This window comes from Pinus tabuliformis, chromosome 4_2, assembly GCF_031772625.1.
Source record: "Pinus tabuliformis cultivar Carrire ecotype Pingquan chromosome 4_2, CPIR1, whole genome shotgun sequence".
NCBI classification, from domain to species: Eukaryota; Viridiplantae; Streptophyta; class Pinopsida; order Pinales; family Pinaceae; genus Pinus; species Pinus tabuliformis.
The window spans coordinates 725,587,381-725,659,469 of NC_142304.1; the positions used below are offsets into that span (position 1 = coordinate 725,587,381).

Consider the following 72,089-nt stretch of genomic DNA (forward strand, 5'->3'; position numbering starts at 1 on the left):
GAACATTATAGTCAACACCGCTTGCTCCTCCAAAGAGATGTACTCGCTATGCAATGTGGAGAAGCCAAGACTCATCACAATACTCCCCAAGCCTTCTTTAAGCAATGCCTAGCCAACAGCTTGGCTCCCAAAAACCTGTTCTATGAGTTATGAGGCTCTCTATATAGCAAAGGGTCGGGTGACTCTTGACATTCCCCTCTAACTCTTGGACTACCCTCATGACTCTTCACATTACATAGCAAATGTTCACATTCCACTAGTGACACTTAGAATTTCACTTACAACATATTTACAATAATACAATTTCCACATATACCCATGTGGGAAAAATAGGCTTGAGTCAACCTAACAAGACAAACAACATTACTTATGGTCTTGGGGAAAGAACAACTCAGTAACATCCTCATGATGGTCTTCAGTGATGAACTAATACCAAGCTTGGTAGTGCACTATTATGTCCCCATATTGTTTGGTGATGTATTTGTCGAAGCGGACTCTTGCCTCCATGGATTCTGAGTATGTGGTTTTGAAACCTCTGTCCAGCTCATCCTGAAGCATGTGCAGCACTATCCTAAGTGTAGTTGGACCACCGATTTACTTCTGCATATTATTTGCACTGAGCTACAAGTCATCATTAGTGGCTTCATGCATCAACTTCTCCCTATAGTTTTTTACCTCCAGCATGACTTGGTTCTTCTTCATGGCTTGGGTGAGGGTTCTGATGGAAGGGATCTTGTGCATCTACACTATGACATCCAGAATCCTAAACAATTGTGTGTATGAAGCCTCAATGCTAGTCATGAGCGGAGGGAGTTGCTCATAGTTCTAGATCAACATCTGAATTTGTGCTTTGTCTAGCTCAATCTATGGCTTCATCCTCTTCTGCAAGTAAGTGGTCTCCCTTGTACCTCATTGTCCATTCCTGCATGTGCACAATAGAAATGTGGATGTCTTTGAGAGTTTGGGTTGTCTACATGCACTATTGCTAAAGACCATAGAGATGGAAAGCTGATTTGTGCACGGTGACAAATCTACTATACAGTGTCCGCGTGGTGGTATCTAAAGTCGATATCTCCGAGAGTATTTATTTATTCATTTCTACCATTGCAGATTATGCAGACTGCTTTGTTCTCTTCCTAGCCTCTTGCAAGTCCTTCACCATCTGATCATTCACTGATATCAAGAACTTGACCATCGAGCTCATGCCTTCTGCATAAGCCTTAGAAGCCTTAGCCATGGCAACTAGATTTCTTCTAACATCTCGTACAATCACCCTTTCTTCAATGTGTACAAGTGATGAGTGATCATCCAGGAGCTGCTTTCTTCATGCATGTACAATCATTTGTTGTGACTTGTCAAATGATAGATTATACACATCCATCTCTGAATCATCATCAAGGAGGACAACTTGTCCTTGCTCACTTGGGACTTGTTATGATTTTGGAGGTGGAAGAGACTGTGTGAAACCTTAGAAGATCTCAGAATGAGGACGGTGTCTTGGTCCTGTAACTCCCATTCCTGTTTATTCTTTTCTTCCCTTTCTCTCCTCCTGAGCTCTTTCTATGCTTTCAACTTCTTATCTATCTCCTAGAATCTCATTTTTGTATCTTCAAACATTTTCTTCTCTCTCTTCCTTTGTTCTATTCTCCTATCGTGTTATCGCCTCTTCGCCTCTATCTCCAAAGCTACTTTCTCAACAAGTGGATCTTCTCTGAACTTGTAGATTTTCTCAGCCTCTGTACTCTCAGCAATCTTCCTCCTGCCTTTGTCTTCCTCCGGTTTGCTGCTCACTGTTGTTGTTGTTATTGCTTCATGCGGTGTTGTTGTCTTCAATGTTGCTTTCCATTCTACTATTATGTTGACTGATTAATTGAGCCTAGAGGAGTTGTAGCAATACCTTCAAGGATCTTCCTCTGGCCAATGACATGCCCCGTGGATCCATGGTTAGTATACCTTTGCACAGTGGTTTTTTCATATGTAGTAGGTATCATAAGGATTGAAACTCTTGGTGGCAAACCCAAGTTTCTTCAAGTCCTTAGCCTTGGCATCCACATCTTTCAAGGTGCAAATCTTGTCCAATCTACAAAGGGAGAGTAGACCATGGTGCCTCCTTCCTCCTGTTTAGTCCTGCTGATAAGCCTATGGAGATGTGGTATGAAACCTCTTGCATGACCAGCTTGTCCGTGGCAAACCTTGGTAGTTCATGCAGAGGCTTCTCCACATCGAACATCCTATTGAAGGTGCCATTGGGTGAAACATACCAATCTGTAATGTTAAGCAATGCCTACATCACTCGTTGGGACATGCAAGGTGGATCTTGTTCGAAGATCATCTGGTAAAGAAGGGTGATGAAGTGGTCAGATAGCCTCAAGATGACTCCACAATAGCTTCACTCAGAGAGAAACTTCCAACAAACATTCACAACATCATCTGACGGTGTCCATGTCCAACCCATGCAAGGGAACTGTTGTTATGCACAGATTTCATCAAGCAGGTACACAGACACATAGAGTCCTTTTTTCTCATCCTTAGGTAGACTTCAGGGATTATACACTTGCACTTTCAACTAAAGAGCCAACATGTCCAACTAGTTGAAATGCCTTCCTTCATTTTCCCACTCATCCAACCTAACCACCCAACTTTGTGGGGAGGTATTTATGCTCTCTTGACCATGCAAGAAACATGCGAAGATGACCAAGAGTTGGTAGGCCTTCCTGAGTGACTTCGTCTCACAGACCTGGTTGGGTGTGGCCCTGAACTTCGATGGCTCTTTTACCCAATTATTCATGATACCTCTAGTGTTCACATTATTGTTGGGAGTGAAGAATAATGCATCCATGTAGTTCATCGACTGTGGAAAGTGATACATATGATGGTAGTTTTCCGACCTCAAGGTGGCAAGTTGTGTTCCACTGGTACTTCTCAATGTCATAATCTCGGAATCGGTATGTGAGACAATCTAGTGAATGATATCAATGCATGGCAAGGCGAGGTACCTACATGCAACCCCATACAAGCCTGACTTGTGAATGTTGACATAGACTTGTTTATCTTCCAAATATTCCTTGAAACTACCTGCAAATATGTCCTTTATTTCTTGTTGTGTGATATTCATGTCCTTCTCTACAAATAGTTCTATTTCTGCACAGATAGGCAAGTTTATTGGAACCTGTACAACCACATCTCCAGTGCTACTTTCTACAATGTCCTTTGATCCAACTTATTTAGAAACCATGATGCATGTACTGTTGAGAAGCTTCTCAACAACTAATGTACCTAGAGACAGAGCGGACACTCACAATAAGTAAATGTTAGCTTAAAAACATAAAGCACTTCAAGGACCAATCATGCAACAAACTCGGTGACAATTGTGCAAGATTGCGTAGTTGTAAATCTCAGAGGTGAGGGATTGTTAATTGGATATTCACATTGCACAGTACCAGTTGCTAGTGAGATGTAATGTTGATTGGAACTACATAGAGCACAGTCTAGTGAGGCTTGTTGTGGATTGGAACTGCGAAATGCGCAGTTTAGTCTAGAATGATGCTCATTGGGGTTGCGCATTGTGTAGTCCTAGTGGGAAGGACTAGGGATTTTCTCCCAGAATTGCACAGAGAGCAACTAGAGCCAGTGACTGGCAGCCTCTATGCAAATCCTAGAGCCAAGGAAGAGCCTTGAGTTCCAGAAATGGGCAGTGCATGCCGAGAAAAGCTATATCCGAGCCAAGACAGCCGAAATCTACCCAAGGGAAACTTGAAAACGACTAGATCTGAATACATGAGCGAAGAATGGTGCAGATATGAGTGAATGATCATGCATGCAATCAAAACAAATGCATGAATTAATCAAACGAACGAAGAACAAATCTTGTGGGGAGAGTCACCACGATGGTGACCGTTAGTGCAAAAACGGGGTTATGCATGCGACGCTCAAGAAATACAATGCAAAACTTGAAACATCACTTCTACAAGTTAAAACAAACTAAAATGTCAGTGGTCATTCAATAAAACATGAAAAAAACACTCACACAAGCCAAGGAAACAATAGCGACAAAAAAAGCAGCAAAAGACTTGAAAAGAAAAACTTACCTAGAAAAGTTGTGTCGACTATGCCAAATTTTCCCAGATGCCTCGAGAATACCAGAGCTCCAATATCAAATGTGAAAATTAGAACTGGCAGAGACCATTTAAATATATTTGATCAATTTAGTGTTTATGATATGTATGCCAAAAATCTAGGAAAAAGTGACAAGTGGCAACAAGTTTCTAAAATTAACTCAAGTGTAACTCCTAGTGCTAAAAATAGATCCCTATTTTTTAGGGAATCATTTTTATTTTTTTCTTTTTTCTTTTTTGGGAAGGGTTTCCATGCATGCATGGAAAAATTTCACATTTATGGAGGGAACCGAGCAACCTTCCAGCACATGCATTAGACAATAGCTGAGGGAATGCTTCTACGCAATTCCTGTGCTGAGTGGCTCTAGATGCCTCTCATGATCTTCATAGTTTCTTAGCTGAAGACAAGCTATTAGCTAGGTCTGTGCAGTTCTGGAGCCTAATCTCACTACTGGGTTGATTTGTGCAATTCTTGAGAGTAAGGCTCACTCTTGGGCTGAAATACATAATTCCTAAGAGCAAGGCAAGCTGCCCTCTAGGACTGTGCAATTTTCCATTGCAGTGCAAAAATCGGATGCAAACCAAGTCACAAGGGGTCAAATTGTGGTTAGACAACAAAGCAAGGAAGAAAACATAAGTTGTAAAGTGAAATATAAATTCAAATGAAAACACAAGTCCCTGAGCAGTGTAATACAAGCTACTAATATTTTGAGGAGGGAAGGCTCCAAAACAAAGTGAAGGAAAAAATTGGAGGGTGGTTGTCGCCACTACAACACCTAGTTAACACCTCTTTGCCGAGTTGGCTTCCATGCAATCATTTTTTACTCCTTCCTGGAATTCCTCCTTCTGACCCACCATGACCTAGAAGTTGAGCCACATGTTCTCTTCTTTGTTAGATTTAACCTAGGAGGATTCCTCCTTTTTTATCCCTTCTGATTGCCACTCCTTTATCAACCTATTTTCGCAGTTTGAGCCTTGGGTCCCTTTTTCCATCATCATCATCTGCTTGGCCAACTATCCACATTCACTTGGTGTTTTACCCTTTCTTGGAGGGACCGTTGTGATGAGTGGTCCCACTAGCCAACATCTTGTCCTTCTTATGTCACGAGAAGTTCCAACGTTACCAGAACTAGTTGCTACCCTCTATACTACTCGTTCCTCCAAGGGGAGTTTTGATTATTTCTTTAAGAGCTTTTCAAACTCCTTAAACGAGTGAACTTGTCTACTTCACACTCATTAAAATACCTGAAGTGTCATCTACCCAGTATAAGTTTAAACCTTTTTTATTTGGATAGAATAGTTATGAAAAAGGAATACCCTAGTTTACTGCAGTTATTAGGTTCCCACTTTTATACTTTTATCTCTTGTTCGGGCTTGGGGGACAACTTTACGACAATATAAAAAGAGAAGGGAGGGAAAATATTTTTCCTTTAGTCATTGAAATGGCAACGTCAGTTGCGTTGTCGTCGAACATGGCACCTATCTATCTCATTATCTCACAATTCAGTTTTAGCTTGCCTACGGTTCGTACCATCCATATGAGTCTCTTTACTCCTCCGGTTGGTTACTCTTCTAGTCATATGGAGTGTGCTTTGATGCCTTCTACATTGTTGCATGATATCACATGGTGCTCATTAGTCATGCTTCAAAGTCACTCTTGTGTTGTGTCGCTATGTTTTCAAGGGAAGTCTCAGCCTATGTCAACCATCTACGGTAGCCTATTGACCTTCTTGAGTTTGCCATCCCCGTGTCAGTTGTAGTTCATCGTTTCATGACCTCATCCATTTATCACATCATTTTGGTTTATTCCATGTCGATTAACGGGGGATACATTAAGGCCCTCCTTCAAAAAATCTTCTCCTGTCAACTTTAGATCATCATCCAGGAGATTGATCTAAGAATTGGTAGTACCTTAGAGCTTGCATACCTCTGTGGCAGGATTACTCATAATTGACAGTGGGCTTACATCATTGGCTCCTGATTTATCGAGTTCACTAGTGTTTGACATCAGCTTCTCTATTCACACTTAGTGGACTATACTAGGTACCTTGGGGTCCATTTTCATCATTGGTGGATACCCTCTCGTCTGTTACTGATTTACCTCATTGGCTAGTAATCAACCAGTTTCTACCATGTTCGACTCCAACTCACATATTCGCATGGTGTAGATTCGTACCATTGGGGTTATGTTAAAGACCCTAGGTTAAGGAAATTTCACTCTTATATGGCATCCTTTCCAAGTTACGAAGGAATTATGTATCATTTATGTACTGTGAGCATTATTTGGGACACTTTTCTATCTGTCATGTGTCCATAGTCCTACTGATGTATACTATGACATAGATCCACATTGTATTTGTTGGTGGATATGCTTTATCTATTGAGTCACATGGATCCACTATGTATGTCTTCATGGCCATGTTCTAGAATTTCAATTCATGGATTTGCAGTGTATTTAATGGCATCCATGTTCAATATTTTCTTCTAACAGAGCATGGGTATGCCCACCTCAGGGATGTTATCAACAGTGTTGACACTTCAGCATTTGAGTTCCTCTAATCTAGCTTTGTATTCTTGTCTCCTTCCTCCTATTTTGAGCATTGAGTATTATTGTAATGCATTTTGGCCATCAGTTTCTCTTCTAACCTCATGCATTAGGGGGCATTTGTTATAAGCCTATTTTCCTCTCCATTATTTTGAGAGAAACCTAATATCAACTTGCCTCAGTTGTTTTAGTTAAATGCATCCTTTTCACCCTTTATTTTACTTATGTGAGATTTATCCCATGTTAAAAGGGTGAAATTACATAATTGAGGAATATATCATAATTAATTTTCCAAAAGATTATAATTATGAGAGAATAATTATTTCATAATTGAGATAATTGAGAAAAAACTCATAATTGTGAAAAGGTTTCTATAGTTTGTCACTACCAAGGAGATCAACTTGACCCACTTGTGTATGAGTTGGATAGGGGTCCATTGTTGTAGAAATTTCCTAACTTCTCAAGCCCCTAGGTGTTTAGATACATTCTCCTCAAGCATAAAATGAGCATATATAATCTCACCAAGAGGAAAGGCGTCAGGTGGAGAGTATCCAAACTATAGCGCAAGAGCTCTACTATCTTGGGAGACGAGACCATACTGCAAGTTGGAGGAGAGGATCTTATTTTTGGAGGACATGATCTTATTTGTTGAAGGTATACATTTTATGTACTTCCATTTATATGGTTGATACAAATCTATTTTCCTTCCCCTTATAGCACTCTTGCAATAATTTATATGTGTGATTTCTAGATGTTTTGAGCTTATGATCTTCTATGGAAGATCACTTGTTGTCTTTGTTTGGTTGTGTTTTTGTGCAGGCTTTGGATTAGGAGCAGATGAAAGATATCGCTTGATTGGAGTGCAAGGATTTTGCATCAGGCTCAAAAACCTTCACCAACCTGTGAGGAGGCAAGGTACTTGCTCATACTTTGTAGCATTAGAAATTACATTGAGGCTGCATGCACGACCATCTAGATTGGGGATTGATATTAGATTGTCTCAGACATTCTCTTTTGTTGTCTGGTGATCTCAACTAGGCATAAGATCATGGAGAAATATCTCCTTCCATAATTAAATCCAACAGGTGCCACTCCCCTTAAGGTATAAGTCAAATTTGACATTCCCATATTTGAAGGCCAAATAGATGCAGACACCATAGATAGATGGATAAATTTTTTGGAAGGATATTTTTTGGTTCATGAATTTTCCAATCAGGAAAAGATTAATTCTGAACTCCTAAAAGTCGCCCCCCATGTCAAGGATTGGTGGGAAACCTATTATGAATAGAAGGATGAAAGGTAACCCTCACTGTTTAAATCTGCACCCACTTGGAATTGTTTCTGGGTTTCCATCAAGGACCAATATTACCCTATGAGGAGCTATGAATATAAATACATAAAGTGGAACACACCACACAGGGAAGGGACCAAGACATGTTGAAGTTTACAAATATTTTTCATACCCTTCGCACGAATTTGGGTATCAAGGATTCTGAGTGGTATTTAGTACTCAAGTACTGCGACAATCTACACAAGTACATCCAAGATGAGATGGAGTTCCTGGACATCACTTGGCTTGATGAAACCTATCGATACACTATCAAGATCAAGTATAAATTTAAACAGAAGAAGAAAGACTTTGGATATATGAATCTGAAGCAAGCGAAATGCACCAGCAAACCATAGAACAAAGGACAAAGCCAAGGCTGGGCAACCCACAACAACCTGCCGAAGCCATAAGAAAATAATAATACCACGAAGACAAAAAAGGACATAGGGAAATGGTGTGAGTTCCATAAGAACCCCACTGAAAACAAAAGTGAGTATCGAGCCAAGCAGTCATTGGTGGTTGACTTGAAGACTTGTGAATCAGATGCATGTTCTAACTCTGGGTCAAAACCCAACAAGAAGAATGACAAAGGGAAGCAGATTATTGATGCGGAGCCCAGTGCCATCATTGTCACCCACAAGAGCCAGAAAATTGATCCCAAAGATCCATAAGAGGGGGAGCGACTCTTCCACTCACAAGTGTGGGTGAAGGGTTCCCCATTGCAGTTCATTGTCAACAGCAGAAGCCAAAAGAACCTCATTTAAGCAGAGGTCATGAAACAGTTGGGCTTATCAACCACACCAAACCCACCACCGTACACCACCAGGTGGCTTCACCAAGGATGAGATCTTCGCGTTAGCCAATACTGTCTCCTTCCCTACAACATGAAGCCCTTCACAGATGAGGTATTGTGTGATGTTTCTCCTCTTGAATTTTTTTATGTATTATTAGGCCAACCATACTTATGGAAGTGTCATGTTGTGTATGAGCCTAGGCCTCACACTATTATTATTTCTTTGGGAAATAAGCTATACAGGATACTAGAGGTAGCATCGTGTACCACAACCTCTTTGATCTCTGTGAAGCAATGTAGTAAGATCATTTCCTAGACTAGGAAATTTGTCTTCCTTACGATTCACCCTCAGGGAAAGAAGAAGATCATGGCCTAATCCAAAACCTCCAAACAGGTCTCCTCCGTACGGCAACAACAGATGGACAAGGTCATGGAGGAGTACAGAGACATCTCCACCTCACCCATAGGGGTACCCCTATACTGTCAGGTCAAGCACTCCATCGATCTGACCCCAAGCACACCTCTACCCAATCGACCGATACATTGACACTCTATTTTTGAGGACGATGAAATTAAGAGGCAAATTCAGAAGTTGTTGCAGAAAGAGTGCATCAGGAAAATTTTATCACCCCATGGGAGCCTGATCATGTTGGTATAGAAGAAAGAAGGCACCTAGAGACTCTGTATTTATATCAAGCATTGAATAAGATAATTTTCCAGAATAGGTATCCAATCCCACAGATTGATGACATTTTGGACCAGCTCAAGGGAGGTAAATATTTCAGCAAGATTGATTTGAAGTCTAGTTATCACCATGTGTCAATCGAACCCTTTGATGTGTGGAAGACTACCTTCAAATCCAAGGAGGGCCTTTTCAAATGGTTGGTCATGCCTTTCGGGTTAAAAAATGCCACGACAAACTTCATGAGGTTGATGGATGACATCTCGTAGCCCTTCACCAACTAATTTGTGGTAGTGTATTTAGATGGCATCTTGATCTTCAACTAGAGTTGGGAAGTGCACCTACACCATATTTGACAGGTCCTCAAAACCTTGCAATTATTTTATTAGGTTATTTTATTTAATTTTTTGCATATTGATAGTAACATATGTAGGTCTTATTGTTTTCATATTGATATTGACATATGCAAGGTATGTTGGCCTAAGGTCTTCTTGGACATTAATTGACAATTCATGATTAAGTCATTAGATGAGATTTAAGAATGGAAACCAGTCTCATTTGATAATGAAATTATGATTCAAACTAACAAATCTATGTATAAATAAATCTACTGTAAGCAGTCCCTACTATGTGAAACACTATTAATTATGCATAGAGGTTTTCAATATAATTTTCTTGATACATAAATAATAGTGAATATTTTGAGCATATATATGGTATATTTTCATGGATTAGATGCATACCTCTGATCAAGCTTTGCCTTTGGGGGTTATATAGCTAGTGAAATGATAGTGGGTAACATTTTCAATTGATTGTGTATGTGTCCTTTTATATGTTTATAGTTTTCATTTTTTAACTCGAGACAACCTGTTACTCAATTATGATGGAGATTAACTTTTTCATGAAAATAGACTTAGGAAAAACCTCACACTATTGAATTCGAGCCTTATCCATATTAGAAGCTCAATTTGTTTGACCATGTGGCCCTTTTCAATTCCTATTTTTTAAAATTTGAAAATAAGATATTCTAGAAATTAATTTTTGGAGGAAAATGAAGAGGCAGAGGTGACTATTAACTTGGTCACTTAGCTTTCAATAAAGGAGGGGGATTTATCTCAAAAGTGGATAAGGAGAGAGAAAGTATACCTTGGTTGTATTGTGACATCATATCTAAGTTCATTGTCTCAATCTTCAATAGTTTCATAGTACTAGCAATAAAAGGTTTGCTGCAATATAAGGTCCAACACAAGTGTGAGATAAAAGTTGCTAACAATAGTTGGTAGGTTATAATATAAGTTTTGACAATAGGGTGAAAGCAAAGTTTCTGTACTTTGGAGCTAAATTCTCATAAATATCCTATTTACACAAAACCATGCTGATTATTGGGACTATTTGGGTTAGTGTTGGCTATACAAAAAACTTCATTTATAAATAAATATCTCTTAGAAACATTTTCACTTATCCATCTTTGTGTATTTTATTCTTTATGTTATTTTTGTTGTTTTAGTTTGGAAGAGCTGATAATATATTCATATATTTTCTATACATATATATGTTTTATTTAATAATTATAATTAGTTATTACACATATATAATTTATTGATATTAACGATTAATTGGTTGATTTAATTTTTTCACATGGTATTGGAAATCTGATTTCTACATTCTAACATTATTATAACTCATATTACTAGCACTGTAGTGTTTATAAATAATTGGTAATTAATATAAATTTTACTTATAACCATTAGTTGATATTTTTACATTATAATTTAATTTGCATAGCTGTTTAAAACTATGTCAGTATTCTTGAAAAGTATTCAAAGAAAAAAAATCACAAACAACATGCACTTATTTACACTATTAGATAATTAATACCCTTGAGGGAAGGTCTCTACGAATTTGTTTAACTAGCGTAGTTAATCCTATAGTTAACAAGTGTTAAACTTTAAACAAACCTTACTTTCCATCCCTACTTTAACCTTGAGAATCCTACAAGGGTGTTATTAGCCTCTACCAAGGCAGGACTCTAGCAATGGGTTTTCACTTTGACTATTATCACTTTAGCTTTGTCTTAACCAAAATGTACATAATGTTAAACTTTAGAAATAAATAATGTATTTGTATTATATAATTTAAAAAATTGATTTGTAAACAGTTGATTAGACAAATATTTTGATGTCTTATTTCAGCCTTAACACCATCTATCCATTTTGTAACAGTATCACTGATAAAATATTTTCCATAATAGTAAGAGGGCATTATTCATGGATGTTGTCTTCCCTATTAACTACATTTACACACTAGGTTGATAACTGCCTCAATTTTTTTTGTATATTGTCTCCCATACTATGTCGTAACTAACCATCTTGGCATAAATTTACAGATGAGAAACTCCAAGATGAGAGAAATCATGTATGCCTGGTGGGGGAATGCATGAAGATGGGTTATACTTTTGGGACAAATGTGGCTATGAAATTTAGAAAATTTACTCTTTTACATAATTGAAACCCTCAAAATTCATATAAGAATTGTGAATTTTGGTACGGAGTAAAATGATAATTTGTGGAGAATTATGTTGTTGTCCTAATGATATTTAGAAAAAAAAAACTACCTCCTATAATCTGTCAAACTTCCATTAAATAAATGCTTGTCCTTGCAAATTTTTGCACATATTAAGATTTATGTGTGTGTTCACGTAGCATAATTTAGTCTAAAATGTTTAAATTCAATATATATATATATATATATAAGAATATGATCTGCACATAAAGAACTAAGTTATGCATATTAACACTTTTATATACAAAATTATATTTTTTATTATTTTTCGAAGTTAGTGAAGTAATATTTCAATTGAATTTTGCAGACACATGTGTTCACGTAAGATTTTTTCTACTATTTAAATAAATTCAAAAACCAAGAGTACCCTTTTGAAGAGGACTCGTAAATGAAGACATTTGTATTTTTTGAAATTTTTGGTTTTGTATATTTTATGTTATTGATTTTTTATTCATCTCCTTTGAAACTGTCCAAAAATTTTTTAAAAATTATGTTTAAAAGAAATTAGATGAAAAATATCATATAAATTTGAAAATTTTAATCTCATATGCCATTGGATAGATGATTTCTTCACAAATCCAACATGATCAACCCTGCCACTTAAGGAAAAATTTCTCCTGAAGTCTACTAGGGTGCAAAATGATGTTGCATAGAAATCTACAGAAGGAGTGCTAAAACTATGTTTTTAAGTTTTTAACAACTTGATCAAGAACTTAAAAATCTTGATTGAGTGCTTAAGGTAAAATTTAATATAGATCAATCAAGGGTTTTGTTGACACCTAATCATTGGGGTTGGGTGTATATATGTAAATAATGTAAATAGTAAATAATGGAGAATAATAATATGAAGATACACTGGGAGGTGAAGTCTAAGAGTCTCTCCCTCCTTGTATATATCTATGAGAAATATTAATGCATAGACACATATCATTTGTGGAGTTACCTCTTGGCCGGACATGGTATCAGATCCAGCCCCATTTTAGCTTCCTTCTACCCTTGTAACCCCTATTCTTGTCATTATTTCTTGTCATATTCTGTCATATGTCCCTATTTTCTATACGTTTGGACATAGTGTTCTCTCTCTTATGCACTGAACAATTTGATGTGTACACTACTTTGGGTGTTGGAATAAACTGGAAGTTGTATGTACGTGAACTATGTTGCGAATTGTTCTCAGTGTGTTTGAGTCTGGTCATTCCTACAATATGTTGGAGACCGTGTAATGCATGGTGCATAATCATGGTGTGGCTGCTCAGCGTGGCGCGGCTGTTGGTGTGTACAACTCTGATCTATTGGGCATTGGTATGTGTTCTGTTTTTATTCAAATGTTGCATTGTCTTTGAAGGTGTTTTGATGGCCGTTGAAGTGAAAACCATGAATGCTATGTATAAATCCTAGTTTATAAGTGTTTAATACCTCCCCTCACACTGCTCCATACCTCATCTCCTCCGCAAAGTTTACACCCTTCATCGACCGATCACTTTTTCGGAAACCTAGTATCTTGTGGCATCCATACACTGCTTCTTTGTAGGTGGCATGAAACCATTACTCGTGGCTCCCTTCTGCTATGTATTCCATGTTGTGGCATCGCTCCTCTGCCATACCATTGCTCCCCTCCCCCCTACTCTGGTCTTTCCTCTTGGTGGCTCCGATTTACGTTACTCCCACACAGTGATATGAACAGTGTTCGTTATATAAACCCCCTTACATGGTATGGTGATATGACTGTTGTCCTTTATATAACACCCTGACATGGTATACCTCCCACCATACTGCCTCTATGTACCACTCCCGATTTTATAAATGTGGCTTTAATAAATCACTACATACCTATGGCTTCCAGCATACTGCTCCACCATACAACTCTACCATCCATAAATCTACCCTCACTTTTTTTTCAACTATGATATATGCGATATGCAATTTTGTTAATATATGTGTGTTAATAAAGTCTTATACCATACCAGCTCGCTATACCATTGGTTACAATACCACTGGTTTTTCCCTCCCGCTCCTATGCCTCCATCACCATATGTTGAACGATTTCTGATTACCTATCTAGCTAATACCTCCCCCATATAACCCCTCCCCTATATAACCCTCCCTCCTTACATAATACTTCTACTACATATTTATATCATATTTGTAACTTTTTTTTACAAAACTACAACTAGAAGTGCAATTTCTTACAACATATTGGCAATAGAAGTACATTTATTTTTACAATACACACATTTAAAATCTATTCATTAATATCTATTGTTGGAGTAGTTCTCTTGGGAAAAGAGAACTATCCTCAATGATCAAGGAAGATAAAACACACTCTCATTTTCAATGAGTTGTGGAAAGGAGTTTGTGTCAGAGAAGGAGATAATGAACTTGCAAAGCCCACCTCAAATAAGTAGATCACCATTTGGGAAAACAAGAACAACAAGGCTTATGCCTTGATTGCATCATCTGTCAATGAAGAGGTAAGTCGCCATATTTCACCATTTTAAAATGATTTTAAAGCCTTACAGAAGTTGAAGGAACTCTATGACTCACACTCTGAACTTGAAGTTGTCCAATTAATGATTAAATTGTTTAGTCTTGAATTGAAAAATGATGATCCTCTTGTTTTAGGATCATAAGTAAGATCTATTATGCATGATATCAAAACCACTGTTGTTCAAATAGACCTTCCTCTAATAGCTTTTGTCAAGGCACTATATCCCACTTATTCAAATTATCTTGAGTCATTGAAAGCAAGTGGAAACCTTAAAGAGACTACCTTTGATTCCCTTGTGAAGAAATTTGTTGAGAGAGAGAAAGCTTTTGGGAAGAAGACAACTCCTCAGTCTTCTGAAGAAGTTGTGTCTTTCACATAGGGAGAAAAATCATGCTCAAGATTCTTCTAAAGGAAGAGGTGGTTGAAGATGAAGAGGAAGAGGAAGAATAAATTTCAGAGGCAGGGGGGGTAGACACTCTCAAGGAGAAAAGTGTGATCTTCATTGCATACGTTGCAATAGAGATGGACATGATGCATATATATGTAAGTTTCCTTGGGAAAGAATTGAGCAAGAAAGAAATCAAGCCAAAGGTAAAACCAATGACAAAAAGAAAATTAAAGCACCTGAACCCACTCACTATGTTGTGGCACATTGTAATATTGGAGTAACTGAAGACTTGTTTAATGCTTCACTTGCTTCTTGGAAAAATGAATGGTTGCTTGATTCAAGAGAAACTTGCCACATGACCTTTACAAGATATTTTTTTGAAGAATTTACTAACAATATTGATGGAGTGGTATACTTTGCAGATAAAACAAAACTCAAGCCATTAGGGCTTCACACAACTAAGCTCAAATTTCTTGGTCTTACAGACTTTCTTCTACATGATTTTTTATATCTCCCGGAGCTGAGAAGAAACTTGTTGTCCTTGGTCCACATCCAACAAGGACACTCCATTCATATGTTTTATGGCAAGGTTGAGGTTAGAAAAGCATCATATCACTCACTTGTCATGACAAGGATAGAAGAAGAAAGACTTCTAAAGTTGCAAGGTACCTTTGCTCATGCACAAAAATTCTCATACAATTCTCATTATGATGAAGGTGCATTTCCATCAAGTCTTTTATGGCATGCTAGATTTGGACACTTGAATTATGACAACCTTCGTATGATGAAGGAAAGTGGTGTTACTCGTTTGCCTACAATTCCTAGGAAACTTAAGTAATGTGATGCTTGTATCTTAGAAAATCACAACAAACAACCTTTTCATTATTCACATTCAAGAGCAAATAGGAAAATTGAACTTATTCATTCAGATTTATGTGGCCCAATGCCCGTTCCTTCTGGAAATGGAAATAAATATATGATGAAATTTATTGATGACTACTCTAGAATGTATTGGGTTTATTTATTGAAGAGAAAATCTGATTCTTTTAAAACATTCAAGAAATTTCATGCATGGATTAAAAATGATGCACAGTCTCATATTGGCTCTATTAACGCTGATAATGGAAAAGAATACACTTCAAATGAATTTGAAAACTATATTCACCAACATGGGATCAAACATAAAAGAACTGTGCCTTAGAATCCCCAACAGAACGGAGTAGCTAAAAGAATGAACAAGACAATATTATATATGGTACGTTCCATGATCTTTTTCAAGAATGTAAAATTGATGTTTTGGGTTGATGCAATTCTCTATGTTGTGTATGTAAATAATAGATGTCCATCTAATGCTATTAGAAACAAGGCTCCTTATGAAATGTGGTATGGCCACATTCCTTCGGTAAAGCATCTCAGGGTCTTTAGTTCCACCTGTTATGCCTTGATACCAAAGGAAAAAAGAAACAAACTTGGTGCAAGGAGTCGTAAGTGTATCTTCTTGGGGTATTCAAATAGCTCCAAAGTATATCATCTCTATGATGAAGTTAATAAGAAGTTTGTTGTATCTAGAGATGTAATCTTTCTTGAATCCTCCAAAGATGACAATGTTGTTGAGTGATAGCTTGATCACTTGGATAGATTCGAACATCGAAAATCATTTCAAGAATTTGATAATTAGATTCCACATCTTGAAGGGGGAATTCCTATACTCGATCAATATGTGGAATCTTCTTCTGAAGCACTCTCTTTCCCACATTAAGCTCCAACCATTGATTACACTTTGAGTGATGTGATTAACAGAATTGGGAGAATCAGTCTTGAATTAGTCCCAACTCAGTCAACTGAGAAGCCTGGGCCATCTCAGAAATGTGCTCCAAAATGGGTGACAACGACACTCGACAGTGTTCATCCTGATGGGGTTGGAAAGAAAGGAACAAGAAATTCAACTAGGAAAAATGGATGTGATGTAGATTATTCTGATTCACTTGTTGATATGGATGTTTCTTATGATTGTGAACTAAATTTTTCTATAGATTTTGAACCAAATTCCTTCAAAGAAGTCGCTTCTCATGATAAATGGAAATAAGTGATGCAAAAGGAGTATGACGACTTGATAAAGAATGGCACTTGGAATTTGGTTAATCCTCCACTGGGAACAAAATCAATTGGTTGCAAGTGGGTATGCAAGAGCAAGTATAAAGCTGATGCCTCACTTGACAAGCACAAAGCAAGGCTTGTGGCCAAAGGTTTTGCATAGAAGGGGTCAATTATGAGGACACTTTTTCCCCCACAACAAAATGGGCTAACATTCGGACACTCTTTGCCTTGGCAGCTTAGAATGTAAAATGGATGTAAAAACTGCTTTCTTGAATGAAGATCTGAAAGAGAATTTTTTCATGTCACAGCTAGAAGGATTTGTTGTGAAGGGCCAAGAACACAAAGTATTAAAACTTGTGAAATCCTTGTATGCCCTCAAGCAAGCACCACGAGCCTGGTATGAAAAGTTAACTGATCATCTTCTGAAACTCAACTTCAAACATTATGTTCTTGATGATGCAACTTTGTTTATCAAGAAAGTTGAAAAAACAGTTGTATATCTTGTGGTATATGTAGATAATCTTTTGATGAGAGGGAACAATGAGAGCTATATTTTATCCATAAATAAGGAATTGAGGAAAGGTTTTTAAATGACAGACTTGGGCTATTTTCACTACTATCTTGGTATTGAACTAACTCAACATCCGAAGTCTATATTCCTCTCTCAAAAGAAGTACATTGGAGATCTATTGAACAAGTTTGGCACGACTGAGTGCAATCCTTTGACTACTCCAATGGAACAGAACTTGAAGCTCACATCCATTGAAGGGAAAGAATTTGAGGATGCAACAGATCTGAAAGATAATTTTTTCATGTCCCAGCTAGAAGGATTTGTTGTGAAGGGCCAAGAACACAAAGTATGAAAACTTGTGAAATCCTTGTATGGCCTCAAGCAAGCACCACGAGCCCGGTATGAAAAGTTAACTGATCATCTTCTGAAACTCAACTTCAAACATTATGTTCTTGATGATGCAATTTTGTTTATCAAGAAAGTTGAAAAAACAGTTGTATATCTTGTGGTATATGTAGATTATCTTTTGATAAGAGGGAACAATGAGAGCTATCTTTTATCCATAAATAAGGAATTGAGGAAAGGTTTTTAAATGACAGACTTGGGTTATTTTCACTACTATCTTGGTATTGAACTAACTCAACATCCGAAGTCTATATTCCTCTCTCAAAAGAAGTACATTGGAGATCTATTGAACAAGTTTGGCACGACTGAGTGCAATCCTTTGACTACTCTAATGGAACAGAGCTTGAAACTCACATCCATTGAAGGAGAATAATTTGAGGAGGCAACAAAGTATATATAGCTTGTAGGAAGTCTCAACTACCTGAATACTACCAGAATGAACATTTCATTTATTGTTGGAATCCTCTCCAGGTTTATGAAAAATCCTTGTGAGAGAAATTTATTTGCTGCAAAAAGAGTTCTAAAGTACTTGAAGGGAAGTCAAGACTTTGGACTCAAGTATACACAAGTGGGCGACTTCAGCTTGATTGGATACTCTTATTCAACCATCGATGGAAACAAAGAAACTGGGGCATCTACTTCAATTTATGCTATGAGTCTTGGATCGGGAGATGTCTCTTTGAGATCACACAAACAATCAATTATAGAAAATTCCACAACAGAGGAAGAATATGTGGCAACAACTGAGGCAACAAAGGAAATTGTGTGGCTCAGGAAAATTCTGGAAGATTTGTAGGTGAAACAAGTGAATTCAACTCCACTCATGAGTGAAAGAAACTCTGCAATAAAGTTGGCCAAGAACCCAAAGTTCTATGATCGGACGAAGCACATAAATACAAAATATCATCTGATTTGACATTATGTTGATGCCAAGACAACTGATCTATGCCATTGTTCCACTAATTAGCGAATTGTAGACATCTTCACCAAAGCGCTTGGAAGAGAAAAGTTCGAAAGGTTCAAAACTATGCTTGGACTCACTGATATCCCTTCAAAGTAAAGGGGGGAATGTTGACACCTAATCATTGGGATTGGGTGAATATATGTAAATAATGTAAATAGTAAATAATGGAGAATAGGAATATGAAGAGACACTAGGAGGTGAAGCCCAAGAGTCTCTCGCTCCTTGTGTATATCCATGAGCAATCTTAATGCCTAGACACAATTCATTTGAGGAGTTAACTCCTGGCCTGACAGGTTTAACAAACCCTCAATCAAGCTCTTAACATTGTTAAACAAGGGCTCAATCAAGCTATAACTCGATCAAGCCCTTTGAACAATAAATTCCCTGTTGCTTTTTCAGCAGGAAGATTAAAAAAATAGCTCAATTGAGCTCCTATGTAACTGTGGGTTACATAGGATCTCGATTGAAGTTTATTTTTAAGCCCTTAAACAACTTGATCGAGCTCCTATGTAACTGTGGGTTACATAGGATCTCGATTGAGGGTTTATTTCTAAGCCCTCAAATAGCTCGATAGAGCTACTTTTTTCTCCCTTCCAACTCGTGCGCTTGCCAAAAAGTGTAACCCATATTCATGCATTCACCCTGGTCTAAACCATTTTAACTAAAGTTTTATCTTTTTAATCAGGCGAATATATTCGAACTGACAAAAACTAAGAAAAACCCAAAGTGGGAAAGAAATCTCCACATCCTCTAACCATGTACAAGGGAGGGCCAAGGTCGAGAGGTTAAAGCCCTTTCCCCATAGTTTCTCTCATGGATTTTAAGTTTGTAATATTTCTGTTTTTTAAAGATAAACCTTTATACAAAGAAATCTCATCTATGTTTGGCTGCTGAAATCAATTGTTCAAGGAAAAATTAAAGATGATGAAGCGGGGTTGCCAAGAAACATCTTCATATTCCTTGCCTCCACACTCAAATCCATGGTTGTCGTCTCTCAATGGTAACTCGTATTTATATATTTGCAATGTAGATGTAATTTACAAAACATCACTTAATTTGTTAATGGAAGAGTTTTGTTTTTAAGGTTTATTTTGTGGCAAATTTCAAAGTTTCAAAAGAGAAACATTAAGCTTCTAGATATGGCAAATAGAAGTAGTATACTACAACATTTCGTAAAAATGATGTACATATTGATGTACCTACTAGCATATATAGCTATGGATTTAGCACAAAATTGGAGACATAATTACAAAATATATCTCAAGCGTTGAACGAAGAATCTAGGTTATTATATGTTAAATTTTTGTAAACATGGAATTTTTTTTTAATTAAATTATATTTTATTTTTTCCAAACAAGGGAAAATCAAGTAAATTTATATATGATTGTTTTCAATTTAATTACATCTCTAAATTCATACCAAAGAAAAATTATATCACCTACTTTCATAAAAATTTGTTGAACAAATACTATACACAACAAAATACCTTGATTTTGAAAATAAAAACATATATATTTTTAATATAATAAACTTTTATTTTTAACAATTGCATTTTACAATAAATTTATAAATATATTGAAATGATTAATATATATTTAAACATTTTTATATTCAAAATATTACCAAAAACTACCCTAGATATAATACTTGTTAAGTGTTAAGTTTGAATTCCATTTTGGGCATAGCAAGTAATACCAAGATTATAAGACAATCTTTGATGCAAGGTTGTCCTAACCATGCATGCCGATTAAAAAAAACTTCAAAACAAGGGGTTTCAAGGTGCAATAATACTACAATCTCAAGGTGAAATAAGACTACAATCTCATATTATGGTAGTGGAACAAAGAACCTACTTACCTTACACCTTTTTCCGTAACCTAATAATCTTGTCTAACCTTAACACGTAAGGTTTGAATTTTAACCTAAATTGCAATCATAAGCCATAATTTTTACCCAACCTTTATTAAAACCTATGCATATTTAAAAATGGAGAAATTAGAAATTACTTATAGAAAGGAATTTATTAATACTTCTCCATTTTACTTATAATCAAATTTTCCCAAAAAAAAATTAAAATGAAAATGAAAATTTATATAGTTAAATGTTAGTTGAAAAGTTCTTCGCTTTACTTCCTTACTTTCTTGTAAAATTCCATGTAATATTTAACTTATATTTCATCACATGTTTTGTAGTAAATATTCCTTACACTTTTTTTATATTAAAAAAAAAAAATCATGGATTTCTCGATTAGTGAAATTGGAAAAAGCTTTTCATGTGTATCACAAATAACACCCATTGCTTAAAAAGGGAAATGTATACTCTAAAGAAAGTTTGAATGCAACAAGTGGGATTGTTAGTAAACACAACATCATTAGTTGGGTGGGATTCATGGTGAAAGATGGAAAACATATTTAAAAGGTGGGGTAATAAATTGGAGAACGACATTTAAATTTCCACTGAGATCGAAATAGATTTCGTAAGTCTTTATTAGGGATGGAGTAGACTCTTCTATATAATTCTAACACCCATCTGTGCCGACATTTAATTTGTCATTATATTAAAAAATATATTTCTTTGTAAATAAGGTATGTAGTGGGAGATCAATTTGTCATTATATTAAAAATATATATATTTCTTTGTAAATAAGGTATGTAGTGGGAGATCAACTACCATATGAGGTATGTGATAAGTCATGCTTAGCCTAATGCTTAAGATAATGTTATTGATAAACATACCTTTTTAGATAAACATACCTTTTTAAGTGGTGCAATTCCGAACGAGGGAATATATATTAATGGACACATCATGGATGATGATAGAGGTTGGAGTGTGGCATTCATTAAGTCGTGGTGAGGTACCAAGATTATTGGAAAATTTGAATGATGACGTGGACGATTATTGCTTAGAAATTAGAGTATACTTCTAGTTCAAACATCTAGAAAAAAGTTGATTTAACACACCGATATATTCAATAATCAACACCTACCCATTGGCAGAAGTACGCAATAATGGAAGTCACAAAATAAAGAATGGAATCCCATACATCTCATGTGGTTCAAAAATCTTTATCCCATACTTGTCATATGGTTCAGGAAAGAGAACAAACACAACACAACTTTCATTTTAAAATGATTCTCAGAAATCGCTATCATGAAAACCAGATATGGCTTTAAAGTGTAGAGGTCCCATTTCGCTCTGAAGTATTCTACTTCTCACACAGTTTTTTTGTGATGATTTCTTCACCAAATTCCAGCGAATACGGAACGCTTGAATGTCCCGTATCACACGCCACGGACCGAAAATTAAGTAAAGTCTTTTTACCGCCATCGTGACAGGGCGTTGAAATTTGTTTTACCAGAGTCTTTCTTGAAATGATTCATCGAAAATTTGACATCAGCGAATGAAACAAAGCTTTTCCCCAATATTTAAATGGGGGGAATGGCGAACGGGAGAATTCATGCCTGGCGTCTGAAATCTTCCATAAATTTCTTTTAAATCCCCTTCCAATATGCCAGAATAGCTATCATCGTTCTCTAATCTCGGCTCTGTTTCTTTTTTTTCCGAAGAATCTCGGCTCTGTTTCACCGTTGCGTTCAGCGTTCGAATCTCGGGGCGGTCTTTTAAATATGTCTGAGACGCTCAGAAAACGCAGCCGAGAGCCGGGGGTTCTGCCGGATTCCACTGATATCCGGGAGCCGAAACGATTTAATGGCGAAGAAACGGACCAGTTTTGTCATCTGCTGCAACTAGACAAAACCCCAGCTGAGGAAGAAGAGTTCGCTCCGAGTGAGGATTTCGTAAGCGGCGTTATGAGAAGCCTGGAGGAAGAGATCAACGCGACATGTTCCACTTTTTATGCGCCAAATTCGGGGGATAATTTGCTGGCCTCCGATATTTCTAACGGCCAAACCCTCGTTTCAGACTCGGGGATTGATCTCTGTTATCTTCTAGAAGCTTCGGATGATGATCTCGGCATTCCCTCAAGCCCAGTTCTGGACTTGAAGGAACAAGTCTGTCAATCTCCCAAGGAAAGCTTGCCCGCCGAGGTTTCCCTGGAAAATCCAGATTTGAAATGCCTCGGTGAAAATTGGAACTTCAAGGACGATTTTGAAAATTATCAACAGTTTGCATTGTATGAAGATCCCTGTGATTTGAGCCAGGTGCATGATTATATGAACAAAGATTTTATCAGCCCAGACCTGTTTTTTGATGGGGGCTTTTCTGCGGCATGGCCATTCGAAACAGCCGGACGCATGTAATCAACGCAATGGCTCATTAGGACTGTATAATCATGTACTTCGATCTTATGCAGAATAGATATGGTTGTAATATTGATGCTCCGAGTATTTCAACTTCAAGAAAATTTGATTCTTTGAATCCGTACTTGGCACATGGCAAACTGTGCAGCACAAGTTCCACCTTTGTTGTCGATTTCTATTTCTAGCATATTAAGAAGTTTTAACCCCACCGTTTGCTTGATTCATGCGGCCATGCCATCGCCCGTTGGTCGTGATCCACTGCCACACCTCATGGAATTAGCAGTGTCAAACCAGGTGCAGATAATATCAATGGGGTGAAGAAAGTACGTTGTCTGCAGCAGTAATCACCAAATGGTGATGGGTGGTGATATGTTAAGCAAAGTTAAATTTTAGGAGAATACAGAAGAGCAAAAAAAAAAAAAAAAGCAATGATGTAATTGCATGTTTTAAATTATGAATTTGGTTTTTCCGATTATAAATTAAAAATATTTAGACATATTTGAATGTGTTTGTCCATTTAACATGGTTACCCTATTGAGTTATCAAGAATTTCTTCATGTTAATTTGCCTTTTTTCATGTCTAATTTCTGTCTCTGGCTTCAAGTTTTAGTTTAGTCTAATTTATTTGGTATATATTAATATATTAACTTGTGATTTTCGCTAAAGATCTTCTCTTAAATTTGATATGGATCACAGAAATCTCAATTCAATAATATTAACTACAGTTTAACAATTATATTTTTAAGCTTGTGGATTAATTAAATATATTTAAAATATAAATTAATATTTTAGTTAATTGTTTAAGAATATTTCCTTGTCTTTAGTTTTCTTATTTTTAATAAAAATAAATTAATATAATATATAAAATAGAATATTTATTTATTTTAATTCATAGTAAAAATATATTTTTATCAAAAATATAATAAAAAAATTAATGTTCTTACATTAATAGTATAAAAGATTAACATTTATATATGAAGAATTAATTATATATTATTAATTTAATTTTTAATATAAATTAATTAAAATATAACTATTAACTAACTTTAAAGATATAATTTATATTTTAATTCATAGTAAAAATATATTTTTACCAAAAATATAATAAAAAGATTAATGTTATCTTTTAATAGTATAAAAGATTTACATTTATATATAAAAATTTAATTATATATTATTAATTTAATTTTTAATAAAAATTAATTTCTAAAATAACTATTAATTAACTTTAAAGATGTAATTTATCTTAGTCTAATATAAGCATTAATCATGATAAATATGTTATGTAATTTCTTGTTATTTTGATTTTATAAGAGAAGAATTACCTAATACTAATTTTGAAACTTTCATCTCAATTCAAACTATCATATTTTTTTCAATTTGTATTGCTATATATATAAGGAATAAAAGTATTATTATTTTATTTCTTTCCCAGAACAAAAAGTGTTTGGTTTTCTCATAATGTTTGACAAGGGCTAAAGATTGTGTGTGATTATGTTGGATGTTGTTCCATGTTCTTTTTAACTTGAATAGAAAGCCATGTTTCACCCATGTAAGATTTGTTCCATGAATATGAAATTTCAAAAAAATATTTCAATGTGGTTGTCATTTAGATTTTTATATCATTTTAATTTGCATTTCTCATATGTATGAATTGTTAATTTTTATATTTTTGCTTTAATTTTAGGTGCATCTTATTTTTTAGGTGCATCTTATTTTTTTTGTTTATTAATTAATGTTATTAATATATTGATTGCAAGTTAATAATTATATTTTAAAGTTGTAGTTTTTATTAAATATATTTAGAATATTAATATAAATTAATAATAATATTTTAATTAATTGTTTAAGAATATTGTATTGAGATTAGATTTTTTTTGCTAATGCTTCTATTTCATTAATCATTAAATAAAATACAACATTTCTCGATACATTGTGGACCAAGGAGAAAACCCAACATTAACTGTAAATGGGCCAAAGGCAAAAGCCCCGACCCCTACAACCAAACCTCACAACTCTCTAAAGAAAAATACTTTGGAAACCGGCTAACAAGAATTTAGAGTCGGACCCGAAGAGGAACACATGTGCCAAACTATAAAGATTTCATATCTGCATAACTCACTAACCCGCGAATCTGTAGAATGTATAATAAGCCGCTTCCCGCCAAGAACAATTTACTTCCCGCCATTTTCCTGACTTGCATCTTTAATCTCAACCGTCGAACCTCCTCATCCGATCCCATGGCTATGGCTAATATCGCTGTGCTTAGAAGCACGACTTTTACCCATAAGGACCCACCAACATGCTTGATCAATCCCATCCATAGATCTGCCTTGCAAGATCCGACGATTGAGGATCATATCGCACTGGTCTACATCACCAAACAATAGCGTGCGATGAGGGTGGTATTCCATCCGACCCCACTACCACGTGGAGCTTGCTGAATGGAATCACTCCCAAATTGGAAAAACCACTTCCCGCTTGCAAGGCCTGCGATCACCGAAAAACCGCTCTGGACGCGGTATTGTGAACAAAGAAGAAAAACCCCTGGTTTCGCGGCCGCCGAGAGTTCCCGGTTTCCGTCCTCTCACTGCATCTACTCTACCTGAACCAATGTGAGCTGAAGCACCCGCCATCCTGCCTGTCATCCAAAAAACCAAATCACCTGTGTTGTTACCTCTAGGAACTACTATGAAAGTATTAACCCAGGTTGCGAAGGTTGACCATTGCTTGCAACCCGCTAAAGACCCGACTGTGAGCAAACTGCTAAACATAAAGCTGCTGAGTCATCTGAACCCCGCCTCCATGGCTCTGTTCCGAAACACCATCTTATCTTCATCTGCTTGGTCGTGACACTTCACTTTTAATCTATTCTGAGGTAGCTCTTGCCAGTTCATCGCAACCCTATTTTCTGTGCAGATCACTCCTTGATTGGCCAGAATATCCGCCAGTTTATTGGCCATTCTTCGCACATGTTTAAAACTGATTGTTCTCAGGCTCTGGAGGTGACTGTGAATCCGTTGAAAGACCTGGATCAACCTCCAGTTTCTTGAGGCTTTTTCCGGCTTCGTACCCCAGCTGATTCTCTTGACCGAGTTAATGATTAACTCAGAATCAACTTCAATAATCACATTTTGGCGGTTATCCTGAACCAGGAAATCTAGACATTGCTCCATAGCCATTAATTCCGCCATATTGTTGGTGGCTCTTCCTAAATGGCAATAGAAGATGAAAATAATACTTCTGTTTTCATCCCTTAACACCCCTCCATGACCGGTCATGCCCAGATTTCCTTTTGAAGCACCATCAATGTTGAATTTCAAAAAACCCTTAGGGGGAGGATGCCAGAAATCTAGCTCAGGATCCAAAATTAAAACCTTCCTATCCAGGCCCTGAGGAATAAGTCCCTGCAACCCTAGCTGACTGAGAATCCTCAATTCTGTTACAGAAGGTGGATTCTTAGGGAGATTTCGAACTATAGTGCCAACTGTCTCCTTAAGCTGTTTTAAGATCTGATCATAAAGGCAATGGGAAGGCTTCTTTACATTCTTGAAGATTCTATTGTTCCTTTCTTTCCAGACATTCCAAATAATGAAGCTTGGCGTAAGGGCCCAAGCTGAGCCAAGAACTTCATTATCCAAAAAGTTTCTTCTCCAGTTGTTTAGGGTGTTGATAATACTCCCTTTGTCCCTATCAGACTATTGGAAGATGGTGGCAAAAGAATCCCACAACCTAGAGGTAAAAATGCAATTGTTGAGAAGGTGCTCCATTGTTTCCTCTTGAGCTTCACAGAGCTGGCATCTGGAAGGCCCCAGGACACCCCTCTTCCGAATGTTATCCCAGGTCAAAATTTTCCTATGCAAAACCAGCCACATGAAGAGTTTAATTTTCATCCAACCTTGATGCCTCCATAGGTTTTGCCAAATCCTATCCGGAGCATGGGAATCTAATTCAAGGAGTATGAGTTTTGCTTCCTTAAGATTAAAGGTACCCTCATTGTTGTTGCCCCATCTCAGCTGGTCATGCCCCCCTAACACTAAAATTTTCCTTTGTTCTAACACTTTCATTAGTGTCTCAGCTTTAGCTTTCAGGGGGCTGTCATCTCTGAAATCAAAGTTCCTCCAGGTTCTCCATTTTCCTATACTGTTGTTTTGATCCCAAAAATCTTTTACCTTGGATAGCCCTTTAGTATCTGCCTCTACCTTGAGGTCCTCCAAGTCCTCTTTTAACAGAATAGGTTCTTGTTTCCATCTGTCCTCCCAGAATAAAGCTAAGTCTCCCTCTCTAATTTCCCAGAAGCTGTTTTCTTGAACTAAGCCCCTGTTATCCCAGGCCTTATTCCAAATGTGTGATCCCTTTATATTTCCATCCATCCTTATGTGATCATTATTTTGCCATGAGCTAGCATATTTTTCTTTCCAAATGATAGCCCACTAAGCCTCTGGTTCTTTTACCCAGCGCCACCATAATTTTGCCCCTAAAACCTTGCTTAGAATCTTAGGATCATCCAATCCAAGACCCCCATGGTTTTTAGGTTTGCAGATTTTTTCCCAGGCTACCAAGGCCCATTTCTTCCTTTCTTCCCCCTTGCCCCAAAGAAAGTCTCTTTGTATGTTTCTGAATTGATGCAAGACTCCTTTAGGTGCTGGGAGAGCTGATAGCATAAAGACTGGGATTGATTGAAGTACAACCTTTGTAAGCACCAACCTACCAGCCAAGTTTAAGGATCTCATAGTCCATTTCCTGGTTTTATCTTGCAATTTATTAATCACCGACTCCCAGATGCTCTTGTGTAATGGTTTAGCAGTTAGAGGAACTCCCAAATATTTTGAGGGGAGAGATTCTCTTTGAAAGCCCAAAATTCTAGAGATGTTCCTCTGAATAGCAATATTAGTATTGAAGAAAAAAATCTTAGATTTGGAGAGGTTAACTTCCATACCTGAAGCCATGGCAAAGTCACTTAGGATTTGTTTATATGCAAGAGCTTCTTTGACTGTGGGGATTCCCTACAGCATGGTATCATCAACAAATTGTTGATGAGTCAAGGCCTGTCCATTGTCAGAGAGTTGGAGACCTTTGATCTTACCAACTTCTTTTGCATGCTTGATAGACCGACCCAGTCCTTCCATCATGAGGATGAAGAGAAAGGGAGAGAGTGGGTCACCCTACCTGAGGCCTCTAGAAGGAATAAAAGTCTCCGAGGGAGAACCATTGACCAAAATTGAAAAGCTGGAAGAAGTAACCAGAGCCAAGATCCATCTCACCCAGTTGTGATCAAACCCAAAAGCAATAAGAACTTTCCTGATATAGGTCCAATTCAGCTTATCATAAGCTTTGGCTATGTCCAATTGCATGATCATTCTAGCCTTTCTATTGCTGGTCAGAGAGTGCACCACCTCATGTGCTTGAATGATGTTATTAAGAATTTTCCTTCCTTCCACATATCCAGATTGTTCCACAGAAACTAGGGTAGGAAGGAGAGGTTTGAGTCTATTGGCTACAACTTTTGATATTATCTTGTAAACCACATTGCACAAAGCTATTGGTCTGAACCTATCAGGGGTTTGAGCCAACTCCTGTTTAGGGATCAAGGCGATGAAAGAGGTATTCAGCACCTTCAAAATAGTTCTATTCATCCTGGAATCTTCTACTACATTCAGAATATCCTGTTTGACAATATTCCAGCAAGCTTTAAAGAAATCTACATTGAAACCATCCGGGCTTGGCGCCTTACCATTCTGCATTTCTTTGAGGACCTCACTAACCTCCTCTTCAGTCACTGGCCTGTTAAGGTTGAAATTGTCCTCTCTAGACACTAGCCTAGGTATATGTCTAGTGAAGTCCCTGATGGAGTGTTCTCTATCATAACAGGTTTCCTTTGCTATGCTTCGAAAGTGCTGAACTAGTACTGCTTCTATTTCTTCATGAGAATTGAGAAGATTTCCTCCTCCGTCCTTGATCAAAGAAATCCTGTTATGAGCTCTATTCGCCATAGTGGATTTGTGGAAAAATCTAGTATTACGTTCTCCTTCTTTTAGCCACTGAACTCTAGATTTTTGTCTCCAAAATATTTCCTCTTGTTTACATAAATTCTCCTAGTCTTGATGATATTTGGTGACTTGATCACTTCTGACTTTATCAAAGCCATCCGTGATAAGGGCTTGGTTGAGTTCCTGCATTTTACCTTCAACAGATTTTTTCTCCTAAAAAATATTGCCATATTCATTCTTGTTCCAATCTTTGAGCCGGAGCTTGATGTGTTTTAGTCTTTTCTGAAGAAGGAACATTCTAGTGCCCTGAATGTTCAAATCTTCTGACCACCATTTGGCAATGTTGCTGATGAAATCTGGGTGGGAAAGCCAGATATTCTCAAATCGAAAAGGTCTGTTCCTGGGGGTACCAATGCCCTGAACCTCCAGTTGAACCGGCCAGTGATCTGAGCCTCCAAAGGGGAGAACTCTTGCTACCATTTCCTTGTCATTGAGCATAAGGTCCTCTGAGATTATGAATCTGTCTAATTTTGAGGCCACCTGAGACTCTCCTCCTCTTTTATTGTTCCAAGTAAAGATACCATTACTCGTTACAATGTCCACTAGCTTCATCTTATCTATAAAAGTTTGAAATGCTGAAGAGTCTTTGCCTAGAACTTTGGTTCCCCATTTTTTCTCCGAAAGTGATTTGATCATGTTGAAATCACCCCCCAAGATCCATGGTATTCCTGCATATATGTCTTTGAGATTCTCCAGAGAATTTAGAAACCTAAGTTTATCATCCATTCTTTGAGGGCCATACACATTCGTTACCAGGTAGGTTTCCTTATCTCCCACAGGTTGAATGACCACAGATAAATAATCCCTAGATGCCTCAGCATCTATTATGCCAATTTTTTGGGGGTTCCAAAGAGTGAGTATACCTCCTGCTGTATTCTCTACTTTGACTTCCAGAAACTCAAATCGATTGAGCCATTTACTATGGATTTCTTTTATTTTTTGAATGGAACACTTGGTTTCCTGGATGAAGATCACATCCAGAGTTGCTTGTTTCATTCTATTACTCAGTAATCTTTGTTTTCTTTTACTACCTAGACCCCTGATATTCCAAGAAGTGAACTTCATAATTAAATATTTGTAAAGGAGTAGCTGGATAGGTCTTTCATCTTACCTGAATCTATCATTAGCTTTCCACATTCCATCAATAGCTCATTCTGCTTTTTTCTGCCTCTTTTCTTTCCTGGGTTTCTGGGTGCTAATCCTGGTGTGGTTTTCATCATTTTCACACCTTCGCTGCCCTGCCTTTCATTGTTTCTTTGCCTCTCCAGCCCTTTGGTCTGGGTTTTCCATATAAACAGCTACTGAACTCTATTGAACTCCTCTGGAGGTAACGAGTCTATCCCTTCTCTGGTTCCTTGATTCAAGAAACCTTCCAGATCTAGGTTCTCTTTCTCAAGAATCTCCTGTAGTTCATGGTCCTCCATTTCCATCTCACTCTGGGTCATTTCATGGTCCATCTCTAGTTCTGCATCACTCATCATAGTTTCTTTCTGTTTATTATTATCTTGTGTTTGTTCACTATCTTCTTCTTTCCCCTCCTCCACTGGACTTCCTCCCTTTGCCTGATCTGCTTTTGTTATACCTTCATCCTCTTCGAGAACTTGGAACCTGTTCTGACTAGCTTGTTGCCCTTCTGATTTTTGTGTCTTTGGCCCTCTTTTGCCTCCTTTTCCTTTATGTGCCACTTTGTGGAAGCTTTCGGTATCCTTCATTGTGTTAGCTTTTCTCTTATTCTCTGTTTTACTGAGAGGGCAGTCTCTGAATAGGTGCCCATGCTCGTGGCATTTGTGACATTTGAATGGAATATGTTCATAATCTACTATTTGCACCCATTCTTCATCAAATACTTCCAAGATAACCTCATCCGGTAGAGCTCCAGAGAGATCCATCTCCACACATATTCTAGCAAAGGAAGTATACTTTCCCCTTCTAGTGGCCTCAGAAGCTTTGACAAAACGTCCTAACTTATTTCCTATGGCGGATAAGGATTCCATTTGCTAGTAATCAAGAGGTAGAGAGTAGAGTCTTACCCAAACCGGGACCGAAGTAAAAGTCTCACGCTCCGGAACAAAATTCATAATCCATGGTCACATATAGAGGCCTGTTGCAGCATAAAAGTAGGGCCCTCCTTCAAACACTCTATCCTTATCTTCAATATTTGCAAATACCATAGTGAAGAAACCCTTAGACCCAAGATGTAGGTCAATGCTTCCTTTTGGTTTCCAGTGGTATTTAATCCACGTTTGTAAAGCTTTTTCAGTGGGCCATAAACCCATGAATTTACAAATGATTGCATATGTCTGCATGTGGTCCCTGTGTGCCTGCAGAGCAGGATCATTTAAAATGACTCTGGGTGTAACCGCAGCTTTGGGTTTACATGGTCCCATTTGTGCTTTGTCTTTTGTTCCCTGTTCCTTGTCTTCTTCCTCATTTTCCTTAGTGCTATTATGCTCCCTTGATTTAGTACCATCTTGTTCCTCTTCACTGTTTCTTTTCCTTCCTTCTGAAGGGTCTCTATCATTTTCCATTGGTTTTTTGCCCCTGCTGGCCACAACCTACTTGTAGGAGGGAGTGGAGCTCCCTCCTTTGCGACCTTCCATGGAAAACAACCTCTATAACAGCCCGAAACGCTAGTTATTCGTCCTGCACTTCTCCTCCAGCTCAACTCCTTGTTCGCCCATCCATGAATCTTTCCCGAAATTAATGTGTAGATCTTCAGATTAGATTTTTTAATATTATGTATTTTAAAAATAAAAATGAATTAATATAATGACAAAAATATAATATTTTTCTTTTGTTATGTTTGGTAGGTCCTCTTTTTCTATTAAATTTAATCAACAAGTTACAACCATTTGAGAGATTTGTTAGGTGGCTTCAACTTGCCCTGCGGGAAACCAAGTCTGTTGGCCACCTAACAATATGGAATGCCATCCAAAACTGAACTAATTTGATCTTTCCTATCCAAGTTATGTAAGATTGTATGTCCATATCTATTTTCCTATTTAACTGGAAACTAACATAACTGTAATTACAACTGAAAGTAAATGCTATCCGCATCAAAAACTAATACAAGAGACCTTGGTTCACTGATCTACATCCTCTGCCGAGGCAGAATCCACTGGTGTTGGGTCTTTGACATTCAACCCTGGAAGCTCATCTGCTGGCAAGATGCAAGGCAAATGTTTCTCAATCTGCTAGAGGCGACCATCTTGCTTCTGCAACTGAAACATGATTTTCTGAAATTCCCTTTTGTAGTCCGGGAATGTATGCATTGTAGTGACCATGTTCAAGGCAATTTGTTCCAGGGCCTTGCCCAGGATTCCTTTCATTGACCAGTAAAGGAAGAGGGTGTGTTTGAACTGTGTTATTCTGCCGCGGGTGTGACCGGGATCCGGTACTAAGACCCGCCAATCCTCAACTTCAATTTCCATGGAGCCTACCTGTCGATTCAGGTTGGCCTCCCATTTTTCTATGAGCTGTCGAATTTCCTCGTCGATGCCCTCATGGTATGCTTCCATCGCTTCATTGATAATGTTCACCATTGGCTTGTGGCCTCTCGGCTTTCCTCCCAGATTACGAGACTCCCCTTCCTCATATTTTCCTTTGGCTTTTCTACCTTTGCCTCGGCCACACAGAGCTGGGTTGCGTGTGCTTGGCATTGTCGTTCCATCTAAAATCACCCTCGATAATATACTATGTGGAAGTGGAAGCATTTCGATGGGTTGAACCACCTTCTTGCAGGTTGTCCAGGACTCGTTCCTTGCTATTTACCTGTACATAGTCCACCTGACATGCATAAAAACTGGCTGAGTTTTTCACCATCCAGATTAGGTTCAAAAAAATTTGTAATTCGATTTCCAGAGACAACACAAACAAATTTAGACGCTGCACTATTATTTCCAGGCTCCTGGCCCCATACATTGCCCCTTCGACGCAAGAAATTACTCATCTCTCCCTTAGCCCCGCTTTGCTCAGACTCCCAGCACCCATCATGTGCGTTCCCTATCAGGTCTGCCTCACTCTGTTGCAGAGTCGAGGCCACCATATCTCTCAGTCAGTCCATCCTGGTGATGTTTATGTCCCTCGGGCTTGTAACCACAACCCAAGGCCTTTCGGCCCAGAGTTCAGTGAGCCTCAAAATTGCAATTCCCCCACCCTGCCTACCTTCTCTAGCTACCCTCCCAGCATGCATGGTGAGGAGGATCCCTCGACGGGAAATCCAAATGCCAAAAAGAAGGGAAATGGTGGCACCTCCAAGCCAATTTTTGTTGCAAACCCCCAGACTCAACATTAAACAAAACAACGCAAGACTCAGACTTACAGAACCCTGCCAACCTATACCATAAACCCTGAAGACTTCTAGCATTGGATAGACATCATACCCATGGGATAGACAACATATCAATTCACCCTCACTATGGTGGTCTAGATGCGAGACTGGTATGTCCACCCACCTTTGTTCCGATGCCCTCCTCTGCGACAATATCCTTGCTTACTCCGGTTACGACCCTGCATGCAAACCTTCAGAACCTCACTTCCATAATGGAGATAGATGCACATCTTATTGCCACCCTCCCAGCTATAACTCTCACAGTTGCCTGACGTGACCTTGCCAACCTTGCCACGCATGTGGAAGGTGGTGGTTTGACACTTCGAGGCTCTCACCATTAAATTTCTTGATTTCATCGATCGCCAAGTACGCACCCCGATCAGGGGTAACAAAAATATAATATTTAATTTATATTTAAAATACACTTCTATGAAAAATGATAATAAAAATATTAAAAAAAAAATCCTAATATTATTACAAAATTTATTTATACATTATTATAATTTCTAAGATATATTAATTCTTAAAATATATTAATTTCCAAAATTACTAACTCACTTAAAAGATTTAGTCATAATCTAATATAAATATTATTCATAATAAATATTCTATCTATTTTTTATTTTATTTTACTTTATAAGAGGAGAACTACGGGTAACTAATTTTGAGACATTCATTTTAACATAAGCTATCATGTTCTTTTTAGTCCCTTCCATCTGGCATCCGGCAGGGACTATAGTAATCGTTATGACCCGACTTAGCATTAGTTTAGCGTTTTCCTAGTCTGTTATACGGCGCTTAGTATAAGGTCTGTGCGGTGTTCTCCCCAGATAACCTATGTCTGCTTCCCCGCTGAAGCTTTCCCATCTTATTTGGCCTCTTCCCGAGGCGGAAGAGGCCCGAACATAGGTTAAGTTGATATTTACGCCCAGTTTCATTATGCCTGACCGTCAACGGTCTAGTGTTAATGCTAGCATTAATTCATTAATTCGTTAATTCGTAAACAGGTATATGTATATGCTAAGGTTGCAGAGCGTATGTGCAGGCAGCTGTTCTGCATGCAGGGCCTGCAGCTGGCGGATTGGCAGACTTCTCTCTATCTATAGGAAGCAACTAGGGTTCTTCTTGACGCAGTGAGGGGAAGGGGCTTATCAATCTCAAAATGAAATTGGCTCTGTTGCTTCTGATGATGGTGAATCAACTGGTTAACAGGCAGCTAAGTTCCCTGGCTTATCGATGAGGTAAACAGCTTTTTCCACAGATTATGGTTCAACCCTGCATTTAATTGACCAAGCAGGTTTCCAGCGTATGTGCAGAGCATATGTGCAGGCAGCTGACTTCTCTCTATCTATAGGAAGCAACTAGGGTTCTTCTTGACGCAGTGAGGGGAAGGGGGCTATCAATCTCAAAATGAAATTGGCTCTGTTGCTTCTGATGATGGTGAATCAACTGGTTAACAGGCAGCTAAGTTCCCTGGCTTATCGATGAGGTAAACAGCTTTTTCCATAGATTATGGTTCAACCCTGGAAATTTTAGCTCTGGATCTAGAAATGGATAAGATGCTGCAGGCTAAAATGGCTAAGATGCGGGGCGTGTGGACAATAGGGGAAGGGGCATCCATCGTTGATAGATGTGAATAGACCACGGATGAAAGGAGAGCCTTACCTCTACCTCTATATATGTCTGTGTTCCGGCGCTGCATTCCAAACCAATTCCTACGCTGGTAGGATAGGATAGTCTTTTATCTCCGAACACATCAAGACGATTCGGTGAATCTAGCAGGTTATTACTTCCTCTAAGGCAGGGGGCAGGGCATATCCTGTCAATGCTTTCTGTCTGAAGAAATCAGTTGTATCTGTCCGGGGCGCATAGACAGATAGGGCCACCTGCAGCGCACAGCCTAGGGGTGTGAACTCCGCTGGCTTAACTAAGCTTTACGCTATGGAACCATGCTATTTTCCTGCCTTAACCGGATGCAATGAGAAAGCTTAGTTCCTGGTGTGCGGTTCAGTGCAGTGGTTGTGGTTCTGGCCAAGGGGTATTAGGGTTTGGCAATGGGAATTGCAAGATCACTGAAGGGAAGGGTGTGAACCGATAGCGCCCACGGACTGAGAGGGAAAAGAGAGTCTTAAGCAGCAAGCATGAGTGAACAGAGAGAGCTATCCTCAGCAATATCTGTATGCAGGCAGGGTTACAGGCAAGCGAAAGCAGCTTGTCAAGCGAGAACAGAACCGGTCCCAGAACGATCACAGAGCTGGGACATGAGACAGATCAGAGGATGGGACATTAGAGAGATAAGACAGTGGCTGCTACACGAATCTTTCAACAAAAGCCTAGAAATACACCTCAGGGAGAGCAGAGGCCGGATAGATGAGACATTCAGAGAGAGAGGGCTAGGTTGACAGAGCCTGAAGGTAATCACAGTCACAACAGTGAAAAGGGAACAACGATGCTAAGATCGTAAGTTCAAGAGGGATTTATGTCTCTTGTGACAAATGCTTGGTCCACAAAACCACAGCTTGCAGCAGTTGGTTCTTGCTGTTTAGTTGGTCTTGTGTACGAGAAGACACTTTACGTTGCTAACATGTGGCCACGTTTCTTTGTGCATGCTTCTAACCGGCATATTCACTTTACTAATAATTTTAATGAACTTCAATTTATGTTTAAATATAATAAATTACTTGGTTGAAAAATAACACGGTTAATAGACGGCCAATTAATTCTTGTCTTCTTGATACAAACAGCTCACATATTGTCTTCTGAATGATCTGAAGAAATTTGACGGGCAATCCCTTTTCGATTTGGGTCATCCTCTGCTGAATCGTGTAACTGAGAGTTTCGTGAAAGCTGCAGGGGTGAGTCCTAATTAAAGCCAGCACTTCTTCTTTAAAAGCTCTGTATCTATATGCTCTGTTCTTACCAGAGAGCTGAAAGTGACTTTAATGGCAGATTGGAGCAGTGCAGGCTGTATCCAGGGATTCTTATTGCACAGCAGCTGAAGGTCCTGTCACTCTCTATCTATCTCCGTGATTTTTAAAAACGAGACAAGTTTGATATGTTATAGTTGTTCAACAAACGGATTTGTTAGGAGAATTTGATGAAAACTCGGTGGTTTGTATGTTGGCTATTTTGAATGCAGGGTTTGAGAAGAAAAATACTCCAGAAATTGGTAGGCAGAGAAGGCAAACCCGTTTTCCTAATTTGGAAGGTGAGCATGAAAAATGCTATTTGAATTCTTAAATAAGAGAAGGTTCCATAGTTTGCTGAATTTCTACATGACAAAAAGTAACATCAGTGTTGTGGCATCCATCACAGGAGAGACATACAAGAAGTCTTTGGAGACTCTGGTACAGTTTCTTTCTCTATGCTTATGCTTCCTAAACAAATTGCGAATATTTATGTTATGAGATGCTAAGCCAGGAATCCAACACAATCAAACCGTGTAGGGATTGATTAATATTCATGTTCCAGCACCACGCAAATTGAACAATACTTCTCTTGAAGTCTGATCGTATTGGATAACACTTTCATAGATTGAGGTGATCTTAATAGGATAACATATTTTTGTTTACATCTTGGAGAGACCCAGTAGGAGATATTAGGATGTAAGCAAAGTCACAATTGGGTATTTTTGATATTTGTAAATTTTTTTGTCTTCTAGCCAAGAATCCTATAAACACCGTTCTCGGCCCTATCTACTGAACATGGCCTCCATATCAGGGGACTTTCTCCACATATTGACCTTCCAAGTTCCCATATTACTAGCAATAGGATTACAATGTTGACAGACAATAGAACTATTTAATGGAGTAAAAAATTACATAAAAATTTGCTCAAAAATATCTATTTAAAGCTTAGCAGTGAAGTTCTAAAACTTCCCCAATCTAAGGGCAGAGACACAAACAAACAGCTCACGTCACAGGGCTCAACCAGCATATGGTTGAACATAAATGGTCTTTTGGATTTGTACTTTTTCAACCTCTTCAATTGCTTGGTATGGTAATAGAAAATCTGTTTGTGGTCATGTGCCTTGTACCTTATTTCATAACAAGTTCACATCACAGGGCTCAAGCAACCACGCATATGGCATATGGTTGAAGATGCTCTGTGGGATTCGTACTTTTCCAAGATCTTTTTTCAATTGATTAGTACGATAATTTGTAATCTGCTTGTGCCTATATGCCTTGTGTTGTTTTCATAATTGAATTCCTAGCACATAGTCCAACCTTTCTAAAGGGAAAAGACAACAAACTTACATCACATGGCTGAAGCAGCTTTATATTGTTATGCATAGATGTTCTTTTGGATTTTTTACTTTTTCAACCACTTGTTTCAATGGCTTGGTATGATAATCTGTTATTTGTTTGTTCACATATGCCTTGTGTCTTATTCTCATAAGTGAAATTCTAAAACACCCTTAGTCCAACTCTTTTAGTCCAGGAAAAATACGACAAACAACCAGCTCACATCACAATGGTTGAGCATAGATGCTCTTTTGGATCTGTACTTTTCTCAACCTCTTGTTTCAATTGCTTGGTATGATAATATATAATCTGTTTGTGCCTATATTTCTTATGCCTGTTTTTCACAATTGAAGTTCTCAAACATCATAAATTCATGGGTTGAGTCTTTTTCTGGGTCTAGCATATGCTCTGCGGTGTCATTATCCCCCATTGCTTGTATTTTCAGAAAGTAGCATGGTAACCATTGATCATTTTGAGGTGAATTTTTGTCACTGTAATTCCAAGGTAGATTCATTTTGTGCGATTGATTGACGTAAGGTGCTAACAATTCTAAAAATTGCCACTATCTTCAATACTAAGATGATGTCCACAATTTTGATTAATATAACCTTCCTGAACGTTGATGCAAGTTAAATTAGGTTAGCTTAACATAGAGGTCATGGAAGAAACCCCAAGTCAAATTTATGTTGGGGTAGTGGTAGGATGAATGGTGAGGAAACGGATTGCTCTGTGTAGTTCAACAGTATTGGGGTATAGAGATCTGTTATTTTCCAATTCTGGGGTGAACATAAAGCAGGAAGAGGGTTTGCTAGCCTTTATTTACAGGCGTTTCACTTGGTTAAGGAATATAGTAATTATTTTTTTATCATTCTTCTTAATAGTTTACCTCTTTTTTGCACTTGTAGTTCTTCAGGCTGTGCCACTAGTTTTAGGGTGACTAACTCGGCAGGTCAGAGATGTCGAAAGTACTGTGGCTCTAAGAGTTTCTACTGTCTTCAGGGGCTTTTAGATACCTTTTAGGACTTCACAGGACACTTGTTTCCAACGATCCATATCTCTCTGAATGGAAGAACCACTTTCTATAGTCATGGTACACTTTGCTTTATATTTTTCATGGTATATCTCTCTGAATGGGAGAACCACTTTTTATAGGCATGGTACACTTTGCTTTATATTTTTCATGGTATATTATAATTTTTCAAGACGCTTTTCCAGTTGTGGACTTTTAGCCCTCTTCTTTTTGTCTCATTTTACAGCCATGGTGTTAATCTCAGTACATTTACATTGTTTGTTAGGCTCACCATGGTGTTATTGTGTTAATTCTAGTACATTTACATTGTTTGTTAGGCTCACTGGTGTTTTACCACGCTGTCTCTGGCTTGATAACATAGGGACTTTGGCCTTTAAAATTCATAAATACTCTGTCCCATTAGCCTAACACATTTTATACACATAGGCACCCAAGCCTCAATGGAACTTGGCTCACCAGCTTATTTTGCACTGGCTCATCAGCTTAAGTAATACATGTACATTTACAAGATCGTTTGGGATTTTAGTTGTGATACTCTTCCCCCTATTGTCCTTAGTGCATTATATGCCATGTAACATCCAACTTTTTCCTTTTGAAGCTCTGTTTCTTGCCAGGGACTAACTGCATGCCTTTGTTTTTCAATTGTTGTTGATTAACCATTAAAAAAATTACATGTTATAATTTTCATCGTGAAAAATTTACATATCTTCAAGAGTGTTCAACCTCAAAATGCAGTAAGTAAACTGAAATATATTGTACATTTAGAAATAAATATTTGTTTATTTGATTGTGTCAAGTTGTAACACTAGGCATCCATGAGCCAAAGATAGAACACAAAGAAGGATGTAAAAGGCCCCCTCACTGTTTGGCAAAATGACAACCAAATCTTGTTTCATGGATTATTATTATTTAATCCATTACCACATTCTTTTTGGGCAATGCATGCCATAGCTAATTCAGCTAGGCAAACTCAGAGAGTACCGTAGTTAACAAACCCTTCTTTACCTTCTATACCTTACCTTCTGTTTTCCTAACCTCCAATGGAGACTCTCTTAAGGCGAGTTTCTCTGCTGGACCAAGAAGGCTAAGACTAAAGCAAGTGTCCATAGGGGGCTCCAAGGCAGGACCCCGCTGTTCCCTAACTATAAATGAATAATGTTATTGTAGAGTATTTTAAAGAATGTATTTTTAAGCTGCTTTAGCTCAAATGACACAGAAACTGTCTTCTAAATGATAAGTCCTGTTCAACTCCTGCAACATGCACCAGTAAGAGAGGATGGCAAAGTTGTCCATCGCACAGCAGCAATATAAACATCCATACCCCTAGCATAGTTGGTGACTCTACTTTGAAATATGGACTCAGGTCAAACTTTTAAACCTTGCATTGTTCCTTTGGGCATTTATTTTCTACTGGAATGAAAAGAAAGAAAGCTCCTTATTGTGCCATTTTCATATACTGGTGAGAATGCAGAATATTGTGTTCTGCAAATAGAAATACGTTCAGATCTCTCTACATCGGTCTGGGTATGCTGAGTGGGTTCCTCTGTATATGCGTCTAGATTTTGTGTATGTTCTGTTCGATACCAAGATTCTTTTGTGGGTGTAGTTTTGAATGATTTCTCTTATGCTCTGTTTTGTTTCTTTTCATCATCTTTGATACTTAAATTTTTCTTGATATGTGGCAGTACTCCATGTTTCATGAAAAACATAACTTAAGCATGTCATCATCTGTGATATCTCTATCAAAATCAATGACTTTGAACTACATTTCTTCCACCGAGGTTGGGTTTTTGCAAGCCATTGCACCACAATTTAGAAAAACCAAGACCCCTCGCAGCTGCCCTACTGTCTTCTATAACAGCAGCATATTTAATCTACCGCAACAGGCTCAAACGGGCTATCTTCAAGAAATTTGGTTGGTTAAGATGCTCTTCTTGTGGGCACACTGGCCACAGCCACCTAATTTCGCATTTACTACTGCCGCCACATCCATCATTCCATATGCCATTTGCTCCCCATGTCAGATCGATCACCTAATTGCACCGATCGCTCGCTTAACGTAAGGTCTTCGTTTTATGCCCATCATTAAATACTGGCCTGCTCCAATCTGATCTTCAAGATTTTTGCACCTAGATATTGACATAGATCTCCTGTCGGACCCAATCTACCACCAAGATTGCCCGATGTCAGATACATCACCTAATTTCGCATTTACTTCTGCCGCCACATACATCATTCCATATGCCATTTGCTCCCCATGTCATATCGACCACTTAATTGCACCGATTGCTCACTTAACGTAAGCTTTTCGTTTTATGCCGACCATTAAATATTGCCCTGCTCCATCCGAGCTTCAAGTATTTTAGCTCCATTCACACTTAAAACCACCTTACAAACACGTTGAACTTTTTTATAAATTGGCCTCTTCTGCACCTGGATATTCACATACATCTCCCCACTTCACATAACATGGAATCCATTAGCATAAGCCAACTTACTCAACTCGCGACATTGTTTCTCTTAGCACTTGTTCTCATGACTCTTATGATTATTGACATCGTAAAAGTCGAAAGACAAAGAAAAAAGAAACCAAAAAAACAATAACATCTCTTTTGCATTATCTTACGCATTGTCTTATTTCCCAGCTTCCTTCTCTGTTACAGGTGTACGACAGATGCTTCAAATATGCATTTGGGTCCACCATGGTGGTGCAACTCGCATTTTTTATGCTTCTATCGTCTCTGCTCGGCTGCCGCACTAATTTCCTAATTGTTAGCATTCGTGCTTGTCTTGTATTCTTCACATGTTACAGTCTGTCATAAGAAATGCTTATTTTCAAGGTCAAATGTACGCTTCACGGCGGTTTTCATGTTACTCGTGTCTTGAATTGATGATGATTCTCTGCAAGTTAGTTATTCAATAATATTCAGATCTTTGGTATATAGTGCTCATGTCACTATTTCTATTGCAGTTGTGTGATTTTGGGCTAGCAACATAAACTGGTGTATCTTGAATTGATGATGATTCTCTGCAAGTTAGTTATTCAATAATGTTCAGATCTTTGGTATATAGTGCTCATGTGACTATTTCTATTGCAGTTGTGTGATTTATGTATTGCAGTTGTGTGCCCAATGTACGTTATGTCTGTCGTTCCTAGATACAGGAGCAGGAATTGCTGTAGGTCCGTTGCTATTGCTCACTGCAGGAGATTCTATAGAAATTCACCATAGTATGTGAGTTGCCCAGGTCAACCCTGGGAGCACTCGACCCAACTAATTCCTCTGCCTTCCGTAACTGCTACTGCTGGATCTCGGTAAACTAGATGATCTGCATGATAGGGGATATTTGCAACTGCAATCGAAGCATATATATATGGCCTCTGTTCCTAGTGCTGCTTGCTTGAATGCTAACTAGAATCCTTCGGAGTAAACAAGCTAAACTGCTGCGACTGGTATTCGAACTGGCTTAGACCTTAAATGTTAACTTCATGATCAATGAAGCGTCAATCTTTGACTCTGCCATACTCCTGCACACGGAGTCACTAATACGCTTGTGGGCTAAGGCTTTACCTTAATAACCAAAAATTGCCCCCACGGGCATGGGATTTGGATCTGATGGCTGGTATGCTTACTTGAATGCTGCTCCTGATGCCCTGTAACCGGAGAATCTGAAATTGGCTCTACCTCTGATGCCCTTTATTTCTATGCAATTGGTGTTGATGATGCCCCTGCTTCTGTCTCTATGGCCTCTGTTCCTAGTGCTGAGTGCGGGTTCAAGGGAGCTATGTCTTATTACATCTCTGTAAGTGCTGCTCCTTAGCCAAAAAGCCTTTCGAGAGTTTACGCAAAGTTCCCAGTGTGCGCTAGGAGGTTTAGTTCATATTAGGCAAATTGTAGGCCTCAGGGGAGCCGTGCCCAAGGAGAAAAACACCGGTACAGGAAGGAACCCTCACCTGACATAGGAAGCTTAGGAGGGAAAAAACATTGGGGCCTGCCTCCAGAGAAAACGTCAGCCTAGGTCCAGTAGACGTGTGTAAGGCTAATTCCTCTGCCTTCCGTAACTGCTACTGCTGGATCTCGGTAAACTAGATGATCTGCATGATAGGGGATATTTGCAACTGCAATCGAAGCATATATATATGGCCTCTGTTCCTAGTGCTGCTTGCTTGAATGCTAACTAGAATCCTTCGGAGTAAACAAGCTAAACTGCTGCGACTGGTATTCGAACTGGCTTAGACCTTAAATGTTAACTTCATGATCAATGAAGCGTCAATCTTTGACTCTGCCAAGTCACTAATACGCTTGTGGGCTAAGGCTTTACCTTAATAACCAAAAATTGCCCCCACGGGCATGGGATTTGGATCTGATGGCTGGTATGCCCCTGCTTCTGTCTCTATGGCCTCTGTTCCTAGTGCTGCTTGCTTGAATGCTAACTAGAATCCTTCAGAGTAAACAAGCTAAACTGCTGCGACTGGTATTCGAACTGGCTTAGACCTTAAATATTAACTTCATGCAGGGACTCGCTGCCTCGCAGCTTCCCTTGTTTCAATTTGTATTGCCTTCCTTATGTATATTTTCTAATAATGGTTTACTTTCAATATAACTTTAGCATTGTCAAGAACGCAAAGTGTTATGGTTTTTTAGAATGTTTTACAAAGGCTAAGGATTGTGTGTGATGATGTTGGATGTCGTTCCATGTTCTTTTATCTAACTTGAACTGAACACCATGCTTCACTAGTATAAGATTTGTTCCATGTTCTTTTATCCTAACTTGAATTGAACACCATGCTTCACTAGTATAAGATTTGTTACATGAGGATGAAATTTCATAAACTCATTTCCATGTGTATGATTTACTAAATCCTTTGCTAATTTGAGAAGCTTATGAATGTTCACGGAAAAAAATGATATCTTGATGTTTCTTCTCTTTAGAATCCTAACAATCTTGTCCATTATTCCTTGTATATAGGGAAGTGAAACCTTCTACATTGGTTCTTAATATGCACCCTTCCAAAGACCCTTTCTATTTCCCAATATCCATTCCCATTATCATTAATTACTTTTGTAAGGTGTTTATTGATCCGGATTTAAACAGGAACACAATAAAGTACAGAAATAACCATAAATACAGAGATGCAACATAAATAATACTTCATTTCATTAATGTAAAATAGTGAAGTATGCTCACAAACGGAAATGGAAATAAACGAGCTACGACGATGTTAGCTTATCTCTGAGAAGAGATGTGGTGGCTACATGCCTCTGAATTGTGTTACAATGAGGCTCGAAGGCCTATTTATTCTTGAGAAACAATGGAAAACCATAAACATCCAAAAACCTAACCCTAGGAGATGAAACGCCAAACTATGTGCCCCGTTTGGGTAAATTGGTACGTCAACTTCCCAGGGTCATAACTTTGGCATACGATCTCCGTTTGACACGAAAAATACCTCATTAGAAAGATCTATCTGAGGACTACAACTTTGGGAAGGGGAACATTGGCACATGGACCAATGTTGCTCCCAATTTTCCCAAAAAACGTTGTTTAGGGCCTCAAAATGGCTCTGGAAGTTCGGGACCTGAAAAACTGCTAAAAATAGTAAATTGTGATACAAATAAGAAAACTGAAAAACTGAAAGAGATAGTTGTGGTGGTCCAAGTGGAATAGGTGGGTGGCCACCAACATCCATCTGGATCATTCCTCCCCTCTTACGAAGCTATGGTCCCCATTGCGTTGAGTTCCTCCATCTGCTGAACTTTGTCCCTCGTGAGCTGTTCTGCAATCTCTGATGTGTCGAGTAATGGTGGGAAGCATGGTCGAGGGCGGTCCACATTGAACACTTGGTGCAAGCGAAGGAATGGGGTAATGTTGTGCTCTAAGGCATTGTTTCCCACGGCCTTAGTAATGGGGTAAGGACCATATCGGAGTGGTCTGAGCTTCTGATGGGCTCTTGTAAGACGTTATTTTTGCAGATGCGACTAGACTTTGTCGCCCACTTGAAACTTGCGTGACACTCGATGTTGATCATGTCGCTGCTTGTACTTGTCATTTTTCAGAATGGAGTGGCGATAGATCGAACCAATGGGTAGAGGTGCTCTAGAAGTCAAATCAGATGAATGCTTGACCTGATAGTGCAATGGTACCCCTGTGGGTGAGGAGAAGATGTCCATGTCTTCCTTCATGACCATATCCACCTGCTTCCGTTACATGGAGGAACCCTTCCCGGGGGCCATGGATGTGGCGACGATCTTTCCGTTACTTTGGGAGTGAACCACACAGAAAATGAATTTCCTAGTCTAGGAGATGAGCTTGCTGCATTTCTTAGCAATGATCAAAGAGGTGTCAGTAGGTGGGGCTATCTCCAGTATCCTGTATAATGAATTACCCAAAGGAATAATAACAACGCGAGGCCTTGACTCATACACAACATGTCACCTCCATAAGTATGGTTGGCCTAATAGTACATCACAAACATCAAGAGGGGAAACATCACACAATACCTCATCTGTGAAGGGCTTGATGGTGTAGGGAAGGCAAAATTGCTAGCAGACTCAGAGATCTCATCCTTAGTGAAGCCACCCGATACTGTATGGCTGTGAGTGTGGTGTAGTCGGTAGGCCCAACCGCTTCACGACCTCTGCTGAAATGAGGTTATTTTGATTACCACTGTCGATAATGAATTGCAGTGGCGAACCCTTCACCCACATCTGTGAGTGGAAAAGAGGGCTCATTCTTCTGGATCTTGGTGATGGCAACAGTGGCATTGGGCTCCGCGTCAATGATCTGCTTCCCTTTTTCATTCCCCTTGTCGGGTTTTGACTCAAGGTTGGAACATGCATCTGATTCTGAAGCCTTCAACTCGGCCACCAACGACTGCTTGGTTCGACACTCACTTGTGTTATGAGTGGGGCTCTTATGGAACTCACACCACTTTCCTATGTCCTTCTTTGACTTCGTGGTGTTGTTCTTTTCTTACAGCTTCAACAAGTTGTCTTGGGTCACCTTGCCTTGGCTTTGTCCTTTTTTCTTCGGATTCTCAGATCCAAAGTCTCTCTTCTTTTGTTTAAACTTTTGCTCGATCTTGACAACATATCGGTATGTCGTGCCAAGCAAGGAGACGTTCAGGAACTCCATCTCGTCCTGGATATACCTGTGTAGGCAGTCACGGTATTTGAGTACCAAATGCAACTCAAAATCCTTGATACCTGTTGGGTCCCTATAATACTAGTGATTACCCCATTACTATTGTAGTTATACCCCTTATTTATATTGTTGTGCCCCTATTACCCCCATATTGTTATTTCTGTGCCCCATAGAATCCCTCTATTGTTATTTTTGTGGCTTTATATTATTATTGTTAGGTCGGCTGGATTATATTGTGACTCCTTAGACTCCTATATATAGAAAGGAGGTTTTGTCATTTGTATCATCCAAGAATTGTTCATTTATGTAATGTAAAGGAGGTTTCCCCCTCGAAGAGGCTGAATTCTAAGGCGTTGATCTATCTTTTCTATCTTTTCTTGAGCTGGTTTCATAACATTTGGTATCAGAGCTTTGGATTCTAGGGTTTCGCTGCTCCAAACAGGTCATCGTGGAATTTTCGCTATAACTTTTTTTCTGTGACGTTTCAGAAGTCGCAAAAAAAACCCATTTGAGAAGAAATCGCGCTGAACCTTGGGTCGAATTTCAGAGCTTTTCGCGCGATATTTGCGGAGATATGATCTGAGGAAGTTGGTCTTTTTGCAGACTCCTGAATTACATTCAAAACAGGTGACCTGGGGAAAATCGTCATAACTTTCTCTCTGGGGATCGGATTGAAATTTCGTAAGAAGGTACAGAAAGAGGACGGACTGTAGTTTCTTGTATGTGTGTTTCAGATCCAAAGGTTGAAACAGTGACTCGTGGCACGTCGTACAAGTTCGCTCTACTGAACTAGTCTAAAAGCAAGTCACTGTGGGAGATTTCACATAACTCTTCCTTGGAGAATCCAATTTGGGTCAGACTTGTGGCATTGGAAAGAGGACACAGAAGGCTACTACAGGTCACAATTTCAGAACTGGATGATCCGAAATTACAGAGATACATCAGATTCAATATCAGGCTTCTACAAAGTGAAAAAAGGTGTGTAGTTTTTTTAAATTTTTGTGTAAGCTTGGTTTAACGGAATTCAAAGGGCATAGTAAAGCATTATTATCGGTAACTGATGCCCCGAGGAAAGAAAATGCAAACACCTAGTAAGGAACCTGAAAGCTCTAGCATGACTCATGAAGAAGAGGAAGAAATGCTACATGATATATCAAAATTACAAGAACAAGTGCAACAAATGTCACGCTCACAAAAGCTAACAGAAGCTAAGATAAATGGCGTGGAATCTAAGATAAAGGGCATGGAAGCTAAGATGGATGATTCGAAGACAAATTTGAAGAGAGACATGGCAGATTTGAAGACAGATTTGAAGACAGACATGGCAGATTTGAAGACAGATTTGACAAATTTTCTACAAGAAATACTTACTAATGGTGAAAAGGTTGTAAAGGAAACTCATGATGTGAACAAAAGAAATGTTAATCATGATTCCATAGACTCTAATGTTGGATCGAAGACCCACCATATTCCAAAAATCGATATGAGGAAGTTTGATGGCAAGGATCCCGCCACATGGATATTACAGATGGAGCAATTCTTCGATCTCAATAATGTGCAAAACACACAAAAGGTACGTATGGCAACTTTATATTTGGAACCAAATCAGTTTGTATGGTATCAATGGCTTTGCTCTCGTAAACAATTTATCACTTGGGCAATTTTTACGGAAGAATTGATAGCACATTATGAGGATACAAAAAGCAACACTTTTTTTAGCCAATTGATAAGTCTCAAACAAAAGGGTTCAATAATGGAGCACATTGAGGAGTTCCAAAAATTGAACATAAGGGTAAAAGATATTCCAGAGGAGCATAGGATTGATGTGTTCATAGGGTCTTTAAAGGATAATATCCAACATGATGTTCGCCTTTGGGAACCTGATTCATTAGAGAAGGCATTCAGGTTAGCAAGAAAAATGGAAAGCAAAATTATGGCAACCAGGAAGCATACCACTCACAACTATAAAGACGGAAGTGTTGTTGCCCCTAGTCTTCCACAACCTATAAGGTTGACACCACAACAATTGGAAGAAAAAAGAGCAAAAGGGCTTTGTTACAGTTGTGATAGCAAATACACTAAAGGTCATAAGTGTGCTGAGAAGAAATTATTCTACATAGATTGTGAAGAGGAAGAAGAAAAGGAGCAAGAAAGGTCAAAAGAAGAGGATATACTCCAGGAACAAAGCCTAGATGAAGAACAAATAAATCCGACCATATCTTGTAATGCATTGGCGGGAATTACCACTCCTCAAACCATCAAGATAGAAGGACAAATCAAGAAGAAAAAGGTAATAGTGTTGATTGATTCAGGAAGCACCCACAATTTTATTCATTGTAGGGTAGCAAAAGAATTGAATTGCTTCCTATATCCAGCACCAGAGTGTCAAGTGATGATTGCAAATGGAGGAACAATAAATTGCTCTGGAAAGTGCCATAATATCAAGCTATCCATGGGAGAATATGTATTGACTAGCCCAATGCTTTCCATTCCAATGGGAGGTGCTGATGTTGTACTAGGAGTCCAATGGCTACAATCCTTGGGTACAATAGCTTTTAATTTTCAAGAACTTTTCATCAAATTTTCTACGGAAGGAAAGGAAGTTGAATTAAGGGGTATTGCAGGGAAACCAGGAAAGATAATCAGCTCTAATGGTATGACAAAGCTTCTAAAAAAGGAGCAAAGAGGTGTAATTGCACAATTATGTTCGCTAGATGTTTCCACATTGGAATCATCTATTTCTCCAGATCTCCAAAAAGTCCTGGACAATCATTCCAAGGTATTTGAGACTCCCAAAGGTCTCCCACCTATGCGTGATCATGATCATGCTATTCATCTGATTCCAGGAAGTGTTCCTCCAAACATCAGGCCGTACAGATATCCCTATGTCCAAAAAAGTGAAATTGAACGTATGGTTGCAGAAATGCTAGAGGCTGGTATAATTCAACCGAGTCAAAGTTCTTTCTCTGCTCCAGTAGTATTGGTGCACAAGAAGGATGGATCATGGCGCATGTGTCCGGATTATAGGGAGCTCAACAAGCTCACTATTAAAGATAAGTTCCCCATTCCTGTCATTGATGAATTACTGGATGAATTGCATGGATCAATTTACTTCACCAAGTTGGATCTTCGTTCGGGATATCATCAAATCAGAATGAAGATTGAAGACATTCCGAAAACGGCATTTAGAACTCATGAGGGTCATTATGAATTTTTGGTCATGCCTTTTGGCCTTACCAATGCACCTTCAACATTTCAAGGTTTGATGAATTCAATTTTCAAACCATTCCTTAGAAAATTTGTGTTAGTATTTTTTGATGATATACTAATCTACAGCAAGTCTTGGAAGGATCATGTTGAACATGTTGACAGGGTGCTACAACTATTGGAGGAGAAACAATTATATGCAAAAAGATCCAAATGTTTCTTTGGAGTCCAGGAGGTGGAATATTTGGGTCATATTGTATCTCATGAAGGAGTTAAGGTAGACCCTAGCAAAATTAAAGCCATTAAGGAATGGAAAATCCCCACATCCATAAAGCATCTGCGAGGATTTCTTGGGTTGACAGGGTATTATCGCAAGTTTGTTAAGAATTATGGGAGAATAGCAGCACCTCTAACAACATTATTGAAGAAAGATGCATTTTCATGGACTCCGGAAGCAACAAAGGCCTTTGAACATCTTAAAGAGGCAATGTGCCAAGCACCGGTCTTAGCTACACCGGACTTCACAAAAACCTTTATTGTGGAATGTGATGCTTCAGGAAATGGAATTGGTGCTGTTCTAATGCAAGATGAAAGACCCATTGCTTTTGAAAGTCGTCCAATCAAGGGAAAGTTTTTAAGCAAAGCTATTTATGAGAAGGAAATGTTGGCAATACTCCATGCACTTAAGAAATGGCGACCCTACCTAATGGGAAGACACTTCAAGGTAAAAACGGATCATGATAGCCTTAAATACTTTTTAGAACAAAGATTATCCTCTGAAGAGCAACAAAAGTGGGTCACAAAGATGTTGGGTTATGACTTTGAAATCATCTACAAAAAAGGGAAGCAAAATGTGGTGGCAGATGCACTCTCAAGAAAGGATGAGGATGTGGAAGCATTGTTGTGTGCCATTTCTATTATCCAACCAGATTGGATAAACGAAGCAAGGGAGGAATGGAAGAATGACGAAGAAGTGTGGGCACTTATTCGAAAGCTACAACAAGATTCCAGTACTTCTGATACATTTAGCTGGCAAAATGATTCGTTATGGTACAAAGATCGCTTATACCTCTGTAAGAATTCCCAGCTAAAACAAAAGATTCTTATGGAATTGCACACTTCTCCCTTAGGAGGGCACTCAGGATTTTTAAAAACTTACCACAGGGTTAAGAAGGAATTTTTTTGGGATGGCCTTAAATCAGATATTCAAAAGTTTGTGGCGGAATGTTTGGTTTGCCAACAAAATAAAGTTGAAACAATTAAGACACCGGGTCTATTACAACCTTTATCCATTCCAAGCCAACGTTGGGAGGAGGTTTCAATGGATTTTATCACAGGTTTACCCAAGTCTGAGGGAAAGAGTGTCATCATGGTGGTAGTTGACAGACTTACCAAGTATGCACACTTTTGTGCATTATCACATCCATTTAAAGCCAGTACAGTTTCTACTGCATTTATGGAAACAATTCAAAAGCTACATGGAAACCCAAAGATTATTGTAAGTGACAGAGATCCCATTTTCACTGGAAATTTTTGGACAGAATTATTTTCTTGTCTTGGTACTCAGTTAGCTCATAGCTCATCTTATCATCCTCAATCTGATGGGCAAACTGAGATAGTAAACAAATGTTTGGAAGGATATCTTCGTTGCTTTGTATCTGATAAACAGACACAATGGGTCAAATGGTTGCCTCTGGCTGAATGGTGGTATAACACTTCCTTCCATACAGCAACAAAAATGACCCCATTTATGGCACTTTATGGGTATCAACCACCATCCATCACATCATATTTAAGAGAAAATTCTAAGGTTCAGGCAGTGGAACATCACATCGAACATCAACAACAAGTCCTCCAACTCTTAAAGGATAACCTCGTGTTGGCACAAAATAGAATGAAACAACAGGCAGATCAACATCGCAGTGAAAGAAGTTTTGATGTAGGTGATTGGGTATTCCTACGGCTACAACCATATAAGCAAATGTCCCTAAAGCAAGCTAAGAAGGATAATAAATTATCACCAAAGTATTATGGTCCGTACAAGGTGTTGCAAAAGATTGGTACTATGGCATACAAATTGGAGCTTCCTGCAGCTTCTCGATTGCACCCAGTTTTCCATGTTTCATGTTTAAAGAAGGTTATAGGCGACAAGCTCCCAGTTCAAACAATATTGCCAGAACTTGACGAGGAAGGAAAAATTATATTGGAACCGGAAGCAGTCACAGAAACAAGAACTCGACAGCTACGAAATCGATCAATTTCAGAGTATCTTATCAAGTGGAAGAACTTATCCGCTGAAGATTCCACATGGGAGGATGAGAATTTTATGCAGAAGTATCCAGAACTACTCAAGCGTTGAGGACAACACTTTTTTGAAGGAGAGGGGCATGTTGGGTCCCTATAATACTAGTGATTACCCCATTACTATTGTAGTTATACCCCTTATTTATATTGTTGTGCCCCTATTACCCCATATTGTTATTTCTGTGCCCCATAGAATCCCTCTATTGTTATTTTTGTGGCTTTATATTATTATTGTTAGGTCGGCTGGATTATATTGTGACTCCTTAGACTCCTATATATAGAAAGGAGGTTTTGTCATTTGTATCATCCAAGAATTGTTCATTTATGTAATGTAAAGGAGGTTGCCCCCTCGAAGAGGCTGAATTCTAAGGCGTTGATATATCTTTTCTATCTTTTCTTGAGCTGGTTTCATAACAATACTCAACTTTGTGTGAAGGGTATGAAAAATATTTGTGAACTTTGGCACATCTTGGTCCCTTCCCTGCCACAACGTGGTCCACTTTATGTATTTGTCCTCATAGCTTTTGACAAGGTAGTACTTGTCCTTGATGGCATCCCGAAATGAATTCCAAGTGGGAGCGGCTAAAAATAGTGAGTTCGTACTTTCATCCTTCTGCTCATAGTATGTTCCCCACCAATCCTTAACGTGGGGCGCTGCTTTGAGAAGTGCAAAAGTGATCTTTTGCTAGCTGGAAAAATCGTGATCAGAAAAATACCCTTCTAACAGATTTAACCATTTATCTGCGTCTATCTGACCCTCAAATATGGGGACTTCAAAGTTAACTTGTACCTTAAAGGGTGTGGTGTTTCCAAAGTAGCTGTTGGAAGCCGATGCATCGCCCCTGGGTAGCCGCTAAAGGATTTGGGCAAGGTTTTCCATCATTGCATTCCTTTGTCGCTTGAGGGCTTCTTCGAGCAAGATTTTGATAGGATCTCCTGCCCCCTCGTATTTCTTTTCATCCGCCATGGGAGGCCGTCGAGATTTGCAAGGCTGGTCTTGCAAAGGTTCGACCAGTTCAAGTCCTAACTCCTTATATCCTGACCTCGTTGGGGACATGCGAAGAAAAACAGAGAAAAAGAAAATTCCTCTGATATCATTGATCCGGATTTAAACAAGAACACAATAAATTATAGAAATAACCATAAATACAGAGATGGTGTAGAAATAATACTTCATTTCATTAATGTACAATATTGAAATATGCTTACAAACAGAAATGGAAATAAACCAACTAGGGCGATGGTAGTTTATCTCTGAGAAGAGATGTGGCGGCTACATGGCTCTGAACTGTGTTACAATGAGGCTTGAAGGCCTACTTATTGTTGAGAAACAATGGAAAACTCTAAACATTCAAAAACCTAACCCTAGGAGATGAAACGCCAAACTGTAGGCCCAGTTTGGGTAAATTGGTACATTAACTTCTCGGGGTTGTAACTTTGGCATACGATCTCCCATTTGACGTGCACAACACCTCGTTAGAAAGATATATCTGAGGACTACAACTTTGGGAAGAGAAACATCAGTTTATGGGCCCATGTTTCTCCCAGGTTTCCCAAAAAACGTCTTTTAGGACCTCAAAATGGCTCTGGAAGTTTAGGACCCGAAAAACTACTAAAAATAGTAAATTGTGCTACAAATAAGGAAATTGAAAGAGACAGTTGTGGGGGTCCAAGTGGGATAGGTGGGTGGCCACCAACATCCACCTAGATCATTTATTTTCGTGATTAAGATGTTTCTAATCATTCTCATAATGTAAGTTATAAGGTAAGCCACATGGTTTGAATTCAAATTATTTTGATGAGCTTGAAGTTTCACAAATTTTGTATTGAGGAGGCCTGAGTTATTGCTAAGGTTGCGCAGTTTCATCACCGGAAATTTAGGGAAGCCATTGAGATTGAAAAAAGGCTAAGCAATCTCAATAGGGACGATGATTGGAAGATCAATAGTTGCTAGATCCCTGCCCTATCTTCCTAGTCATCTCTCCCCCTACCTTCACCACCCCCCCCCCGCCCCCACCAACCCCCACATTAATGACTTGAACTAATTTTTTCCCCCAATTAACTTGTCTTCTTTCTCCTTTTTTCTTAAAAAAAATAAAAAAATTAATTGGTCCTCTTTGGGAATCTCCCTCTTTTTCTTTTCCTTATCTTTATAAGATTTTCCTTGTCATGATAAACTGAATGGGTTAATATTACCCATTTTAAGATTATTATTTAGATTTAGGTAGTAAGTTTAAATTCTCTTTAGATAGCTTAACTAATAAATTTATATTAAGAAGTTTCCCAAAACCATTAATGATAAAAATATTACTATTATTATAATATTATAATAATAATTTAATAATATTTAGTATTATTATTTTAGTTATTAAGGATAATATTAAATCCATACTAAGAGTTATAATCCCTAGAGCTATTAATATATAACATATGACTCATTATTATAGTCCCCAAATTTATTATTTTTAACTCAAATATGGTTAATATTTTACTTAAAATAACACTCAATAACAACCAAAAAGTATTAAATGACATTATAAAATATTAATATTAAACACTAATACATTGATAATATTATTATAATTATATAATTTGACTAGTCAAATCTAGCTGTTTCTTAGTCAATTATAGCCTTTGTCGAGTCTAGTCTAATATAGTCGTTTTCCAATCAAACCTAGCCGTTGAAAGATCTGCCATCCCTATTTAACATGCAACCATGATCTGATTTTTAAACTTGTCTTGATGATGAATCACACTCGTTGGTTCGAAACATGTCGACAAAATTTTTTCTGATGTGATTTTTCCGAAAATATTTCTATAAACTCAAAATTTTGATTGTATAAAATTATGTAATAAAATTTGGTATTATTCTTGACATTATACAAGATTTAAAAATATGTGTAATAAATGAAACTATATGTAATTTGGTAGCAAGCGACCTATCTCTTGAGTTCGAGAGTCAAGAATCAACCCATCGAGTACACTTGACTCACAAGTAGGCTCATAATAGCAGTGGGGTCGTGAGTAATTGAGGCACAAATGTGCTATAAAGAAAAGTCAAGTTCAATAGGAGGAGGAGGGTCGTGTAGCAGGTGCATTACAATGTCATCTATGCGTGTGTTTGTAGTTTATCAAGTAGACTAATGAGTCAACTTGCAAAGGAGGGATGGACTATTATAATTGTCTGGTGAGAAAGAAAGTTGGGACTCGAGACACCCATGAGGCCCCTTAGAAGAGATGAAAACCATGGTCGCAAATAAAACCATGCTAAATGAGCTAAAACCCATGTAGAACTACCTTAGTTATTTTTTAATTTTTTAAATTCTTAATCACCCTCAAAAATTTTTAGGGTTGAACATGAAACAAGTAGTTAATTATATGCTTCAAATTCACTTCAAGTTTGAATTCAAACTCAAAAGTGTTCCGCTTGGAGTTCATTTAATTTGATTCAAGTTATTTCATTTCACCTTGAGATTCAATGAATTTAAATTTTAAGCTTGAAAATTAGAGAACAAGGTGAGTTAGGTTATAGGTGTATTAAGAACCACATCTTTTTGTGAATAGTGATGAGAGAAATGGCATGCATATATTGGTTGGCATGGGTGTTATTTCTATAAACTCAATGTGCAATAGACCATCCAATTTCCTAACCATAAGAAGATTTATGAAAAGAATAAGTTTGTCAAATTTTATGATGAATTTGACATGCTCTAGTTTATTGTTAAAATGTTTTAAAAACCACTATACATCTCTTTTCCAAAAAAAATTGACATTAGTATCATCCATATACATTAAATACCATTTCAATTTGAGAGGGAAAGAATTAAGAATTTGTCCTTCAAAGTGTTAAAAAATGGTGATAACCTGATCATAATACTACAAATTAATATTGCAAAGTCAAAATTCCCTAAATTAATTAAAAAAACACTATTATATAACAAAATTGTGAACCCAAAAAATGCAATGAACTTAGTTATTTCGTAAATACAAGTGTGAGGATTAAATAGTGTTAACCATTTAAAAAATAAGTTACTATTATAATCTTAACAATGCTATAAATTTATAAACTATGGAAACCAATCGGTAAATTTTTTCTTAATATATTCATTAATAGAGTAAACTTTGGCTATCATGGTTAGATCCTTCAAGATATTGTTGAACATATTTTTATTTGTCTTATAATAGCCACTTGTGTGTAAGTTATTTGTCTTATAATAGCCACTTGTGTGTAAGTATTAACGTATCTTTTATGTAACCAAACTTGTTAAAGACCATTATCATGTTGCCTTTATCAACTTTAAGGATAAGTATATTCAACTTCCACATAGTTTCATATTTTGCGAAGATGCTTGATACCTTCTTTAATGCTACATATAATGTTTTCTAAGGGAATTTTCGTTGGTGCAATCACAAAATCCAATCCATGCTAGCAGTGATTGATAGTGTTTTATTTTGACCAATGGCCAAAGAGATTAAAGCCTTGATTCTTTTTCTCTTTCATCGAAGGGGTTGATAAATGATTTGTTGTAATGCATATTTCTTGAAAGTTATTCATTATATATTATGCTTATGAAAATTCCTCCCACAATATTGGTGGGTTGATTTGACCTATTGTAATAAATTAGTTGATTGCATTTATGCTTTATCTATTTACTATGTATTAAGAAACTATAAACAAAATCTGGTTCCATATTTGTGTGACATGGAGTTAATTTCAGTTGCTACCATTATAATTCAAGTGGATCTTTATCTCCCTAACAAAAAACCACTGTATAATATTGTACTACATTTTCACTGACCTACCAAATGAGTATAATTTCAAGTGGATATTTATCTTCCTAACAAAAGACCACTATATAATATTGTACTACATTTTCACTGACCTACCAAATGGGTAGTGGATGAGAAATTTTTATCATAAAAATAAAAGGAAATTTAATGTTACAATATATAAGAAAGCTTTGTCAATGTATATTATTGTCCTAAGTCTATTATTGATTGATAAAAGTGACTTACTAGAATTTATAATTGTTTTAAATTTATCAAAATTAATAAAATTATAATTTCCCATAACAATAAAAATAAAAATAATTAAAATATAATAATAACTTTAAATCTATCCAAATTAAATAAAATTGTGATTTTTATCACAGTCAAAAATAAAAATAATATTAATATATAATATTTAAGGAATAATTTCATTTAAATTTTGTGTTATTTCAATATAATAAAAATGTACCTCTTGAAAGGGCACACTTTTCTTTTTCATGTAATTGACAAAATAATGTGTTGGTTTACCATCTTATTGATTTGCCACAAATATAAATAATACTTTACAAAATCAATTAGAATATTAAGAAAATAATCAAACTTATATCTTTAAATAATATTAACTCTAAACACTTACTATAAAATATTTATACTTTACCTATCTCGATGTATATCATTAACTTAAAAATTACTTTGAATTTAATAATACACGCCTAAATCTGTAACATATTTAATACTTAATGCTTCATAGTTGGGTGTTTAGTAATCATTTCGAACCCAACATTACACACTTTAAACCTAAAAAAGATTTGATACTTTGTAACGAATATTTAATTAATAATTTTTTTGAATCCGACATTTCTAAACACAACGTTACACACTTTAAACAAAGAAAAGATTTGATACTTTGTAACGAATATTTAATTAATAATTGTCTTGAATCCGACATTACGCACAACTTGACATGGAAAGGAATTGATACTTTGTAACGAATGTTTAGTGTTCATCGTAAAGTAAAACTTCAAGATTTCCATGAATCCCCACATGGGGCGTTTTGGGGTTTCGTTCACATTCAATCCTTTGCGAGACTAAACGGTACAAAAAGTTAAAAGAAAAATTTATATTTATATGTTTATCAAAATATTAATTAATCTGGAGTCTAGACTTTTCTAAATAAAATTTTTGTATTATTATTATTATTATTATTATTTTTATATTTTTAATGTTACATTGATTTATAGTTTTTTATTTTATTTTATTTTTACATTAATTTAATTTTCAAAATTATGAAAATTATTCATATAAATAAAAGTGAAGTTATTTCCATAAAGCTAATAAATCTGCTCTAACTACTATCTCTTTTTCATTCTCTGAATAATCAAACTCATAAATACATTTTTACCCACTCATTGTCGAGTTATTATTAAATCCTTATCATTGCAAAGGGGTGAGATAATACCACTGGTTATTGCACCAGATCTCAGGGGGCGACGTGAGATAATACCACTGGTTTTTTTTTCTTGTCAGGGGGAAGTGTATCCCGGCTGAAGAAGCATCATATTATATATATTCGTTGATATTACACATATTCACTGAAAGCTAGCAGATACAACACATATCGCTGAAACAAGCAAATATACGGACTACAGAGCAGCATTACATACACCATGAATCGAACCCAGACAGGGAGGCTATGAACGGCAGTCCTTAACCACTCGGGACAACCACCACCTGTAGAATACCACTGGTTATTGCACCAGATCTGGAGATGCTGTGTTGTCAGGTGGCGACGAGATGGTACAAAAAGTTAATAACATGTCGGCAAGGGCATATGGGCCGTGGAAAGGATTCATATTAGCAATTTTGATTTTAGAAAAGGTGGTGGGATGTCCTTGTTACAGAGCATCCAATTCATAGTGAGCGGCCCACTTTGTCTGTATGAATAAAGTAACGATATAATAAGAAACGCGACCCATGCTTGCCAGCTTTCTCGTGCCGGTTCCTCCAATGAACCAGACATTTAGACAGTAGATGCGATGAAGAAAATGAAAAAGCTAATTTGGCATATCAATCAAGGAGGCTTCACAATCGTGCTCAGTCCACTTAATACAGTGATTATATCTTTGCGCAATTATGTGAAAGAGGCTTCCTAATTGCAAGCATATATTTTACATATCATATTCTATAAAATTCACTTGAAAAATAATGGTTAATCATTATCGTCCAAATCAATTTTGGCCTTTGGGTTATCGAATTGTTTATAATCATAATAAATAAAAATATTCGTGGAGATCTTTAGCACGACCAGCGACACTAACTCATAACAACCACACTATAAATGCAACGTATGCCAATAGTCCATCAGCGTGGTGTAATCATTATCATATATCATATCATGGCAACAAATATATACTTGGCAACAAATATAGGTTTGATTTTGCAGGGCTATATAACTAGGAGCATTTAATATTTTATAGCATGTTATTTATTTTCAGCTATTATATTATTATCTCATAAATTGTGAATTATTTAATCTTTTTGTACTGTATAAATATTTTTATGTAATTACAAATTCCATCCGACAGAACAAAGTTATAAGTTTTGCTGACTTTGTTCTATGTTCATCATATTAAAAAAAATCTAAATCTACAATCAGCATAAAAATAAAAATATATCACATAAAACTAACATGAAAATTAAATAAATATATTTTTATATAATTTTTTCTCTTATACCAAAAATCATAGTTAAATTTGTTAATATTAATTTGTCTCATCTTTATTGTGAATATTTGTTGAATATTTGCACATGGCAGGTTTTCATTTCCTTGAGTCTTACCTTTAACTTTGGTGTTTCTTGTTCTATTTCAACCATTACATTAAGTAACTTCCTTGTGGATAAACAATGCTTGACAAATAGGTGAGTTGTTACTTGTTGGTTATCTTTCAAAACTTGTTTGGATAAACTGCTTAGCATAATAGGTTTGGCTCAATTTTAAAAAGTCTTATTTTCAGAATCTGCATATCACAAGTTTTAATGACATATTTGATTATATTTTTACTAGTGGGCTGATTCTTATCAAATATTCAGATTACCATTGGTAAAGTAATTGTCAATATCTCTCTAGTAAATTGATGGTATGGACATTGGTATTTCATCATGGATTTTCTCACCTATGGAGCTTCCTAATAGCTAAGATATTTTTATCTTTTACACAAAGTTTCCTAAAATTTAATTTTCTCTTAAAAGTAAATTAAATAGAAACCATATATTCATTAACATAATTTTTTTTTGTGTTTATTGTTAATGAGAACTTTATAAAAGAGCTTTGTCAGATTTGTGTGTTGTTTAGTGACAATATGTTTGTATCTAATATATGTGAAGTGTCAAGAAGATATTGTCAAATTAAAGAATAAACTCATGAGCTATTATGGTTAAGAATTAACTACAAAAATATCATCATATAATAATGATAAATAAACAAATTCTTTATCCGTATTCTTTACAAATTTAGTAAAATCCACAAAACATCCCATAGGGGTTCCTATGACACTAATATGAGTGCATGGTATTTAACCCCATGAACCCATGTATAATGTTGCTATCATCTCTTAAACAAATTATATGAGAAGAAATTAATTTATAGAAATTTAATCTCTAACTATGAGTGCTGAACATGATACATAATACTCATAATAGCCATATTTGAAGCAAATACAATATAAAATACAATAACCAACTCGCCTTCATGTTAGACATTGATGAATATACATTTTTACATTCTTTTTGTTTCTCTAATTTGCAAATTAAGTTGTGTTCATATAGCGATCGTGTCATCTCATCCATTCATGAATAGTTACTAACAAGTCACGTATTTCATGAGGTTACTGGAGGATCTTTAAGAGGAGTAGTTGCTTCATTTCGACATGCAAATATCCCCCTATAAAAACTAGAATTGGGTTCCCATCCTCTTCATCTTCTACATCTCTAAGACTCAATAATTACCAAAAATTCTAAATCTTCTTGTATGCCTCCAATTTCTTTCCCCTTACCTTTCCATTGAAAACTAAACACCATAATAGTCCTTCTCTCACATCATTACTCTTTTCACACTTAATACCTTTTTAAATCCCCCTTTTCCCTTTAGGGATTTTCATTTTCAATACCTTAGATAACCGCATAATTAAATTTGACAAAAGCTTGCAAAATTTTTTAAATGTTTGCTAAGTTGGTAAGCCTTCCAGCTAAGTAATGTTGTATACCAATATGTTTCAACACCACAACCAAATCAAAGAAAAGCACAAATATAGTACCTTTTCCTCCATAACCATGCCTCCAGTACTTGCATTTTGCAATGTTCTTTTACAATGAAATCCTCAATGCTTCTTTAGAACTCATTGTTATAAGGAACTTCATGCATATCTCCTTTTAATGCTTGCTTCAATGTGTGGACCATATCTTAGAGAAGAATTGAACTAAGGGTGACCAACATCATTACAACAATAGGGCCAACCATTACAACGACACTCCACCATATGCAATGGGGCCAGCGGGGTTCAAACTCGCCCGATCGCGTAGGTTGAACTACCAATGGGCGACCCTCAAAATACTATTGCCAACTTAACCACCCACCCAAAAAAAATACAAGACACCAAAAACCAGCATGTTGTATGGGGGAGGCCCTCAGGTTTTACCCTAAGACCTCGACCCTCTAATTTAGCATCTCCGCCAACAACCTAATGAGCTTTTTCTTGCAAAGTCCACCACCATGGGGTATTTAACGCTGAATTTTGCATTCGCTTATTAAGGAGTGGAAATGAGAGCCAACCTTGTTGCATGAATTTAGAGATAGGGAAATATTAATTGATTCCAAAAGAATATTCCAATGCAAAATCTAAAGGAGAATCTTGGAGATTTCTTTTGAGCCAAATTTTTAGTGTTAGAATTATGTCAAGTTTATACTCAAACTAATAGAATTTCACCAGGAGTTTGTTGGTGAAGATGGTTTTCTAACTTGAGCAACAGTTTTTCCAGAGATAGACATTGATCAGTGGAACCTTGACGCAGGAGTCTACATGGAATCTGAAAGATTCTGTGGAGGCCCAAAATTGACAGTTTCAGAACCAGATCGACTTTCTACTCATTTTTCTTAGTTTTTCGCCAGGAACACGATTATGTGATCAAATTTTTCATTTGAGTAGCCAAATTCTAGTCAACCTACAAGAAGTAATCATTAGAGAATCTTTAAGACTCTCGCGGGTCCATATTTTGACCAAAGCATAAAAGGGTCGAGTTTACAGTCATTTTTCATGATGTTTCAGCAGGAATTCAATGGTGCAATCCATTTCTTCAGTATAGGTGTACATTTTTAGGCCATCCCTAGAAGTGGAGGTATAAGGTGTCTTTTGTACATGCATGTAATTTTATTTCACTAAATATTAATGGAAGAGGCCTCCCCACATCGAGGAGAGCCCGAAGCGGTAGCCCACACTAGGTGAACATCATTATCAACTTGTATGTGTTCTTCGATTTGAGGGTTTCCTTTATGTTTCCTCTTATTTAAAGTAAGCTCATGTGATGTTGCATACTCTTTCACATGCAATTCTGCTAACATCACAGAAGTAAAAGATCTTTGTTAATTCCAGTGTTGAGAGAATCCAAATAAAGTTTGGTATTAAAGAGTGTCTTCTATTGATGTGAATTGAAAGTGTATGATAACCAAGGAAAATCTCCAAAGAGGTGAAGGAAAACTTAAGTCCTTTGATCCAAAATTGAGGCGTGCAACATGAAGGAGGAAAATGGTAGATAAAGATGCTCGGTTGGAGGAAGAGAAAAATTATCGCAAGGCCTTTTATGCCATAGAAAAAAAAGTGGACAAATTATTTGTAGAGTATGAGAAGACAACGGTGAAACCAGAGAAGAAGGAAGGACTAGATGATCATACCTCGATGAATCATGAAGGAGGAGGGGAATATCCTCCTGAACCTCCCTCTCCATCTCCGAGTGAAATTTCTTCTTCTTCCTCTTCTTTTCATTCTAGAGGTAGAAAAACTCATAAAAAGCCCTTTTTCAAGCTTGATGTCAAGTTTGATTTTCCTGTGTTTAGTGGAGAAATGAAGAAAAACTAGATAACTAGATTAGACAGGTTGAAGTATATTTCCGCATACAACGAATCAAAAAGGATGAAACCAAGATCCAGCTAACATCCCTTCGATTGAGTGGCACTTCTCTCGTCTAGTGGGAAGGCAAGTTGCAAAAAGGTGGTAAGAGTAGTCGTAAGTTTATTTTATCTTGGTTTGAGTTCGATCTTGCTTTGAGAGGAAAATTTTACCCAGTGGGCTATACAAAAAAGGCAACGATGGAATACAAACATTTGAAACAAGGTAAAGGTCAAAATGTTCAAAATTTTATAGAGGAGTTTAGGAAACAAGCATTGACATTGAATGTTCCATTAGCATTTCCTAAAACGTTGATGAAATACATTGGCTCATTGCATGGTTATTTGTGGCATTCATTATTATTATTTGAACTTAAAATTATTGATGGAGCTAGTGTCAAGGTTGTACATCATGAAAGCAGGGGGAAGCATGAGTAGAATGATCATTCAAATAGGGAAACAAAAAATAAAAGGAAAGAAGCAAAGCCCTCTCGTACTCATTGCGAGAAAGAAGGGAATGATGAGGAACATTGTTGAAAACCGCATCCAAAATTGAGGCCAAAGAGGAATGGCGGGAAGGAGAAGTAGAAGATAGTTCTAATTGTACAACAAGAATAAGAGTCTGAATCAAAGGATGATGAAAAGATCACGACTGTAGGATTTGCAAGTGTTGGACCAATTGACTGGGGATCAGAATTATATTATGAAATGAAGATTGCAGCTCTTGGGATTATAAAAGATGGACTTATCAACTTGGGTTCTGATTTAGGTGATGAAGCAAATATTTCAACAGATGTTGTGCTAAAAAATGAGGAGGGAACCAAATACAGCATGGCTCCAAGAACTCCAAGAGATCAACCATATCATTCAAGCAGAGAATGATGAACTAAGGAGATCCAAAAGGTTTGGAGGAGAAAGAATCATTACAATCACTGCAACAAGGATGGACATCAGGGAGCCACATGTTAGATACTCCATGACCAAAAATCACCTATGAAGGAACCAACTGAAAAAGATATTCAACAAGCAAATTTTCCATAGGGAGATGACCCATTCACTTTGTTGAGTGAGAGATGGTTTTTTTAGATATAGTCACTTCTCATGGCCATATTTTTGTAAATCATGTGTTGCAAGATATTTGTAAAATTGGTGAAGTGTTTTCCATCACTTAATTAAAGTAGCATGATGATGTTTTTGACACTTTTGTTAATAGATAGGGTATTGGTTTCTATTGTGATTATGATGTAAATGTTACCAAAGAGTGTGTTATAAACTATTGGAAAGTATGGGGATTTCTTGGGTCATGATAGGTCTTGTAAGAGAACATGTATTTTCCAAAGATGTACTACAAGTTTGTAGGGATGCAAATGTCTGTTCATATTTGTGGCTCTAAAGAACAAAGGTGAAAGAGAAGGAAGTGTGGCATGTCAGGGAAGTTGTTGTGTAGATAAGGGAATACAATAAATTGTAGATTGTGTTCATGCTTTTGGAGGACAAAAATATCCTCAGTGAGTAGGAATGATCCAGGTGGATACATAAACACTCAATGATCAAAGAGTTCCTAGGAAAGGATCAAAAAATAAAAGTACTTGCATTTCCATGAAACTAGAGCTAGATAGAAGATCTCGTTGCAATATTTCCAACGATGCAAACACCACCTCAATCCAACATCGTATGTGAAAGTTATGGCCAATCAAAGTTTTGGTCAACTAGGCCCACTAGCTAAATTTAACAGAGCACCAACTAAATTTGGAAGCTCACCAAATATGGAGGTTCGCTAAATTTGGTGGGCACCAACTAGGCAAAAATTTGGCACTTCACGATGACGGTTTCCAGTGGTCAGAAAGGGTGAAATTGACGCCTCTTTAAAATTTCTGGTGACCCTTAAAAATTGACAGATGGTTTTTTAATTATTATTTAAAAAAATAAAAAATAAAAGTCAAATATTTTTTTGGCCAGTTGGTGGGCGGTCAAAACCAGCCAACCAAACCCCACTCTATTATATATATATATATATATATATATATATATATATATATATATATATATATATATATATATAATATATACATATATATAGATATATATATATATAGATATATATATATATATATATATATATATATATATATATATATATATATATATATATATATATATATAATGGCTATTTGTCTAGCCATTACAATGACACTTTTCCATATGCAATGGGGTCGGTGGGGTTTGAACGCACTCGACTGCGTAGATCAGCCCGCCAATGCATAACACCAAAAATACTACCGCCAATTTAACCACCCACCCAAATATAATACAATGTGCCAAAAACCAACACATCATATGGGGGAGACCCACAAGTTTGACCTTGAGACCTCCACCCTCTAATTTAGCATCTCCACCAACAACCCAATAGGCATTTCTCGCAAAGTCTGCCACCATGGGGTATTTCAACCTAAATTTTGCATTTGCCTGCCAGCGAAGGCTGAACGGAGGAGTGGAATTGAGAGCCAACCTTGCTACCTGAATTTTGAGATAGGGGAATATTCCCTGATTCAAAAAGAATATTCCCATCCAAAATCTTGAGGAGAATATTGGAGATTCCTTTTGAGCCAAATTTTCACAGTGTCAAAATTGTGTCGAGTTTATACTCAAATTACTTAGAATTTTCCTAAGAGTCTATTGGTGCAGATGGTTTTATGATCTGAGCAATAAATTTTTCGGAGATAAACTTGATTAGCGGAACCATGAAGGTGGAACCTTGATGCAGTCTTCTGCATGAAATATGAAATATTTCTTGGAGGCCCAAAATTGATAGTTTCATAACCAGGTCAAATTTATACTCATTTTCATCAGTTTTTCCCAAAGAACTCGATGGTGTGATCATATCCTTCATCTGAGTAGTTGAATTTTAATCAACCCATGAGAAGGAACCTTTGGGGAACCTTTGATATTGTCGGGGGTCCAGATTTTGACCAACGCAAAAAGGGGTTGAGTTTAGAGTGATTTTTCACTATGTTTCGCCAAGAATTCAATGGTGCAATCCATTTATTCATCATAGGTGTGCATTTTCATGCCATCCCCAGAAGTGGAGGTATAAGGTGTCTTTTGTACATGCATGTAATTTGATTTCGCTGAAGATTAATGAAAGAGGCCTCCCCACATTGAGCAGAGCCTAGAGACGTAGCACACACAAGGTGAACTTCGTTATCAACTTATGTGTGTTCTTAAACTTGATAGTTTCCTTTATGTTTCCTCTTCTTTAAAGTATGATCATTTGATTTTTCATACTCTTTCACATGAAATTCTGCTAACATCATAGAAGTAAAGGGTCTTTGTTAATTCCGATGGTTGAGAGAATCCAAATCAAGTTTGGTACTAGAGCAGGTCTTCTATTGATATGAATTGAAAGTATGTGATAACTAGGGAAATCTCCAAAGAGGTGAAGGAAAAATTAAGTCCATTGATCCAAAATAGGGGCATGTAGCATGAAGGAGGAAAATGGTAGATGAAGATGCTCGGTTGGAGGAAGAGAAAAATTATCGCAAGGCCTTCTACACCATAGTAGAAAAAGTGGAAAAATTATTTGTACAGTATGAGAAGACAATGACGAAACCATAGAAGAAAAAAGGAATAAATGACCGTGCCTCCATGGATCATGAAGGAGGAGGGGAAGAAACTCCTGAACCTTGCTCTCCATATTCCAGTGAAATTTCTTCTTCTTCCTCTTCTCATCATTCTAGAGCTAGGAAAAATCATAGATATATACCCTTTTCAAGCTAGATGTTAGGTTTGATTTTCCTTTGTTTAGGGGAGAATCTAATGCAGGAAAGCTAGATAACTAGATGAAACAAGTTGAATTATATTGCTGCATACAAAGAATCAAAGAGGATTAAGCCAAGATCAAGATAACATCCCTTCGATTGAGTGACACTACTCTCATTTGGTGGGAAGGAAAGTTGTAGAAAGGTGGTAAGACTAGTCGTAAACTTCTTTCATCTTTGTCTAAAATGGGCCTCCTAAGAAAAATGTACAATCAAAATCAACTTTATAAGAACCAATAGGATATAAGATGATGATGTCAATGATGGGGGATGATTCACCATTTTTGGAGTAAAAAAGTAAAAAGATTAAAAAATAATAAAATAATAAAACTACTTTTTCAACACATATTTTCAACTTATCTCGCTAAGGGTTTACTCAAATTTTGAGCAGGACTACTCGTTGGATGCAAAATTTAATTCCTCATCCAAAGAGTACCCATGTTTCATACTTTCAATGGACACTACTACATGAAAAATGAGAAATACATGAAAAAACGTGATTGCAATCACATTTTTCATGTATTTCTTATTTTTTGTGTAGAAGGGTCCATCGAAAGTATGCAATACCAGTACTCCTTGGATGAGGAATCAAATTTTACGTCCAATGCCCGTTTCCACTTGAAATTTGAGTAAACCCATAGGGAGATAAGTTGAAAATACGAGTTGAAAAAAAAGATTGTTCTTTTTTTCCCTCTAAAATCTAATGATGTAATCTAATATTATTATTTTTTTTTTTTTCCCTTTGGAAAAGTCGTAATTTTCATTAAGAAAAGAAAATCACATTTTGTAGATGCAAAAGCATATGCTGTACGTAAGGCATAAAGCCCATCATGTTTGAGTAGTCAAAAAGAGGTGTACTCCACACAGGGAGACACTATACTGTCACTAAGATTTCAAAATAAGATAAAAGATTACTCTACGCAGAGAGTATTAAACTACCATATATAAGTCTAGTATCATTGTGCATATATAAAACTATATAAACAAAAATTATTTCCAGGCTCCTTCAGAGTTAGTTAATCTGATATGTCTATAAAAGGTCTATGGTAATGCTGATGGAAGGTTCCATCCTTATCCTCCAGTATCATCCATGTCCCTATAGGCCTAAGCGCTTCTTCCTTGGATAGTAGATCGACAATTGTGTTTCGCTCCCTATATATATGATGACAAACAAAAGTGTCAAATATATTGATGAGTCTGTGGACTTCTTCCATGATATGACTCAGAGAATATGCATTACAATTTGCTGTTTTGTTTATCCAATTGCATACAATTTTTGAGTCTCCAAATAGTTGTAAGTTTCTGCAATGTTTTTCTAGTGCAAATTGTATGGTATATTTGGTTGTGATAAGCTCAGCAAATTGTTAGTGCCTCTACCCAGTTCCATTTGAATTTTGAAAGAATGATATTCCGAGAGGTGTAGTATGACACCAACTCCACATCCAATGTCTTATGCTGGGCCATCAAAATATGCCCAGGGTTGTGTATGATTGATGTTTTCGGGGATAATGTGCTTGGGAGTAGAGCTAGATTCATCCTCGAGAATGAGTTAGTAGTCAAATAGGATGCGGGCTATTATAGTCGACCAGAAGGGGGCAAGGTTTTGAAAGATGTATCTATTTCGAGCAATCCAAATAGCCTAGCATGTGAGAATGGGGATATTTCTGGCTTTCATCAAGGAGGCGGAAGTACACCATGCTTCCTAAGCCTCACGAACTGACATTCCCTGCCATTAAGGGAGCGAGGGTAGATGAGAGAGTATAGAACTCCATAGCTCTTTTATGGCCAGGCATAAGAGGAAAAGGTGATCCACAGTTTCGTTTTCAGTTTTACATAGACTGCACCAGAAGGGTCCATGGAAGGATCTTTTACTTAAATTATCTCCTGTGAGGATCTTATGCCTCAAAATGGTCCACATGAGGAGCCTTGAACTGGGAGGTGCTTCTAATTTCTATATGCTACTCCACCAATTTTCGCATAGTGGAGGTTTTTTTGAGTCCATTTCTTTTTGTGAGTATTTCCAGTGCTTTGCTGGTGCCCAAATTAGCTCATCATCTCCTTCCAGTATTATGATATGTGATTCAGTAAGGGCCTCCATGTATTCCTTCCAATGCTGCTGCCATAAATGAGGGATCTGTAATGCCCTTCCAGTTTTCCAGGCTTCTTGTGAAAATGTTGAGCAATCTCTATCTGTTATGTGGCTAAGATGAGTGACCCCCCTGGCAGAGAGATGGGTTCTTAGCTCCTCAGGGAGCCTGTGAGCGTTTCCATGCCCTATCCAGGGGTCTATCCCTAGTCTGAAAACTGCTCTCGACTGTATTCTCCATGTGAGACCATCCCTAATAAGAGGCATTGCTTGCAGAACTGATTTCCAGATGTTTGATTTTCCAACATAATTACGCTAAGGTTGTCGTAGCCATTCAATGAGATTTTGAGGAGCAATGTATTTATAGATGGCCACTGTTGTCCATAAGTTGTGTGATGTGATTAGATGCCATCCTAATTTGGCTTCCAAGGATGTAAAGAAAGTGCCTAGGATTTTGATTCCTCAAGCCCCCCATTTCTTTGGGAGAGCTATGGATTCCCAATTGGTCCAAGCAAAAATTTCCCCAGCTGCTTCCATTTCCATACGGATTTGCAACATAGGTTTTTTATTCTAGTAGGGATTCCCCTTGGTATCCAGGCTAATGACATCCAATACACTGGAGTTGCTTCCAGAACTGCTTTGATGAGGATCAGGCTGCCTACTCTTGATAAATATTTGTGGTACCAAATGTTAAACCATTTTTCCATCTTGGTGATGAGCCATATCCAGTGTACGATATTATATTCGAGAGGCTTTAATCTATAGCCCAAGTATTTGAGGCCCTCTTCTAGATGCAGTAGGGTATAATGGAATCTGTGCAGGGCATAGTGTATCTCGTATGGGGAGAACCGTATAGCCATTATGGTGGAATTTTCATTGTTCACCATCATGCTTGTGGCCAATAGGAAGATAGAGAAAGTATTTTGTAGTGAGGTCAAATCACCAATACTCCCATTTAGGAAGAGTAGAACATCGTCTACAAAGAGTACGTGCATCAATGTGCATCCATCTGCAATCCTGATACCTCTTAGTCTTCCCTGAAGATGTTCCTCCTTTAAGATTCTGCTAAGACCTTCCATGATGAGTAAGAAAAGTAACAGGGACAGTGGGCATCCCTGCCTGAGACCTCTCTTGGAGTGAAAGAAGGGTGATGCTGCCCCATTTACAAGGACACTGAATGATACATTAGTAATGCAACACATAATCCATCTTATGAACTCGTATTTAAATCCTAAGTTTGTTAAAATCATTCTAATATAGAGACAATTTACTATGTTAAAGGCTTTCGAGAGATCTACTTTTAGGACCATACCTTTAAGTTTCTATGTCTGGATAGAGTGCATAATTTCTTGTGTAGTTCTGACAGCCTCATGGATTTGTCTATTTTGCAAGAAATCGATTGTTCAACTGAGATGTGGTTGGACAGGATCGGCCGAAGGTGGTTGGCTATGATCTTGTATATGATTTTGTAAATACAGTTGGATAAGGAAATGGGCTGAAAGTCATTGAAGGAGGTGGGATTGTCAGATTTGGGGATGAGAGTGATGAAGGTTGAGTTGTAGGCCTCATACATTCTTCCGCTGGATCTACACTCCTCTATAAATTTTAGGAGGTCCCCTCCAAGAATTTCAAAAAGTTCCAAGTAGAATTCCACATTCCATCCATCCGGTCCTGGGCTTTTGTCTTGTTTGAACCATTTTAGGATGGCTTCCAACTCTCCCAAAGTGACTTCCTTTGTCAGTTCCAAAGCATCCTCCTGGTTGACAAACCTGGGAAACAACTGAGTTGCTCTCATGATTTCAACTAGAGTAACATTTTGAGGGGCCTTGTAAATGTTCCTGAAATGAGATATAGCCAGGGCAACTAATCTGGGAAAGGTATTCATTGTTTCACCCTGCTCATCTGTTAACTGCCAAGTTGTATTTATAGATTTTTGCCCATTCACAAATTTATGGTAGAACTTGGTATTATCATCCCCTTCCATAAGCCAAATGGCTCTACTTCTCAGTTGCCAACTTCCCTCCGGATCCTTAAGTATCTAACTCCTCTTAGCTAGAAGGGATGTAATTTTGTCTTTGTGTTCTGGGGAGGAGTAAATCCCTCCATGATCATTCTCAAAAGCCTCTATTTCTTCTTCAGTAGTCTTAAGGATAAGGTCCTCTAGGGTTCACTTTTTGTGTGCCCATATTTTGGCGGAGGTAATTTCATTAGATTTTATCATTGTCCTACCTGGAACTAGAAGGAATCATGACTCGATTATGGCGATGGTAGATAAACTATCAAAAGATTCACATTTTATACCTATTCAATCTACATATAAAGTTATGTAGGTACCAAAAAATTGTCATATCTGACAGGGATGCAAAATTCACTTCCAATTTTTGGAGGGCGTTGTTTCTAGGAATGGGCACATAGCTAAACTCCAATACCATGTATCACCCAAAAATAGATGGGTAAACTAAAAGGACCAATCAAATCCTTGAAACAACAACAAAACGACACTTACCTCGAAGTGTAGCACTTGAGGTATACTTTCCAACACAAGTGACGACTGCAACAAGAAAGTGCGTGGTACTCAAAATCAACATGCATACCTTGAAATGATAGCAAAGCAACACTTATTTACAAGTGTGACAGTTGAATAATAGCTTTTAGTGATACTTAGAATACAAGTTACAATAGAAGTGTTGATTGCAACCAAAAAGTGTGCTAAGTTATGGCAATTTTCCTGGTGCATATTCTTATGATATATGGGATCAACTAATGTAAAAAAGTGCACTAGAAATTCCCCTAGTAGCATGCAAAATTGTGACACATGTGGGAGTGAAAGCAATCAAAAGAGACACTTGAGACGTGACTAAGACAATGTGAAAATGACACTTGCAAAATCTAGAAAACGTGAAAGCGACACATGGCAAAGTAAAAAGAAAGAAAAAGAGACACTTATTAAAGTGAAAGCAAGAAAAATTATAGTCAAAAAAATCAAAGTGACACTTGTTAAAGAAAAAGTGCACAAAAGTGACAGTTGGGAAAACTCACCTGAGTGATGGTACAATTGTAACTAAGAATGAGAGAAATTGTTAACTGAAGTTGTGCACTTATTGTCGACATGGATTGCACACTGCACTATCTAGGACTAGTGTGTGGTGCACTATCTCTAAATACCGCACTGGCATTGTTCTAAAGAATTATGAAATGGTTGCTTGTAAGGATGGGCATTAACTTCCAAGGTTTCTAGAAAAGGTGCACTTATGAATGCATCAAAGGCTAAGCATGTGTAAGAAAATGAATTTGACACTTAAAACCTTTAGAAAAAATTTAATCTCTTAGAAATACACTGACACAAATTTGTATGAACAAACATGGAACAACAAATCATAGGATCCCAAGGAGGCTCAAAAATTTTAGTGGAGGCAAAATTTTGGAGGGTGTTTACCATAGCGACAACAATTGGCGACACATTAGAAGAAACACAGCTTCTAAGTTTAGGAATAGCTTTAGGCATACATTCTAGTATTTTAAAAAATTTTGATTCATTGTGTGGATCACCTCATCTTCTCCATTTATCATAGTTACAACTATAATATCTCCTATCCCCTTTCTCGACTAAACACATTTACAAGGCTTACTATATCTCAATTGTTTTGATCTGGGAGAAGGATAATATATATTCACGAGTTTAAGATGATCAGATTTTTAGTTCCATATCTCATGTTTCTTCACTTGTAGCAGGCCTATTCAGTACCCTAGCAGATTCATTTTAGGAACACAAGAATTGCTTCGCTTCCAACGAGCTTGTTCAGTACCCTGG

At 37.3% G+C, this 72,089-nt stretch overlaps 1 protein-coding gene and 1 long non-coding RNA gene across 2 annotated transcripts; both read left to right on the plus strand.

The window, feature by feature from the left end:
• The first annotated feature begins 22,067 nt into the window (after positions 1–22,067).
• Positions 22,068–23,635, plus strand: LOC149171625 (uncharacterized). The gene has a single exon (XM_089427534.1). It carries the CDS (start codon positions 22,507–22,509, stop codon positions 23,137–23,139), a length of 633 nt encoding a protein of 210 aa, XP_089283660.1. The 5' UTR covers positions 22,068–22,506; the 3' UTR covers positions 23,140–23,635.
• Positions 23,636–36,221: 12,586 nt separating this feature from the next.
• Positions 36,222–36,888, plus strand: LOC149171626 (uncharacterized). The gene is made up of 4 exons (XR_016259570.1): positions 36,222–36,374; positions 36,469–36,520; positions 36,659–36,727; positions 36,835–36,888. It is a non-coding gene; the product is annotated as an uncharacterized LOC149171626 (long non-coding RNA).
• Positions 36,889–72,089: the final 35,201 nt, after the last annotated feature.

Bases quoted from the DNA above. Each gene is read 5' to 3' on its own strand.
- LOC149171625 (XM_089427534.1), top strand. From the start codon at position 22,507: ATGTCTGAGACGCTCAGAAAACGCAGCCGAGAGCCGGGGGTTCTGCCG.